The sequence below is a fragment of the Mastomys coucha genome, unplaced genomic scaffold (genome assembly GCF_008632895.1).
Source record: "Mastomys coucha isolate ucsf_1 unplaced genomic scaffold, UCSF_Mcou_1 pScaffold20, whole genome shotgun sequence".
Lineage (NCBI taxonomy): Eukaryota > Metazoa > Chordata > Mammalia > Rodentia > Muridae > Mastomys > Mastomys coucha.
The window spans coordinates 85,101,492-85,172,846 of NW_022196903.1; the positions used below are offsets into that span (position 1 = coordinate 85,101,492).

At 49.5% G+C, this 71,355-nt stretch overlaps 1 protein-coding gene and 1 long non-coding RNA gene across 2 annotated transcripts; both read right to left on the minus strand.

The window, feature by feature from the left end:
• Positions 1-4,350: 4,350 nt before the first annotated feature.
• On the minus strand, positions 4,351-51,584 carry Wnt7a (Wnt family member 7A). The gene is made up of 4 exons (XM_031382582.1): positions 51,220-51,584; positions 48,854-49,080; positions 35,329-35,600; positions 4,351-6,652 (listed from the first exon to the last, which is right to left on the minus strand). Exons 1-4 carry the CDS (start codon positions 51,288-51,290, stop codon positions 6,173-6,175), a joined length of 1,050 nt encoding a protein of 349 aa, XP_031238442.1. The 5' UTR covers positions 51,291-51,584; the 3' UTR covers positions 4,351-6,172.
• Positions 51,585-54,479: 2,895 nt separating this feature from the next.
• LOC116098251 lies at positions 54,480-66,180 on the minus strand. The gene is made up of 3 exons (XR_004121756.1): positions 66,150-66,180; positions 55,396-55,496; positions 54,480-54,618 (listed from the first exon to the last, which is right to left on the minus strand). It is a non-coding gene; the product is annotated as an uncharacterized LOC116098251 (long non-coding RNA).
• Positions 66,181-71,355: the final 5,175 nt, after the last annotated feature.

The window sequence follows — 71,355 nt, forward strand, 5'->3', positions numbered from 1 at the left end:
CTAGTGAGCTCTTCTGTTGCCTTCAGTTCATTCTTCTGGGTCCATGAGCGTTGCTGTGGTAACCAGTACTATCTGTCAGTGGAGAAGCTGTGTCTGTGGTTGTATCCATAGGCACCAGCCAGCTCCAGTATGCTGCAACCCTTAAAACAAGACATCCTCTTGTCTGCAGGTCCTCACCTCTGATGCCCTCCTGAGCCCTCCAGGCATTCATTCTTCGTTACCAAGTGCTTATTATCCTAACCATGTGCTGGACACCAGGGACCCAGCATCATGCTCACAGGTCTCTGCTCCATAGCCTCCCGCTTTCGGCTCCTAGTGGCCTGTACTGTGTGAGTTAAACTGGGTCACTGTCCTTGTGTTGTAGCTTCTGCTTGACCAATAGAGAAAGATGGGCATGGAGAGGTTAAGTGGGCTGCTCTAGAGCACACAGCCAGTTTTGAAGCCAGGAAATTCATCTTCATGGCCCACACTCTCACTTTATTTATTTACTTACTTGTTTGTTTGGAGACAAAGTCTCATGTCTCTCATGTCTCTCAGGCTGGTTTTGAACTCACAGTGTAGTGAAGGATAATCTTAAACCCCTGCTTCAACCTCCCAAGTGCTATATGTGCCACCACCCCTGGACTCTATGTTCCCAATTACTTCTTCACATCCCCTAAGATATAAGAGCTCCCATTTCAGCTAGTGGTAACTACTATGAGGGAGCAAAAAGATAGTGAGAGGCATGGGGAGCCAGGACAGAGATAGCAAAGAACTGGTGTTTGAATCAAGTTATGAAGGAGCAGTCCAAAGAATGGAGGAACAGTGTACTCGGGGGCCTGGGGAAGGGTGGAGGTAAGGGTGAGAAGACCGGCCATGGTGGGTGGAGCCTAGTGGGCCTTGTCAATTCCATGAGAGTCACAGATCTCTTCCTGTGTGCTTCTCTATGTGGCCATTCAGGGGTTCTGAGAATTGTGGGTTCATTGGCCTTAGATAGGAGGCAGTTAGGCGAGCCTGCTGGAGGGTGAGTCGGAGTAGGAGAGAAGCTGGCCAATTAGGGGAAGCTTGCCAAACTCACCCATGGTGAGCTGACCCCAAGAGTGGAAGAGTTCTGTCCAGATCAGTGTATGCCTGCATGACTCCTTGCTGACATGGATGCATGAGGGGACCCTCCCAGCCACCCCAAGCCCCGAATTGCCTGTCACACCCAGGACTCACAAGCAACTGTCTGCTGCCATGTGCCACACCATGATGTTTTGTCTGGCTATGTATCATGGCAGTTCCATAAAATTATAATGGAACTCAAAATTATTTTTGCCTAGTATTTTTACTGTACTTTTACTTCATTGTGTGTGTGTGTGTGTGTGTGTGTGTGTGTGTTTTCCTTTGAGACAGGCACACACTATATAGTACTGGCTAGCCCCAAATTCACTGTGTAGCCTAGGTTTGTCTTGGACCTCTTGCTCTTCTGTTCTCAGCCTCCTGAGTACCAGGATTATAGGTGTGCGTCACTACCACCACATCTAGCTTCTTAATGAACAGTTTTCTGATTATAGACATGAATACTTTCTATCATATTACAGGTGCCTACCACCTGTTTGTTATTCATACCTCTCCTGTAGTTAGCAGGCAGTGACTTGCTGTACAGATCTGTAGCCTAAAATAGATGTTGACCCATTGAGTCCATGCACAGTCTACTGTACCATGTGGCCTGCATCTGTGCACTCTATGATGTCCATATACTGATGGACTCATGGATATTGTGTCCAGGATGGGTTCCTATTGTGGAGGGGCATGTGATTGTCTTTACTAGGGTGAGACAGTCAGCCATGGGGATGATTCATTACTCAGCAATATCTGACGAATACACTTCTCCAAGCAAGAGGAAAACCCCAGCCTTGGAGCCCAGGAGATGGGTTCCAAGTCTGTGTCCATCAGTAGCTTGTCATGTGTTTTATTCTCTTCTCTTCTTCTAGCTGGGTCTGGAGTCCAATCAGGGAGCACGTTCTATGCCAGGGACCTGGGAAGAGGCAAAGGCCAGTGCTGCACGTGCATGGCTCTGGTCTCATTCTCCCTGAAGCACCTTGGAGAGACTCCTCTGAGGAGCAGAAGGGCCAGATGGAGAAAGGCAAGCATGTACTCCAGGTAGAGGGAGCGGTCACATGTAGGGTGAACAGGGGCATGTGAAGACACAGTAGCCACCATGCTGCAAACTAGTGTGGTAGTGGGGAGGTATGCAGATTGCCAGAACCTTACCCAGCGTAGAGCACTTTGTAAGTGGCGTTGCTGTAACCTGCTCTGGTCAGTGATGAGATAGGTGTGTCCTGGCTTGGCTAGAGCTTGGTGACCTAATGTGATGCATGGAAGCAAGGAGATCTAGACGTTGACAGTGAGGTGGTCTGATGGCCCGTCTAAACCACCAACTTGTGTAGAATCACCTGGAAGACAGGTATCCATGCATGCATGTAGGGAGTTGTCTTGATGATGTAACTGATGTGGGGAAAGCCATTGTAAGTGTGCCAGGGCCTAGGCTGTGTATGTGGAACAAGCATGGTGAGTATTGGCAAGCATGTGACCACTGCTCTCGTCTTCCAACTGAGGACCTAACGTGACCAGTTGCTCCAAGCTCCTGCTGTCTTGAGTTCCCCCACCACATGGACTGTACATTGAACTGTGCACTGAAATAAATCCTTTCTCCCACAAGTTGCTTTTTCCAGTAGCAGGAAAAGAAACAAAGGCAGGTGGAGAGTCCAGTCAGGGGACCCATGTGTTGCTCTGGGAAGCCATGACAGAGTTTCTTTCCTGTGGGATGTGTGTGGGAGAGGAGGAGCTAGCATTAACAGCCTATGTGGGTCTCCAAAGCCTTCATAGCTCTTTGTCTTCATCTCCCTCAACCCTCCATTGGAAGTAGCAGAAGGCTGGGTGCTAATGTGAAGTCATATAGGCTGCAGCCTTTGTTCTCCCTTCCTGAGGTGAGACTTGTCTTTAAGATGCTCTCACCTGTCAAGTGGAGTAAAGAGGCTTCCTGGATGCTCAGGTTACAGTACAGACCTGCTTGTCAGTGTGCAGGAAAGACTCTACCTCCTGGAGATAAGCTTTGCTCAGGACCCTCTTGACCTAGATCCTGTTGAAGGGTTCCCTGCTCCTCTCTCCACTTCAGTTTCTCCAAGCCAAGTTTGTCCACAGTTCTATCTTGCTTCACACTGAGCCTGGTGCATGCCAGGCTGTCTCGAATGGGAAACTGTACTTAGACACCCAGATGGCCAGCTTTGCTTGGTGAATCAGAGCTGGGGGGAGGGCTGTGGATTCGGCCTCACAAGCCCACCTTGTCATGTGACAGGAATGACCTGTGTGGAACTGCTTACCTGACGTGTGCCCACTGCCCTCTGCCATCTGATGTTCTAATGGAGTGGCTTAAGAGTCCAGTCTTTTAAGCATTAGTTTTGCTGGAAAACCTGTGGGGCACAACAGATAGAACAAGGGTGGCTTTGCCAGCACAGAGCCAAGGGTGTAACCCATTAAGCTGGGCTAGAAGACTCCTTTGGCCACAGGGCCCTCAGTGGACATCCTGGTTGTGACTGACAGTAGCAAGCTCTAGCCTTCACGTGCTGTCTTGCCACTCTGAATGCCATGTGGTCATTCCTGGGAGGATCCTCCAGTAGCCTGAGAGGAAGGTGTTAGTTCTCTGATTTTACAGATGGAGAAACTGAGGCTCGGAGCACAGTCACGCATGGCATTCAAAGAGAGGACAGACCCCAAAGCTGGACGCCTGAAGTACATTATAAGATGGTCTGACAGCTAGCAGCAAGTCCTGTGTTTTTCTGGCAGGACTAGCTGCCTTCATGAGGGCCCTCTGGTCATTTGAATGCTGGAGCAGGGCATCATCTGCACTGTGTTTATGTTGCTATTATTAACTGAATAGTCACCTGGTGAGGCTAGTTGGAGCTCCCCCATTTCCTAGTACAAGTGAGGCCAGAAACAGAAAGACTGACATCTGGGAAAGCCTATGCTCAATGGAGATCCTATAGATGTGTGGAGGTGGGGGGAAGGGTGTGACATGGGAATTTGAGAAATGCTGGAGAGTTTCCTCCTTAGCAAATACATAGTTAGCCATTCACACATTTATCTAGACACCCATCCTTCTGTCTGTCTTCCTACACATCCACGTACACATCTACTCACCTACTTGCCAAAGCTCACTTATTATCTATCTGTCATCTGTCTGTCCATCCATCTACCCACCTACACCCCCATCCATCTAGCCATCCATGTTTTCTTCTATTCATCCACACATCTATTCATCCACTCCATCTTTCCAGTTCCATGCCCATACATTGAAACACCTACACAAAAGAAGAAATTAAAAATACATTCAAGGGAAGAAGTCAGCCATACAGCCATGTTTATTTGTCGTGATGTAACCCAGGTGGGGAACTGGACATGACCTAGGCACTGAGGGGCTCCCAGCACGCAGGCATCTGAGTTTCACCAGCAGCTGTAGAGACAGAGTTCAGAGTTGCAGTCTCTTTGTGGCTCAACACAATCAAATTAGTTCCCTGCTGTCTACCTTGCACCCCACCCACAAATGCAGATGCCTGGAACTAACCCCTGGGAGCACAAATGCTCAGGTACACAGCTCCATACACATGGTCTGATCTCCCAGGCACAGAGAGATACATGCAAGCACATGCACCTGTAAGCACTCTGGAGGTACCTCAAAGTGCTGGCCCAGGAGTGTGTGCGTGTGCTTACATGCACACAGGTGGAAATGCATGTGAAAACACATAAAAATATCCGAAGCCTTCTGGAGGGGTTTCCTGTTGGAGAGACACAGGTGCAGCTGGGTCTCTGCTGCAGAGGGAACACGCCCATCGCTTTCACTGAGGATGGCCAATAATCCTTGGCTTTGTCCTTCCTCCTTCTTTCTGACCCCTTCTCTTAGGACTACACCTCACCTATAGGCAGTGCCTGGGCTGTCCTGATGGGATATCAGCATCCTTGAGCTCGCCTCTGCCTAATGATGAATGCCAGGTTCCACACTTCTCAAAGTGTGTAAGACACTGACTGATCCACCACTGTAGCTCATCCTGAGGTCACCTCCCAAGATAACCATCCAGTGACCCCATTCCAAGACCTGAGCTTAGCAGGCTAAAGCCAGGGGATGGTTCCCTCTCATTTAACACAGATGCTATCCCAGCCCAGGCATCTGGTAACTGCTGTGGCCCCCTTGGCAAATAGAACTCCAGACTCCAGCTGTGTGAGGGTCCCCAGGGGACCTGCCCACATACCTGGCCTTGTCCTCCTGCCCGAGTGAGTACCAGTGTTAAGAAGAGGCATTGGCCATGGGGCAACACAGGCAGACTCCATATAAATAAAATACTCATAGAAAAATAGTCTCTTAGAAAGCCTCCTGTCCAGTGGTTCACTTTTCAGGATGGAAACCGCTGGGAATTTGTGATTCATGTCCCCCTCACACACCATTCCCAATGGAACTTTTCTAACGGCGAGGTTTGAACTGTAAAGGGCAAAAGGATAGGGGCATGTCCTGGAGCAAAACAATCCCAGATCTGGACCAGCTTAGATTCTGGACTTAGCAGCAAACAGCAAAAACAAAACAAAAATACAAATGTGTATGCATATATATCTATATGTGTATAAAGACCGTCTTCTCTCTGTACTTAACACCTAGCGCTGCAGAAAGGTACTGGCGAAATCAACTAGTAGAAACATCTGCATAAAGAATAATTATGTACAATTGTTCTCAGCTCCCAGTCCTAGAAAGTTATCCCACCAGGACCTCAAGCAGTCCACTTTGATTGCAGAAAACGGATCCCGACGAAATGGAAGAATTCTCTTTAATTAAATAAATTAATATTATTTCTTATCAGAATAAACTGTTAAATATTGCTATGACGTGGCCCGAGGCTCCAGAGCTCCTGCCGTGGAAAACTTTGTTCCAGCCCTGGAGGGGGCTCGGGCGGTGTCTGGGGGAGGGTGGCAGAGCAGCATCCATGTGGAGAAGAATGGGCATGCCTCTGAGAGATGCTTCCCACAGGAGTCTGCAGGAAAACCAGAATACCTCTCCCCCTCAGCAGAAAAGACAAGGACCGTGCTTCTGTGGTCCCCTGTAAGCATCCAGGCAGTGGCCTGCAGGGAGACTGAATCCTGCCTGTGGCCTGACCTGTGACCTCATTCACTTGCAGGTATACATCTCCGTGCGCTCGCTGCACGTGTTACACTTGACGTAGCAGCACCAGTGGAATTTGCAGTTGCACTGCCACACCCGGGCATACTGGTGCGTGTTGTAGCCACGGCCGCAGCACATGAGGTCACAGCCACTGGCCTGAGGCGCTGTCTTATTGCAGGCCCGGCCCTGGGTACCCACGCTGCCTGTCACTGGGTCCTCTTCACAATAATTGGGTGATTTCTCGATGTACACCAGGTCGGTGTCCATGGGCTTGCGGTAGGACAGGGGCTTCTTGATCTTCAGAAAGGTGGGCCGCTTGTTTCGACTGGCACGCACAGGTTCCACATGGACGGCCTCGTTGTATTTGTCCTTGAGCACGTAGCCTAGCTCTCGGAACTGTGGCAGTGTGGTCCAGCATGTCTTAGTGGTACAGGAGCCTGACACACCATGGCACTTACACTCCAGTTTCATGTTCTCCTCCAGGATCTGCAGGGAAGACAGGGAAAGGCATAGAAATGGTCACTGTGGCTCCTGGCCAAGTACAGGCCCGGCCCTATCCTCTAGGCCCTGTTAGCCAGCTATGGCTTTCATTCTCTTCTTTGGTCCAGGCAATGTGGGCCTGAAATCTAGTCCCTCTCTCTCCACAACCTCGACGCACTACCCTCCTTTAATGAATGTACTCTGTTTACTCTCAACCCCTATTCTGCTCTGCTCTCCAAGTTTGGTGAGACCAGTCCAGCTCAGTCCAAGCACATGTTCGTTCTCTTTGGTCTGAGTAGGTCTAAGATCGGTTTTGAACCATGCTTACAACAAAGGTGGGTTGAGTTCAGAAGATGGGCTTTTCGGATGTCTTTGCCTAACTTGTGGCATCTGTCAACACTGGGTGAGGATTCAGCCTCGCTGATGTAGAAGCTGGCCCAAAGTTAGCAGAGCTGTCTATGGTATAGACATAGCATTTGCGGCTTAGACACTCACCTGGCAGTGGGTCCCTGAGCTGAACTAGGCTCCAAAGCTCTAGGGGTATAATGGCTTGCCCCCCTACCTCATGCAACCTGCCTCTCCCTCTAGGCCTCTTCTCTTTCTCTACAGCCACTATTGGCCTGGAGCCATGGTGACCTTGAATAGGCCCTTAATCAGGTGACATCCAGTCTAGCTCTGCTAACTCTGCACTCTGAATGAAAGTCTCAGAGATCTCACTGTATTCAGCACAGTCACAACTGCCCTGGCCAGGACTGGTCACCCATCGGGCAGCCAGCAGTTCCCCCTCCCCCACCCCCGAGGCACCAACAGCAGCAGAAGAATCAAACCCTTTCGTCCTAGCTTCCCACCTTGAGGCCAGGCCACATCCTGGTCTCTGAGCTGTCAGGATTCCTAGCCCTCCTCCATGCTGCAAGTCAGGCAAGTTAAGGGTTTGAAGCCCCTGTAGTGACCGGTCTCCGGCACCTTCCGAGGGCTCGTCCCCAGCAGGCGCTCAGAACATGCCCAAAGGGAGTTCATCAGAGGGACACCTGAACCACTCCCTATCAGGTCACACCTCTGGGTCCCAGGTTAAAGGGGATTGTATAGGCTTGCTAGGGTCTGCTACTCACAGCAACACTTCACAAGGCCAAAGGGAAACCTAGGAGGAAATAAATACACATCTGGGTTTAGCCTCAGCAGACTGGCCCCTGGAAGATGCTGAGGAGTCACTGTGCCTGCCAGATTCCCACTGGACCCCCATGGGAGATTGTGTGCCCACTATCAAAAGTCCTAGCTCCTGCTGGGCATCCTGTCTGGATTCCAGCAGGCCTCCAGTCCCAGGAAGTGTGCCACCTTTTCGACACACTGTTGTCATCCTATGGATTAAGAAACCTGTTTGAATAGAACCATTCTGATACAGCTCAGATGCCAGAAAAATGAGGCCTCCTCCAGGAAGCTTCCCCTGATTATCACGGTAGGGTCCTTCCACCTGTCAGTCTCCCTCGTCATCTATCTCCTGGGCAGTTTTGAGCCATCCATATTTTTGTGTTCTCTGGTAAGGCTCTTTAGGACACAGAGGAGCTCTGCCCTAGTGGCCTGCCTCAGGGCACTTAGAGCCAGGGGGACAAGTGCCTGGCTGCTACACTGAGACAGTGACATAAGTGAGTAGCACCCACTCCAAGGCTTAGGGCCCACCTGTCTCCTACAAAGCTCAGATCTGAATCTGACTCGACCTCCTTCCCCAGAATACCCCAACTGGGACATCAATCCCTGACAACTGGCCTAGAGTAGCAAACGTTCTCACTTCTGCTTGCAAGGAGAATGGAAAGCTGTTTGGCCCCAGGTGTGTTCTTTCATTCCCTTGTTCATTTTACAAAGAACGCATGTTCTGTACTGCTGTACCACCTGTGTTATGGGCAGGGGCTGAGGGGACGGGTCCCCCAGAAGGCCTGCTGGCAGCCGACACTGGTCCTGTCTGCTCTGAGGTGCATCCTCTTCCATCTCTGCATTTACGGTTCCAGACCCAAGGTAACCCATGGAGCTCACAGAAGCTGCTGAGCTCCTTGTGTGCTGCAGGAGTAGCAAGGGACACTGGGAGAAGGGTTGGGGTGGGCTCTGGGGAGGCAAGAGCCTCACAGGAGCCAGGGAGCAGGGAGGACTGACTAGAGTAGCATTGCCTGTGCCTACGTGGGTGGGAGGTGGCCTGGAAGGAACCGGAGGAGGCCCTGTGGATGGAGGACTGTGGATGAAGGGCTGAGGCTCATATGACAGAGCTGAGGAGCTATCAGAACTGACTCTTCAAGGCAGGGAGCCTCTGGGTACACTGTAGCAGCCAGAGCTCACTCTGGATGAAGTAGAGATTAGGCTGCAGGTGAGAATGGCAGGACAGAAGCTTGGAGGGATACTGTCCTTAGTGCCCGGACCACAGGTGATGTAGTTCTAATGCAGGCAGCAGCCATGGGAGGAAGGAAGCGGCAAAATTCACAGTGATTGCGAGTGAACCAGTCATGGGGACTGGTGGGTGGGGAATCTGTGTGCTGAGGCAGGAGGTTGGAAGTTGAGCTTGAGGAAGAATGTGTGTGCAGAACATAGGGAGCACATTCAGGCTGATCCAGTGGCCAGGACTCAGGGCCTCTGCGGAGCAGGGGAGTCTTGTGGTGCAACTGGACCCTGGCTCCCATCATCTGGCATGCCTAGAGGGGGTCATGTGGAGCCCCAGGAAGAATGCTGTTCCCTCTACAGACTAGCAGATTAATTAGTAGGTACAGCCAGAAGAGAAGCTAACACTCAAGAATTTTTATATTAAAATTGGTCGCAAAACCACAGAATGGAGAGACAGAGAGACTGAGCGCTTTGATGGCCACAGACCCAGAATTTGCAAGAAACTGCTAAAAAGCCAGTGGTCTGAGGTCATGTTGATGGATGCCTAATGCACACACATAGAGAATGGTCATCCTTTGTGATTTCTAGAACGGAAGAAGAGCAGCCAAGCCTCATAGCACACACCTGTAACACCAGCGCTTGGGAAGCTGGGTTAAAAGAATTGCTACATATAGCCGAGCGGTGGTGGCACACGCCTTTAATCCCAGCACTTGGGAGGCAGGGGCAGGCGGATTTCTGAATTTGAGGCCAGCCTGGTCTACAGAGTGAGTTCCAGTACAGCCAGGGCTATACAGAGAAACCCTGACTTGAAAAGAAAGAAAGAAAGAAAGAAAGAAAGAAAGAAAGAAAGAAAGAAAGAAAGAAAGAAAGAAAGAAAGAAAGAAAAGAAGAGAAAAGAATTGCTACATAGCAAGGTCCTATCTTTCTGTTCAAAAGCAATGAGAATTGGGCATAACACAACTAGAAGAAGGGTCAGCCCAGCCCACCAGCCCAGCCTAGAGAAAGCAATGTCCAGGGCCCATGAATGCTGCCCAACGGGGCAGGTCTGGGACAGGGTAAGCAGGGAGGAAGATGTGACTAAAGGACAGAACTTGGACCCTAGTAGGAGGGGTCTTCCTGCGCAGCAGAATACTGCTCCTTAAGAGGCTAGCCTTCTCTACCAAGCTCACCCCTGCTGGGGGGGGGAGGGGAGGGCTTGTGAAAGAGTGAGCTCCCTGTCTTGGAGTGTATACAATTAGCAACTAGCTCTTTGGAGGGGCTTCCTGCACCCAGTGGGTGGGGCTGCAGCTGAGCTCCTTCTGTGTCTCCCAGCAGCGCCCAAAATCTATCTAAAGCAGCAGCAAGGCTTTTCCGCACCGCCGGAGGGAGAGACATCAATCTCTTTCTGACAAGTCCTCCAGGAAGTACAGACAATGTACCAGGTGCTGCCCAGAGCCCAGAACTCTTCAGGGTGGGGTGCTCAGGTCTAGGAAGGTCTGGGGAGAAATTGGGTTCCAGAAAATTCCTTGACTCATACATACATGCCAAGTAGATATCATCAGAGTCTGACTGCTGGGTCCTCACAGTGGCAGTGACACAGAGGGTGTGGAGGGCAGGAGGGGATTTGAGAGGAGAGAGTTTGGATGTGACCAAACTCTGGCTCCTGCTTTCACAGGGCACCCGTCACCAAAGTGTGGGTCACACTCCACAGCATCCAGAGGGCCATCTCAGTCTACTTTGTTTCCCTATGCCGAACATCACCGTTCTGTTCATGATCCCCAGCCTGGAGCCCCACTGAAACGATCCGAGCTTCTCGGCATGATCAGGACTTCCTGATTCCTGGGATGGATCACCTCTGCTGAGCCCTCCTCAGGAATGTGCCTCAGTCTAGGAATGTACCCCCCTCCAGGATCCTGGGTCTATTCATCTCCTGCACAGGTCTGGCTTACCCTGTCAGGACACTCTTTTTTTTTTTTTTTTTTTTTTTTTTTTTTTTTTTTTTTTTTTTTTTTTTTTTTTTTTTTTGTACTTCATTTTCTAGCAAGGCTGATATGGCTGACACTGGCTCCTCAGCGCAGCTTCCCCCAGTCACCAAGATGGAAGCCACCCCACTAGTTACTGATTCTAGCTGCCAAGAGCCGTTTTCTTCAGTCCTCCACTGGCCACCTCCCTTTTCCTGTTCCCACCTGGTATGGCTCCTAGTTCCCACAGTGACCTCTCCAGTTCCCACCAGTCATCTCCTCATTTCCCAGAGGTTATCCTCCCAGTTCCTACCAGACATCCTTCCTGCTTCCCAAACTCACACACACACACACACACACACCAGTTCCCACCAATCACCTCTCCCAGTTCCCACCCATCACTGGTAAGGAGCAACTTGTGACTTGAACCCATCACAGCCAACCAGAGCAAGTCTTGGGAATTAGGTGTGAACTGAAGATATACTGGCCATTTCTCAGCAGAGAGGAACAAAAGGGAAAGCGAAGCCCACCGCTATGGACAGACAACTTGTCAGCTTGGGAAACTGAGTCAGATACTGGCTGAGAAAGCAAGCTAAGAAGTGGGGATTATGCTGCTGGCTCCTGGGAATAGTGTTTGTGCCCAGGATCAGGCTAGGCCAGCATCCATTGCCACATGACCCTTCAGTTCCAAGAATCAGTGAGTTCTCTGTCCTTGAGCCAGTTTGAGTTGCGTTAATACATTGTAAAGGACCCTAACTACTACAGAAATCCTTCCATCTGGAGAAACAGTCCCTAGTTGATAGGTCTGAGAGCACAAGCAACATGGCCTGGGCTGCTGAGGACTGGTTCGCATAATAAAAAGGACTTGCTTGGGGCAGGTGGGATGCCAGTGGGTAAAGCCCTTGCTTAGGAGAGGAGGAAAGTTTGGAGTCCCAGAACCCACTGGGCAAAGTCACATGTACATCTGAGTCTGTGTGCTCCTTTAGCAAGGTAGGAAGTGGAAACAGGAGACTCCCCAGAAGCTAGCAGGCCACCAGCCTGGTGTACATCACAACGAAGAGCAAAGAGACCCAGTCTCAAAGACAGTGGAAGACCTTCTGATCTTCACACAAGCACTCCACAGCACATGTGCACCTGTGCACACACTTGTATATATCAAGCACACATGTACAACACAGACACATACACACAGACACACACACACAGACACACAACACATACACACACACACACCACCACCACCACCACCACCACCACCACCACCACCACCATCACCACCCTAAACTATAAGTTCAAAGGGCATGAGGAGGTCAGGACCCTAGGGGCTGAAGACTGAGAATCTGAGTAAGCCGACATTGCTGCTTCCTTCCTTGGTTCCCTCTGAGGCATCAATCCTAGGCCATTTGTACCTCAGGTGGTAGGCAAGGACCCAGGTGATTAGATTCTTTGTGACAGCATGCTGTAAAGAAACATCCTGAGGCAGGGAGCACTTGCTTTTCTCCATCACTCCTTTTACTCCTCCTGTAGCTCCTCCCCCCTCTGCTCTTTCTCCTGCTGCTCCTGCCCCTGCTGCTCCTCCTCCCACTGCTCCTCCCTCTGCTGCTCCTCCTCCCACTGCTCCTCCCTCTGATGCTCCTCCTCCCTCTGCTGTTCCTCCTCCCACTGCTCCTCCCTCTGCTGTTCCTCCTCCAACTGTTCCTCCCTCTGCTGCTCCTCTTCCCACTGTTCCTCCCTCTGCTGCTCCTCCTCCCTCTGCTGTTCCTCCTCCCACTGCTCCTCCCTCTGCTGCTCCTCCTCCCACTGCTCCTCCCTCTGCTGCTCCTCCTCCCACTGTTCCTCCCTCTGCTGCTCCTCCTCCTCTTGATCCCCATCCTCCATAGCTCCTCTTCATCTTACTCCTCCCCTTCTGCTCCCCTCCCTTCATCCTTGGGCCCATCCATCATGAGCCGAAAGCTGCCTTGCACTTAACTGCAGCTGTATTCCTCTGGGCAACTCAGATGAAAGAGGGAAACAGCTTTTTCTGTAAATACTTGGGGTATTTTCTCTTTGGTCACATTCTTTAAGCCATACTGAGTGCACTCACTTGAAGCCAGTGTCCCTACCTGGCTCAGGTGGGTGCAGGCGCAACTACATTCCACAGACTGGGGCCACACTGCAGCACAAGTGTTACAGACCTGAGCACAGAAGACATGGCCAGGAAAAGGGGTTTGGGGGCCCAGGCAGAGAGGCTTTCTAGGGTAAACTAGAGGCCTCTAGAAATCATTGTCTATTGAGTCACAGAGGCTTGGACACAGTGAGTCCCTGCAGTCCTTGAGTTATGGACTTGTCTCGAACCTGTCCTCTAACTCTGGGGTCTTATAGGAACTTGCACTTCACAAGCGGCCCCAGTCTTTGTCTCCTCTAAGGTTCATGCTCCAGTGTTCTTATATGCCTGGCTCAGGTCTGCTGTGGTCAAAGAGCCAGAAGTACTGAATGCTTAAAAATCCACAACACCTCCTACGTGTGCCCCAACACAGCTCCACAGGTTACATACCCTTGCACTCATTACCATACAAGCAGTGCAAGGTCTCATCTGCACACAGTCACACCCTCCCTCAAAATCACATGATCCACATGTTCACATACCTTAGTACACCACCCACAAGACACGCTTATCTCTCTCTTTCTCTCTCTCTCCCTCTTTCTCTCTCTCTCTCTTGAGAAAATGTTTCTCTGTGTAACTTTGGCCATCCTGGAACTCACTCTATAGACCAGGCTAGCCTTGAATTCATGAATTCATAGTGTTCTGTCTACCTCTACCTCTGGAGTTCTGGGATCAAAGGCATCACCGCCACTGCTCAGCCACACTTGTGTAGTTCTTACACTCTATATAATCACACACACACACACACACACACACACACACACACACACGTGGTCATCTTCCCCTACATACATGCACATATGCACACCCTCAGACATGGTGGGAGCCCAGGTGACAGCACATAGGCTCCTGCATGGCAGTGAACCTGGGCAGGCCTCAGGTTCTCTCATTGCAAGCTGAGGCTGCTGTAATCCTGTAATCCCTTCATAGGGCTTTCTTTCACGGACACTTGGAGCCACTTCCAAAGGGAAGTGGCTAAGCCTTGGGGACAGTAGCTGCTCACAGTATAGACTCCTGCCTGCCATCTCTCCTGAGATAATAAATAGACCGCAGTGGCTTCAAGACCATCCCATAGTCCAAACTGAGTGGAGACTATGGACTGTGGCTTTGAGTGAGACAGTTGGGTGGTCCTGCCTGTGATAGAAGGATGTGGAATCAACAAACTAATGTGTTTCCAGCCATCTCTGAGGCATCCGTGAGTGAACTTTTGCCTCATCTCCTCTTTTGTTCATTCTCCTTCATCTTTGCAGAACACGATGATTTATTTCTTAGGCCAGGATTAGAGGTGGGTGGCCAGGTGCACAGCGAGAGAGAGACTTACACTCTGGACTGGGAAGTAATCACAGACCAACTGTCACACTGGCACTAGGCAGATGCCAGCTTCTAGCAGTAGTAGCTCTGAAGAAAACAGACTCTCCTCCTATAGCCAATCTGGAAGATATTTGTAAGAGTGGAATAATCTACTTCTGGGGTTGTCTCTCAGTGGCAGAGCACTTGACCGGTGTGCATGAAGTTCTAGGTTTAATCTCCAGTAGTAGAGCACACTGGTTCTCTCTCTCTCTCTCTCTCTCTCTCTCTCTCTCTCTCTCTCTCTCTCTCTCTCTCTCTCTCTCTCTCTCTCTCTCTCTCTCTCTCTCTTTCTTTCCCTCTCTCTCTCCCCTCTCTCTCTCTTTCTCCCTCTCTCTCCCTCCCTCTCTTTCACACACACACACACACACACACACACACACACATACACACACACACATGCACACACACCAATATAGAAGAATGAGGTAGTAGCATCCTTAGGCCAGGGCTCACTTTACTCAGGCTGTTAATAGTGCTGGGGTTGAGCTCTCAAAAGTCCTTACTATTACAAAGGGATTGTGGGTAGAACAATGGATTTCTCCTCAACCCTTCAGTTAGGGAGTAGGGACCAATGCAGAAAGGTAAGATCGTTAGCATTCCCAGCACCCACCAACCTGATGCTCTGACAGCCCATAGAGATCTAGGACATGGCTGGCCTATGCAGCCCTCTCTAAGGCATGAAGTCTATCAGTTCCTCTTCCTCTTTTGGCCCTAGACTTATACACTTTCGGAAACAGCTCTAAGGCGGCAGTGCCTAGGCACATTGACAGCACAGAGGTTAGGCCAGAAGCCCAAGTCTACATGTGTTCTTTGCAGCAACAGCCATGAAAGTTCAAATGGAACAACTCCCAAGGCCCTTACTGGGCAAAAATAGGTTTTGATAACTTCTTGCAAATAGAGGCATCTTGTCATAGTCCACTAACACACAGTCAAGGGCCATGAAAATGGGGGGCACTCCACCAGAGCCTATCAGTCCTTAGGGCTATTTCTACTAAGCAGCCAACCACAGAATAGCCACTGTGATCTAAAGACTAGCTTTATGTAGGCAATGCTACCACACGACGGCCAGAGCTCCTGCAGGCATCCGGCGTGCCATCAGACCTGACCTCAAAACAAGCCAGGTAGATTTCTCTCTCCTAAAGTTCTCAACTTTGGTTTGTTTTCCCCAACATCAGAGGCCTCTAAGGCGTGTGCCTATGTGTTCCAGATTCCATTCCTATCCTTGGTTTATTTCCCCTAATAAGATCTGAACTGGAGATTTATCTCTGCATTTTGTTTTGTGTTGACACTACAAACTCTCCATATAATGGGGATCCCATATAATGGGATCGTCTTCTGTCATGAAAAGGGAAGAAGTGTTGCTACTCAGACTTCTGTCACCATGGCAGAATTTCTAAGCTCGTCGATGCTTACCTTGATCCATGGTTTTCTACTCTTTCCATGTTTGCCCTACTGCTTTGGGGCTGTGATGTCCCAGTCTATCATGGTAGAAGTGCTCAGTGGAAAGATGCTCACCTCCTGGCAACCAGGAAGCAAAGGGGCAGGGCTAGAGACTGGATAGGCAGAGGCCCCAGTCTCCCCTTAAAAGACATGCTCCCAGACACCTAGTGTCCTGTCAATAAGCTCCAAATAAGCCTTTAGCAGATGAGCTTTGGGGGGATGCTCCAGGTCTAAGCAGCATGCTACAACATGAATATGCCCTGCATACATGCTAGCAATGAAAAAAGCCTGTCACAGAACCACACACAGTATGATCCCATTTATACAAAACATCTAGAAAGGCAAATCCACAGAAATAGAAGGTACTTCAATAGTTACCAGGAACCTGGGAGAATCCGGATTGACAATCAGGATGGTGGCTGACTGGTTGGCTTTTTGTTTGTCTGAGACAGGGTCTCACGTAGCCCAGGCTAGCCTTGAACCCCTGATCCTCCTGCTTACACCTCCTCTCTACCGGGATACCAGCTAGTTTGCTTGCCTTTTGGTCCACAACTATCAGTGATTACCAAAAAGTTTCTTTTGGGCGTTAAAGGTTTTAACTGTTTTGATGATCGGTGTGTATCTCTATGAACCAGTTAGGAACCACTGACATTGGGTGATTGATTGTGTGATTGTGTGACATGTGGATGGCTCAGTAAAGCTGCTGTAAAAACCCTGTGGGGCCTGCCACCCTGAGCATAGCTGCTGATGCAATGGGTATGCAAAGTATGGCTCTGGTCTGGTGTATGGCTGGCACCTGCTTCTCCTCCCAGGTTGGGCTTTCCAGCCCTGCAGAGTCAATGGGAGCGGGATGTCCAGAAGCCTGGCTCAGGCACTCAGAAGTTCTGATTTAGTCTCAGCTCTGGAAAGGTGTGGGAGAGCATTCAAAGCTCTTCAGGTGTGTTAGTAGATGTTCAGGGGAGGTGAGCCCCAGTCTGTCCTTCCAGAGTCATTTGGGAGCTAAGACCTATGTCAGGTGCTGCTGACATGAGTCTGATCAAGCAAGGGCTCTCTTCTCAGGAGACTCTGCATAGTTAGGGAGACAAACAAGCCAGTGAATTTTTCTTCCTTAGATCTGCCCCACACAGAAGCCTTTGCATTCTATATGCACCAAGCAAATGATGTGCCTGCGAGACTTCCCGGAAGAGTTTTGAAGCGTTCAGAGAAGTCAGGCCAGGGCATCACTAATAGCAGAAGTATCTGGGCAGAAGCTGCAAAGAGCAAAGGGTCAGGGAGATACAAGGGAGAAGTTGGCTGTGCCTTAGCAATGGGCAGGATGGGAAGGAAGGATGTGGAGACCCCACGGTACTCTGGATGGACTTGCTGGGAGATTGTGTACTGGGCCAACCCCCCTCCTAGAATCCAATACACATCTGGGCATAGCTGGGCTTTGCTGCGGCAGGGATGGGGGCAATCATAAGAGGCCAAGTGGCCACCTCTTAAGAAAGCATCCTCATCCTACTCTCTGGTGCCCAAGACACTTGCTGCTTCTCAGCTCTGCCAAACACCCTCAGTAAACAGTTGGTACCAGGCATTCTTGGGAAGCCATGTTTATTCCCACTGAAGACCCCTACATCTGCTACTGTCTTGCTGTGGTAGCTTTCCCCCTGTGTCCTCTGCTTTCAGCACCTTCCTATGTCAGATCATCCTAGTTTGCATCCTCCCTGCCATGTTATTTTAGGGGACTTGCTAGTTTGCCTGTGCTGTGTGGTCCATGAGGCATGTAGAAGAAGCCTTCTCCTGAGTGATCCTCAGCAGACATCTGCGAATTAGGAATGGCTGGCCCAAAGGAGCTGGGATATACAGGCTGGCATCTCCTTTGAGATATCCTTTTCTAGCTGGGGATTATACTAGACTTCAGTTGGATGGAACTCGGGTTCTTCTGATTGTTTGGCCTTGATCTCATGGAAGTTTTCAGTTGAATACAATGAGCTCCCCCAACTCAGTCACAGAGGGTGGGCATGGCTGAGGGGGACACTGGATTCTTGGTGCTGTTCTGAGCTTCAGGAGCCATGACCCAGAGCTACCAAAGACTTGAGCTGTCCTAACCCTGCCAACCAAAGGTGCCGTGCCTTCTTTGCCACTCCAGAGGCTCCCTGGCTTCAGGATCCAGGCCACCCCCATGGATCTGCAGAAGTGAATGGGCCTGCAAGTTCCCTTGAAACAGTGTCATGCAAAAAGACTTAGAGTCTCGTATTGCAGAGGCGAAAGAGCTTTCAATATTTTTTTTTCTTTTAGATATTTTCTTTATTTACATGTAAATTTCTCCATTCCCAGTTTCCCCTCCAAAAAACAAAGAAACAAACAAAAACAACCAAAACAAACCCCTGTTGCCTCCCACTTCCCCATGCCTGCCACCCTGCCCTCTCCCACTTTCTGGCCCTGGCATTCCCCTACACTGGGGCACAGAACTTTCACAGGGCCGAGCTCCTCTCCTCCTATTGATGATTGAATTTGCAATCCTCTACTATACACATGCTGCCTGAACAATATTTTTGATTTAAGTCCCAGGTCTTTCACAAACTGACGCGGTCACTCTGAGGCTGCTTAGCCTCTCTGAACCTGGTTCTTTAGCCACAAAATCTGGGACTGGTAAGAGAACCCACCTCTGGGTTATGTGAGCTAAATGAGGTAGTGAACAGACCTGCTGGTCTGTCATGGTGGGGAAGAGGATGCAGGAACCTAGTACAGCCTCCTGCTTCTTCCAGGATCATCTTCAGCAGAAATTTACAGCTACCTCAGGGACCCAGAGAGTGAAGCTGCATCTCCCTCATCAGCCCTAAGTCAGATTCAGAGCTTATAGGAGTAGAGCAGGCGTCCTGGAAGCAATGTGATGTTCTGAACTGAAATATGCTATGATTATAAACACTTAGATAGAAGACAATTATTATGGAAAACCAGCACATAAGACCTTGATGTCGAATGCTGATAATAGATTAAATAAAATGCATTATTCCATTTAGGAAAATCTTTTTTTTTTTTCCTTCAGTGCTAGGGAGCAAACCCAGGGCCTTATGCATGCTAGAAAGTGTCCTCTATCTCTGACTCATATCCCCATGCCTTTTTGATGTGATCACTAGAACATGTTGGCCATGTGACTTAAAACATATTTCTATTGGATGGCACAGGTCAAGATCCTTGCTACCCAGTTGTAGTCCCAAAGCCAACGTCCCAGGCTGTTTTCCATGGCTATAATGGAATATCAGAGAGTAAGTAGCTTCTAAAGAATACAGAATAATCCAGAATAGCTCTGGAAATCCTAAATGCATGGCACCCATATCTAGAAGGACCTTGTGCCATGTCACAGCATGACAGAGGGTGTCACATGGGAGACAGAATAGTATGGGAGCTCAGATCTTTCCTCCTCTTCTTATAAACCCACTGATGCCACCTTGAGGGCTGGCCTCAAGTCTTTATCTATCCCTAATCACCTTCCAAAGGCCTTACTTCCAGATCTCCATTTGGCTTAGGGACTAAGTTTCCAGCACCTAAACTTTTGGGACACATATTCCAGCCACAGCACTCAGCTCCAGGGTACCTGTGGATGTTGCTGGAGATATAGAGCCTGAGGCCCTGCCCAGACCTGTCATGGAGTCAGAGGGCATTTCCACTCCCCAAGTGGGTTATGGGCATGTGAAGTCTGAGGATCCCTGCAGGGTCCCAGGCTTTGGGTTGATGGGGCTTGAGTGGGAAGTACAGCCTCAGACATAGTGGGAGCCCATGCTTGTAGACACACTTGATGTATGGTGGCCGCCAAGGCCACCATTTGGCAGAAAGTATGCATAATCTCAGAGAGAATAGAATCAAGACAGTGGGCAGTTGTGCCCCATGTCACTGGATACCAGTAACTCCAGGCAGGCTGGGGAATCTTATCCTGGAGGACAACTAAAAAATGGAAGCATGCACTTAAAATCCCAGACTTAGTCCCCTACCCCTCCCATTCCACTTTCTCTTGTTTTCTGAAAACTTGGCCAACAATACCCAAGGCCACTAAATATAGACATGGTGAGGGAATAAATCACCCAAGTGCCACATGTTGCCCAGGGCCCGTTTCACGGTTGGGCTGCAAACCATTGAGAACTGGAGCTGTAATTAAAATGCTCCTGGCCTCCCAACTGGGAACCTTTCCAGGGGAGCAGCAGGAGGGGGGGCTCTCTAGGCAAACCAGCCCAGATTCAGTGGTCTCCACTGGCTTCCGGGACCGCCAGTCACAACTGCCCTCGAAAGCCTTCAGGCCCATGAGGCACTGCTCATCTCCCAGGTGTGCCTATGCCAAGGAGACCCCTCACAGGCGTCCCCCAATGCACCCCTGCTCCCAACACTCCTACTGTGACCTGTCACCTCTTTCCTCACTGGTCAGTTGGTGGGGCCATACTGGCCTCTGGGCTGTTGAATGCTCTGACTCACCTTCTGTCCACATCTCACCCTCTCAGAAAGGTCTCTTCCACCTACCCCCAGCAGCAGCGTCTCTACTCTCTCTCTCTGCTTTAGTTTTCTGCCCTAGCATTCATTACTCATTGACAATGGGTCTCTCTCCATCTGACCGTTTGTTGTCTGACTTCCCCCTGGAATGCCAGCTCCATAAAGGCAAGTGCCACACCTAATCCCAGAGCCTAACACAGTACCGGACACACAAATAGGTGCTTACTGGTATTTGTTGAGTGAATGAATGTGTGGATTTGCAACCCTTTCTTTCAGCTGGTCGGGTGATCTCACTGGGAGAGTGTCCAACTTCCTAGCAATGAGCTCAGCTTTTTACTCATTCATTCAGTCAACTAACTATCCTTCCAAACGACTCTCCATCCACCCACCCATCCATGCATCCAGCCATCCTTTCAAATCTTACTTGTCCATATTTCAAATATATATATATATATATATATATATATATATATATATATATGCAGCCACATACCTATACATCTATCCATTTGTCCTCATACTTATTCATCCATCTACCAACTTTCCCACCCATTTATTCACATTTTTCTCCATCTATCCATCCATCCATCCATCCACATATCTATTTATCCTTTCCAAATCCTTTTCTATCTATATAGTAAAATATCCCTATATCTCTCCCTTCACCTACCTTTCTATCCACCCCCTCATCTATCCAACCATTCTTCTATCCACCCATCCTAACCATGCACATATCTATTCATCTTTCCATCCTCTCGTTCACCTATACAACCATCTACCCACACTCCTAGGCAGCTACACTTGCCATCTGTTCATTTCAACCAATCCCCAAGCAAAGACCTCCTCTTCAGGGTTTCCACAATGCCCTGTGCTCCTCTGTATCAGATTCAGTTTCTGCTGTCAATTGCTCTCTGTGCAATAATTCACCTCCCCTCTATATCGTCACAGTGAGCAGCCCTCAAAACCAGCAGCCATGCTTCATCTCAGGTCCAGAGCTGACACAGTGCAGGTGCCAGCACATGTTTACTGAATGGGAACATTCTCTCATCTCTATCTTGATTCCTTCAGTATTTCTTACTGGACTGTGAACTCCTTGATGAAGGGCGTCATTTTTTTAGTCATCTATTTTAATGTTAATCTCCAAAATGTATATTTAACATAAGCAGATACATACACATTTAACAAATGAAGGAGTGAGCAGGACCAGTGAGAAGTAGGTATAGTGGCCATAGGTTCTGGCCATGTGATTCCTGAATACAGGCTCTTGGTTTATTGGTCATGTGATCTTATGCAGTCACTGAACCTGTGCCTTACTTTCTGTATTTATAAAAGATCATGAGAGTGGTCACCTCTTGGGTTCTTATGAACGCTGTGTGAGACGATATGTACAGAGAACTTAGGATAATGCCTGCCATATGAGGAGTGCTGTATTGGAACAAACCCTTTTCACTGGCTCAACAGGGCAAGTTATGGGAAGGCACAGACTCTTGAATGTGTTGGGGAGGAAGCTTTGGGCTCGAGGCCTCCCGCAGAAGGCCTTCCACAGCAAGCATTCTGACTTTTCCCAGTCATGTTGGGATCTCTGGCAAATTCCCAATATTATGTCAGGTGGTCAAAAGTGCTATGTGGGAAAACAAAACATGGGCAGAAACAGGAAGTGGGGAGACAGATGGGAGCAGTTTCCAGCAGGGTGGTCAGGAAAACCCTCCTTAGGTGATATTTGAGCAGAGACTTGAGGAGGTAAGGTGGGGTGAGTTTTGGAAATACAGCAGGCTCTCCCTGCTGCAGCAGAGAAATTGGCAAGTGCAAAGGGCCTGGGGCAGAGGAATACCCAGCATATTTGAGAGCAGAGAGGAGAGCAGCAGAGGAACAAGGGGCATCAGCAAAGGGGGAGTGGGAGGTGAGTGAGAACAGAGGAGAGCAGAGATCATGGCGAGTCTTGTTGGCTATTTTGAAGATTTCACCTGTACACTGAGATGGAAGGAAATCAGTGTGAAGTTGTGGACACGGAGGAAGGATACAAGTCACATTTGGAAAGAGTACAGCCCCAAGCCAGGGCTGCCAGGAAGAGATGTTGATGAACTAGAACACCTGGCAGAGGCAGAGTCTGTCTGCAGAAGATTTGAACTCAGGGTCTGAAGGCCAGGTGAATCCTGGGTAGCTGCTGTAGGGGAAAAGTAGTGCAGTAGGTGAAGTCCCTCCTGTGCAGCATGAAAGGAAATATATAGCCAGAGGCAGAGCCAAGGCTCTGTCCTAGGGTAACAACGATGCGTCCTGAAGATGATGCAGAGAGATGAAACAGGAGGGGATGTTCAGTTAGCTGCAGCCAGGAGGAAGACAGCAGCTGATACAGCAGGCAGGGGCCTAGACAGAAGGTCTGGGAATAGACAGGGCTTTGTGGTCAAGTTTTCAGGTCCTGGAGCATAGGATATATGTGAACAGGGGCAGCAGGAGAGGATAAGAGAGGGGTTCTCTACTGAAATGCTGCTCAAACATGACTGATTGACCTAGAGACCCATCCCAGGAAATTCACAGTGTCATACGGTAGCTTGGTTCCCCTGTGGTTCTCCCTGTTCAGAAGTTACAAATCTCAAGGGCTTTCAGATAGCTCCTTCTCCCCAGATAATTCCAACATGTTGTATGGACAGGGATTCAAAGAAGGTGGATCTCAGAGCTAGCAAGAGCCTTAGGAGCAGAACAGAGTCTAGCCAGGTATAGCAGTGCATGAGGCCTTTGATCCCAGTACTTGGAGACAGAGGCAGGTGGATCTGAGTTCCATGTCTGTCAGGGCTACGAAGTGAGACCCTGATTCACCCTCATCCCCACCTAAACAATTTAAAGCTAGAACACAACTCTGGCGTTTATGTTACGTCTGCAACCCCTGCTGCTAAGAGCCATGCAGTCTCAGAGCAGCTGCTCAGGGATCCAGATGTTCCACAGTGGAAGTCTGGCCATCTAGGACTTTGCAGGCATTGAATGTGCACTGTGAGTCCAAGAAGTCTATTATTGGTGCCTTCCACCTCGGGGTGTGTGCGAGGACATCGAGCCTCAGAGATAGGCTGTATGTCAAGATCATACAGCAAACAAGCAGCATTATCAGGGCTGGGAGGAAGCTCTCCCCACACCCAGGCTATTTTCTACTGCCAGCTCAGAACAAAGGCCCAACTGGAATTCTTGAGAGTTAGTGCAGGGTGTGGCCAGCAACCCCACCTGCCCAGAGAACAGCTCCCCGTAGCGCCACAACCCTCTGGTGGGCACAGAGGCCCACCAGAGCCTCAGTGGCTGTGCCTGCTTATAACACAGGCCCAGTGGCACTGTTCACCCACATGGAACTGCAAAGCTTGACCAAGAAATGGTGTTGTAAACAGCGAACGTCTTCCAGGAGTAAGGTGTGTACAACTTGTTAGTCATTGCGACTGCAACATCCCCATCTAAGCCATCTAAACACCATACATACACACACACACAGTTGAGGGCTGAGAAACAGGTATACAGGAGGTGAACAGAATATGGCCTGCCAAGATAGGTGACTGGGCTACCTCAAGCTTGCTACTCAGTCATTCAATGCCTCAGCTTCCTCCTATGGCAGGCTAACAACAGGCCCTCTCTTGTGATGAGAGAATAGCTGTGAGGTACCTGTGGACTGGGACAAGCACACATGTGGTATTTCCAGTCTCAAGAGGAACATACAGCACCATGCAGTGAGCAGCTGAGGTTGGCGATGTTCACAGTTAATGCCCAGGTCATGCTGTCCTAGAGGCTCTGGTATCAGGAGAACCCCTTTCCAGGGGCAGGGTGGGAGCTGCTATGCTCCTGTATCTGCTGCCTGGATCTCTCTTACATCCACAAAGTGGGCAGGTGACATATCATCCCATGGGGGCAGGGAAAGCTTTCCCTCTGCATGAGAGACACTCCCTGAGCTATCTCTCCTGGTTCAGATGCAAACTGCAGGTGAGTCTCCCTTGGCTAGGCAGAAAGCCCTCTTCAGCGATATTACGACACTTGAGTTCTTCTGCAAAAGATGCAAGTGTTGAGCATCAGGAGAGGTGACAGCTGAACTCCTAAGAGCCTGTTCTTTCTATCCTCCCAAACCATGCCATGCCTCTAAGCTCACTCAAATCCCCTTATGCTAAATGCCCTCCTTCACTTATTTGATAACACCCTGAGTTCGAGTCTCCGCCCACCCCACCCCACCCCCGAGGACATAGAAGGCAACTGTGTGCCCAATGAGCACATTTTGGCTTGGTCTCACTGTGGAGTAACTGAGCCTCCCCAAGCTGCCCCTCCCTTCCCCTGGTTACTTTCCAGTAAGCTCCTGCCAGCACCAGCCACACGGGGGATTCTTTCTGGTGGAAATCACATGGCTGGTCCTGGAGGCCAGGAAGGTAGCCTGCTACTGAAGCCTTCCCAAGTTTCTCTAATAACGCTAAGTTCGGAATGCCCCATGACCACCAGCTGTCTAGGTGACCTCCTGTACCAGGGAAGTCATATGCTAACCATGAGCCACATGCAGCCACCACACACTAGAAACCTGGGCCAAAGAACTGAATTTTCAACATATTTAATTGCGGTCTATTCAAATAGTCACATGTGACTTATGGAGACTATTTAACAGTGTGACCGTAAACACTTTCAGTTCATTTGATCGTTTTGTTAATGTCACTCTATGAGAGGAACGCCCAGTGTTCACAGATGGAAAGAGACAGCACAGAGAATCGAAGTGAGAGCCTTAAGTCTACCCTGGCCAGAAGCAGCAAGGCCAGGTCCAGATGAACACACTGTGAATAGGAACAAGACCAGCACTCCCAACCCTGCAGCCTGCGCTTGCCCTTGGACTGTGCTACCACATCCAGAGTATGCCAGGCTGAAGTATGCCAGAGAGGCTAGACTGAAGCTCATGCTTGCCTAGGAGAATAAGAAGGATCCTGCAGGTGAGGGCTCATGGCTCCCAGCATGCCCTCTGTCCAGCACAAGCCCTGAGCTGTGAAACAACAGAACTCTGTCTCAAGGGACAATGCATAAAACCTCCTAAACATCTATTTCCTCTGCCCCCCCACCCAGTGTCCCCTTCTAGCAGCAGACAATGTCCAGGGCCCCGTGAACAGAGCAAGACAGGACACAGTACCTGAATGACCCTCAATCTCCAGGTGATTAGAGTGGAGTCTTGGGGGCTGAGGATCAAAGCTTCTAAGTTGCTTCAGAAGGTTCCAGAACTTTTGGATAATATTGTGGAATCGCTTATGGATGCAAGGATTGAGTGAGGACAGCCCCAGACACTGATGAGTCTGGGTCCAGCTTGAGTTCAGCTTCCAGGGCAGCCTGTGAGCTGTGTAGCCTTAGGCTATATTATCTCTCTTCACCTCCATTTTCCCATGCATAATGTAGGTAAGGCAGACCCATGACCAGGCGGGAGGCTAGCAGTTGTGGGGATTAAATGGGGATTGTACTTTTGGTGCTGATATTAGGCTTGCCTGTGTTCCCCAACAGAGAACCTTGTGTCCACCTGTATCAACTCCCCTGACAAGGGCTTTGTGGCTGCTTCAGCATGAGCTTGAACCTGAGGGCCTGCGGGACAGCAACAGCTCACTAAAGTCACCCTCTTCCTGGATGAACGGCCCAAGCTCCTTCCAGGCCATGGTGTCCAGAAATTCTCTGGGCTAAGCGTAGGCTGTCATGTCTGCATGGAATTAAGTGGAGGTGGTCTTGGCAGTCCAGAGCAGTGTGGAGGCTGGGGACCCACAGGCATTGCCAGTCTCTCCAGGAAGAGCTGCCCTGTCCTGTCACTGCTTTCCACTCCTCTCTTATCTTATCCCTCTTTCCCTGGATGCTGGTCATGGTTATCACTATGGCATCAGTGACAGGAGCTGGCTGGGCACAGCCCCAGCTATGTCATTAGATAAAGGGGACAACCCTAGCACGAGCATCCTCCACCCTGACCATGGCCAGTCCTCATAGCACGAGAACCCTCCACCCTGACCATGGACAGTCCCCATAGCATGAGCATCCTCCACCCTGGCCATGGCCAGTCCTCATAGCACGAGAACCCTCCACCCTGGCCATGGTCAGTCCCCATAGCACGAGCACCCTCCACCCTGGCCATGGCCAGTCCTCATAACACAGCTCCCTTGGTATCAGCAGCCTCATTCTCTTCCTAGATTTTCATCTTCACCATGGTCCTGCCTCCCAGTCTTTCACACAGCTTGTTCTACCACAGACCTGATGGGGTCTAAGCTGGGCCTGGGGGCCAATCCTTCCCTGCTTCTCCACCCCTCGGACAAAGAGTCTCTAAATCTAGAACAGGCCTAGATCATTCTCCTGGACCAACCCAGAGGCTGCACTCCTTGTCTGGGCACTAGGGCCAGGCAGAGGAACCAGACTGAGCCACCATGAGGACCAGGTTGAAATAGGGATGCTGACATTCGCGTCACACCTCCAGCCCAAGAGTCTGTAAGACATAAGGCCAGTTCAAAGCAGACACGGAAGGAAAACACTTCAATCTAGCTTAGGTGAAGTACCCAGGATGGCCAAGTTTGTGGAAGTAGAGAAGAAAATTATGTCATTGGGCTGTGACAGGAAGTGGAGAGTCTGTGTAGTGGCTTGTGTCTTCAGTGAGGTGACTGAAGGCTTGGGCTGGGAAGCTAGGGCTGAGGCTGGGCCTGAGGCTTCCAAGGTGCTGACATCAGAGAATTTGATGGAGGCTCTAGCATGGGTATGGGGGTGGAGGCCCTGGTACAGGTGTGGGGAGGGAGGCCCTGGTACAGGTGTGAGGGTGGAGGCCCTGGTACAAGTGTGGGGATGGAGGCCCTGGTACAGGTGTGTGGATGGAGGTCCAAGTACAGGTGTGGGGATGGAGGCCCTGGTACAGGTGTGGGGATGGAGCCCCTGGTACAGGTGTGTGGATGAAGGCTCTGGTACAGGTGTGGGGAGGGAGGCCCTGGTACAGGTGTGTGGATGAAGGCCCTGGTACAGGTGTGTGGATGAAGGCCCTGGTACAGGTGTAGAGATGGAGTCCCTGGTACAGGTGTGGAGGTGGAGTCCCTGGTACAGGTGTGGGAATGGAGACCCTGGTACAGGTGTGATGGTTGAGGGGTCTCTGGACAAGTGTGATGGAGCCTGTGCACAGATATGGTGATGTTTCACAGTACTAATGGACCTTGAGCTGCTTAATCATATACATAAGCTTGATTGAAGTGGGAAGCCTTAGATTAGGTGTTTTTAAAATAGATTAAAACTTAATTAATTGTAAAAACAATAACTTGCAGGTTTGAAACAACGAGTTATAAAATAGATCATGGGCTTCAGTGCTTAATTCTTTTCTTTGAGTCAGGGCTTTGCTGTATACATCAGGGTGACCTCAAACTCATACGCTCCCTGCCTCGGCTCTCCGAGTCCTGGCTTACAGGCATTTGCTACCACACCAGGGATTTAAATGCAAAGCATTTAGAAAGAAAGCACCCTTGGACACAGGGTAGCAAAGGGTTCTTAGCTAAACCTGAAAGCACTTTCCTCTCGCAAGTTCAAGGCCAGCTGAGCCACAGTGAGACCACACCAGCAGCAACAACAGGCCCACCCTTGTTCTGTGAAGCCCCGATGAGAATAAACAAGCTGTAGGCTGGAGAAAGACTCACAACCCATACACCTGGCAAAAACATCTGAATAGACAAATAAAAAATGTGTACAAACCTAACAGTAAAAAAAGAAAGTAATCAGTCCGAAAAGTGATGGACAGACAGACATGATCTCTCCCTGTGTCAAGGTACACCAGGTATACCACACAAGGAGAGAGGCTTGCCCTATCAGCCACTAGAGTTGTGGTTAGAACACCGGTGAGATAGGGCCCACTCCCATCACAACAGCAGAAATAAGAACCTGTGTTATCAGCGAGTGTGGGCACGGATGGAGAAGCCAAGTCACTCACAGACTGCTTATGGGAATGGAAGAGGGCACCACCAGTGCTGTAGCCCAATCTGGGATGTCTCTAGAAGGCCCATGTAGTAAAGGGCTGGTTCCCAGGACAGAGTGGAATCATGAGGGGGTGAGGCTATAGGGGGGTTTCGAGTCACTGAAGGTGCCATCAAAGGGGACAGTGGGACATGTTCCGCCCCATCCCTGTCTGTCACTGTCCAGACACAAAGTGTGCAGCTTTGCTCCATCACCCTGTTGTAATGAGCTGCTTCAGAACCAAAGTAGGTCCAACTCATTGTGGACTAGACCCCCCAAAACTGTGAGCCAAAGCAGCCCTTTGCCTTAAAGTCCAGCGGTCTCAGCAGTTGCCACACAGTGGTGCAGAGCTGACATCACCTGCACAGGATGTTTTAGGGCTTTATCATAAAGCGAACTCTCATCAACAGTATGCTGGCACTCCTGACATTTATCATGGAGAACTAGACATTTACATCTGTAGGAAAATCTGTACACACACATTCACCGTAGCTTTATTTATGATGGGCCAAGCCTGCCAACAACCCAGTTGTCCTTCAGCAGGGGGAGAGCTAAGCCAAGTGTGCTGCCTCTGAGCTATGGCTACTGAGAGGAAAGAACTGTTGTTGCATACAGCAACTTGAACGAGTCTAGGAGATTACATCAAGCAAGAAAGGATTCTATAGGCTGCACAGTTCCCCACTCGGTTTATGCAACCTTCTAACAGGACACAGTTATAAACATAGGGAGTGGATTAGTGGTGTGTGGCGACTGGAAGCCCTGAAGAAGGGAGGGTGTCCTCTATCAGTGCCAGTGTCCCAGGGTGACAGTGTCCTACAGTATAGGCTGTCACAGTGAGGACCTACAGGTCCCCAGGGGCTCAGTGTTCTTTCAACTGCACATGAGTCTGTAGTCACCACAGCGTAAGCTTGATTCAGACTACACGAACCAGTTATATTTGAATTTGACATAAACAAAGATGTTTAAGTAGGTATCCCATAAAACATTTGGGACATGCATAAATAAAATTGATTTCTTACTGATCTCGAAGCCAAATTTAACTGGGAATCTCAAATTGCATCTGGCATCCTACTCCCAAGACACTCCCAGGAAAGCGCAGACACTTGCCATTCATCCATGCTCTCTACAAACCTTTCTTGAACCCTGCTGGGTACCAGGTACCATTCTAGGCGTAGACAACTCAGCTGCCCTGACCCTCGTGGTGCTGACCTTGTAGTGGGAGCTAATGGACAGTAAAGGCTCAAAGGGCTGTGCAAAGAGAGTGTGCTCAAGTGGTGGGAAGGTAAAAGCAGCACAATATATATACTGAGTCTAGGTGGACACTGGGGAGAGAAGTCCTCCCGAGCAAAGGCTAAACTCCACCCTCATGGACGGCGTGTGCAAAATCCTTTAGTTGGGGCAAGAAGGTTGTCCCAGGAGTTCAGGACTAGAGGTTAGTGAGCCGGGGAAGGCAAGATCCCTGGGAGGTTTATATCTTCTCCTACCCTACATGGCAGACCTGGAAAAGCTTCTGAAACCCAAATCCCTCCTGGTCCCTTGAACCCAGGATGCAGGCTTTTCCTGCATTTTGAAGGTGAGACACACACCCCCATCCACCCTAAATGTGGGGCAGGACTTGCAAGCACAATAGCCTGAGGACTGCTGGCTGGCTTCCGGGAAGGTGGGGCCTGGCCTCTTGGGGGCCCTTGACATGCCACACTGTCCACTCTCTCTAGTCAAGTATGTAAGTGGCTTGAGCAGCCACTAAGTGGAGCAAGTCTTATCTAAGCCTCACCCTTGCTGCCTAGGGCTGGGTCCCTGTTGTCCCCCATATGCCGGCTGCCCTGTAGCCATGCCCAGAATAGAAAGCCAGCCCCCAGGAGCACCCAGACCAGACAGGGCAGGGCAGGAAGGGACAAGACCAACACCCCTTGTGAGCAAGAGGTGACTCCGCGCTCAGGTGGAATTCCATCTCCCTTAGCTCACCTCCCTGGAGCTAGTCACATTCCAGCAGGGCTGGCCTGTCCCAGTGGGGGGCCCTGTCCTCAGGCTGCCTGTCCAGTCTGGTCTCACTCCTCATTGTAGACAGGGGCTGCTGATAGCACATCCTTCCCTGGGACCCTCCAGAGCAGTACACTTCACCCTGCAGGTACAGCAAGGCCTCCACAGCCAGTGGAAAGGTAACATGTCATCCTGGGGACTTGGAGATACTGTCACCAAGCCAAGAGATAGCAGAAGCCACCTTAACATGAGGGCCAGGGAGTGTTTCCTGTGCAGTCCACTGGGGGTCCCAGGTTGTCCCTGTCCTGTTCATCTCCCTGCCAGCCTCTCCCTCCCCAACGGCCTCCTGCCCTCCTTTCCTGCACTCTCCATAGGCCTAGTGTCCTGGGGGTTCCTGCTATTCTCTGCCTCTGTGGTTCCTGGGCCTGCTCTACATCAGCAAGGTACGAGAACCCTAGCCATCACCCCCCATACACTCTCACATCCAGACATCCAGGAGCACCCTGCTTGACCCAGTGAGGGGAACAAACACCCCCAAATGTAGCCCAAAGGCTGCTTATTATACTTCCCACACTCCTGGGTGTCGGCACCTGCTACGTCTAAGACCTTTCTCCCCTCTCCACTCTGTGCCAGGAGGGAGAGGGGTCCACCCAGAGCTCACCCCATTAAGCTGCTTCTGGCTACTCCCAACACATAACATACGGCCTGTGTTTGGCTCCAGCCTCCCCAGCAACCTCACTACCTCTTACCAGCCTCAGACCAGGGAGTGCCTACTGCTCTTTTAGGGTTCAATAACCTCCTTCCCTCTGTTTTCAGTGCTTGGTATTGAGTGCAGGTACCTGGGAATGCTGACATTGTACCACTGAATCCCAGGTCTACTCGTGCTGACTGCCTTCTTCCTGGGGTGCTTCTGCTTATCCTTCAAGGCCTGGCGAAAGATCCCTTTCCTTTCCTAGCCATCTCTTGTAGGGAACTGCACTGCAGCTGTGTCGGGGCCACGGTTCTCCTACAACAACATCAAGCGTTTGGCCCTCATACTAACTTGAGTGCCTTGAGGACACAGAGCATGGAGTAGTTAGTTCTCTCCCTGCCACCCAAGGGACAGGAAAGAGATCATTCAACGACACAAGAGTTACTCTGAGGATTTCAGGGCCTCTTTCCCTCCAGTGTCCTGTGGCTCAAACCACCAGCCACCATGAGAGAGCTTAGTATTCTACCAACCTGAGCAGTGTGGCCTTTGACATCAGTCTAGAAATAATGTGCCCCCCTCCTCAAAAAACTGCCAGGAGAGACTTCAGTTGCCAGTCATCTTCCCCAGAGGCATCCACAGTCTCTGGCCTGCTTTTTTTTTGTGACAACCCCCACCATGGCAGATGCTGAAGCACATCGGCCACCATACCCTGGCCACCATTGCCTGGTTCTGGAGTCTACTGAGGGCGGAAACATCATACTGGTCCCCTCCCTTTGCAGGGTACACAGGGTACTCCTGTAGCAATGGACCCTCGGGGGCCTACAGAAGGCATGTACGGCTTTTCTCCTGGCTCTCCTGCCGGGCCTTTCTCTCACACTGACTGCTGACAAGCCTCAGAGCCTGTGGCCAGGTTGCATCTTGTCTGTGAGGCAGTAAGTGATCAACAACACCATGGTCCTTCCCAAGTCTCACTACCTATCTCTGCCCAACTGCTACGGGCCTTTTCCTACCAGCCATGCAGCCTCCAGTGCAGCCTACTGCAGCTTGAGAAGGGGTTTGCTTTATAATTTGTAGTATTTTCTGGGATCCAGATCTAGGACAGGGTCCCTAACTCACCCTCACAATCATGATAGTAAATGGTCCCTAGGTGAACTGTACCCAAGGGTTCTGCAGTGATTTGAATGAGAGTGGCCCCCATAGGCTTACATATTTGAATGTTTAGTCAACAGAAAGTAGCACTATTTGAAAGGCTTTGGAAGGTGTGGTCTTGTTGGAGTCATTGGCTTTGAGGTTTCAAAAGCCCATGTCAGGCCCAGTTTCCTCTGTCTCTGTCTCTGTCTCTGTCTCTGTCTCTCTCTCTCTCTCTCTCTCTCTCTCTCTCTCCCTCTCTCCCCCCTCTCTCCCCCTCCTTCTCTTTCTCTCTGTCACTTTGTCTCTGTCTCTCTGTCTCTGTCTCTGTCTCTCTCTTTCTCTCTCTCTCTCTGTCTCTCTCTTTCTCTCTCTCTTTCTCTCCCTCTCTCCCACTCTCTCCCCCTCCTTCTCTTTCTCTCTGTCACTTTGTCTGTCTCTCTCCGTCTGTCTCTATCTGTCTCTGACTATGTCTCTGTCCCTGTCTCTCTCTCTTTGTCTCTCTGCCTCTCTCTGTATCTTTGTCTCTCTCTGTCTCTCTGTCTCTCTATCTCTGTGTGTGTGTCTCTGTGTGTGTCTCTGTCTCTCTCTCTCTCTCTCTCTCTTTCTCTCTCTCTCTCTCTCTACCTACAGATCACAATGTAGCTCTCAGCTACTGCTCCAGCATCATGAGGATAATGGACTACACCTCTGAAAATATAAGTCAGGCACAATTAATACTTTATTTATAACTGTTGCTTTGGTTGTAGTATCTCTCCAGAGCAATAGAACAGTGACTAAGACAGGTCCTCAACCAGAAAGTCTGGAAAATCTCCCCTTCTGTGCTCCCACACCTAGGCAGGCCCAGCCTGTGTTCCATCCATACCCAATGTCTACCTGGACCTAGCTGTCTCCACAGCCCGTTTCTATGACCTCTACCCCTCTCTGCCCTGGAACCAAAGTACCTCCACCTAGCTGCCATAGGCCCTGATCAATGTTCCACATGCAGCACTGCCATCTTCGGGGTCTGGGGTGTGGCTGTAAGGGGCACCCCAGGCTGTCCTGAGTGAGAAAGCTACAGAACATATCCCAGAATAGGTGAAGAAGGAACAAGAAGGAAGTCTCTCTGAGAAGGGGTATCATGGCTGAGACTTGGACAAGGAGAAGCCACATCAAGACATCCTGTCAATTTGGGGATCCTCCAGGAACCCACAGACCAACCAGAATATACTATAAACCAGGCATAGGTCTCATCTTTCTGGACCTTCACCTCTTGTCTCTCCTCAGCCAAACTCAGCTGCCTCTGGGCCTACCTCTTCCAAGAAGCCCACTGAGGTTTTCTTGGGACCATGCAGTGCCCACCGGCCCAGAGTAGCATGACTGAGCAGCAGCTTCCTCAAGCCTTGTGCCTAGAACCAACTGTGCACCTTAGGAAGCTCTCTTACCAGAGCTGCTAGCCAGCCTCACTTTGAGCCATGGGCTAGCCTCACACTTTACCTCACTATAGGCCGAGCAAGCAGCTGTGGTAAGGAGACTGGAGATAACAGAGGGAAGTTGCTACCTCGTGCCAGCCTCCAAGGAGTGAGACCTCCAGGGAGGGGTAGCACGTGTGACCACCGATGTCCCCTGGGACTTGTACTACAGCAGTGAGAAGGAAGGAATAGCTGAGATGCCTGAGGAATGACCCGTCTTCTAGACAGATGGTCCCTGAGGCCACCTAATTTACCTGGATGTCACTCTGGGGCAGACAAGGTCTCTTTTACTCACCAAGGCTGCTCAGAGGCCTATGATGGGGGAGGGGCATTAGACAGGGGGCCATCCCTCTCACCTTCTGGATACAAGCCTGTCTGCTCTCTCATAGTATGTGAGCCCCCAGCCACCCTTCTGACTGGCTTCCTCTGGGTGCTGCACATGTCTGCAACATGGACTCACGCCTACCCTGGCTGAGGGCAGAGGATGATGGGTCAGGTCCCAGGAAGGTGGCCTTCCCTCCGCACCTCAGCCCTGGCAGTACAGGAATGAATGACAGAGCCAGATTGAGCTCAGGTGACCATGCCACCTTCTCAGCCCCTGCAGCCATGAACACATCTGTGCAGAGAATATGAACACATCTGTGCAGACCTGCCTGGCCCCAGTGCTATGGGGTCTTTAACATATGACTTCCTGCCTGTGCCTCAGTTTCTTCACCTGTAAAGGAGGGTTCAAATGACACCAACTCATAGGGATTCTATGAGCTGAAACATCCAGGCCAGAAGGACCTGCTCCACCAGAACAAGACACTGCTGCTGTCACTAGGCCAAACAGCAGACTCTCACTTCTGAGCCCTTCTGGGGACTGTCTTTGTTCTTTGCTTCACCGATTTTAAGAGCATCTCTAAAGATGAAGTGATGGCACAGAAAACCAGAGACTTATTCCCGAGGCCTGGCTGTCCTGCTCCCAGCACCCACCCTGTTGTAGTGAACTAGTCAGTCAGACCTGAGGATGGGCCCCGACCCCCACTTCACCACGCTCTGTATCTGTAAATTCCCTATTCACACTCACTGATACCTCATGGAACAGAGCACAGACTCCCTCCCACTTTGAATGCCTCCTAGGCCTTCTGGGATCCAGCCCAGACTCAGGCCTCAACCAGGGACACTGTGCACTCAGGTAGCACTGGCCTAGGTGTCTTTCAATGCCTAGGCAGGCTGCTGATGTGCGAATACTTCTGGAATGGAGTTCCCAGCATTGCCTTGGTCCCTTTGTGCATTTCAACAGCCATGGTGGGTCCTTGTGTTTGCCAGGACCTGCCTCCCTCTGTCCCCATCTCATGGCTCCTTGGTTTCATTTATTTTCTGGACCCTCAGTTCCATGGGCTTCTCCTCATGGAATGGGCCACCCAGCTCCCTTCTCTTCCCAGCCAGGCTGCTGGAAACAGGAGAAATCCTGCCCTTCTCTTCTAGGATAGACTTAGATCTTGGTTGAGAAGATAGGAAACAGGTAGCTGCTCTAAGAGCTGATCCATGTGGGATGCCTCCAGCAACTGCCTCATTCCTTCCCCAGAGTCCATGTACACAGCCGGCCCCAGCCGGCCCTTAGGACCTCACAAGCCTTCCACTTCCCTCTTTACTGAGAAGCACCCATTTTGGTTATGTGAATGTTTAGTATTCAGTCAGTAAGCTTCATATTGTACATCCATGTTACCAAAATGGAGCAGAAGGAAGCTAAGTGCAGCGTTGGGCTTTTCCAAGACCCCACCCCTGTCACCAAGGACCTCCCTGCAGCCTACCTTCCGGCCTGCCTCGTTATTGTGTAAGTTCATGAGGGTCCGGGCATTCTGCTTGATCTCCCGGGCATCCACGAAGACCTTGGCGAAGCCGATGCCGTAGCGGATGTCGGCAGAGCAGCCACCCCACTTCCAGCCCTCGTCCCGGTGGTACTGGCCTTGCTTCTCCTTGTCACAGCCACAGTCGCTCAGGTTGCCCTGGGTGCAGGCAGCTGTGATGGCATGGGCCACACCCGCAGCGATGATTGCATAGGTGAAGGCAGCCTCCCGACTCCCTGGGGGCAGAAGAGTGGAGAGGGCTTTGTAAGAGCTGATCTGGGAGACCCTCCAGTAAGGGCAGCTAGGGAGAAGGTGAGGTCCAGCTTGGGAGAGAGGCTGAGCATAGTGCAGCAGCGGCTTTCTGAAACTCAAGCAGAAGTCTGATGCTGCCTGTGCAGAGGGCTCCTCAGAGTGGTGACAGTCCCTGGGACCATAATCAAGTTCACGCTCACTTTCCTGCAATCCCTGACCCTCTGGAAAGCAAGACTGGGGAGTGGGAAGCTTCTATCCCATGTCCACCCACTGCCTCTCCCAGCATGTGACTGGATCGTGTCACTTGTATGTGTTCAGATCACAGAAAAGCAACAGTTATGGAACACCTGTGGAGGTCTCAGGCTAAAGCTGGGGCCGTTAAGCCCTGCCTCTGTGACTTGACCAGTGATCACCCCTGTCTTGTGCCTCAGTCTCCTCAGATGTAACAACAACTCAGAGCATAAAGTTTTGTCTCCAAAGCTCCAGGCAGTGCTCAGCGAGTGGCATTGTTCCACTGTAAGAAGGGAGGGGTCTGAGCATCGGGATGGAGCCAATAAAAATGCTGAGTGGGTGCAAGGATCATGTGGCGACTTAGCTTCTCTGGGCCTCAGTCTCCCCTCTGTCAACTAGGTTCAAGAGATGTGTGTGCAGTGTAGGGTGAAGGAGAGTGGGACTTGCCCATGGTGATTTCCTGAATGAGCCCTGGGCCCACAGCTCTTACAGTCTGGGGTGCTGAGGAAGAAGCTGAAGCTGGGGCAGGGGCGCATGTAGGGGAGCACACCTCAGATGTGTTCTGGGAGCTGGGGCAGAGTTGGCAAGGGGCTGCTGGAGAAACTGAGGAAATGGTGACAAACCTGCAAGTAACCTAGCCTTTGGCCTCCACATGGGCCTCCCTCCAACCTGCTTCACACACCACCTGTCCTGCCCCCAACCATTGATACTCTGGTGCCCTCTTGGCTGGACAGAGCCAGTATTACTCTGTCTTTCATGAAACCAGCCATGGCATTCCTCTCAAGACAGGCTTATGTCAGGTTTCATTTCTGCCACTTACTGACTACTATGGGATAGCAGTCTTCTCCAAGTCCCTGGTCTTTCCATCTGTGAGCCTGATATATTGCCAGTGCCTATCCAAGAGGGGAACTTGAGTCCCACTGAAAAAAAATGCTCAACCCAGAGCCTGGTTTAACAAATGGGGTTCTCAGAGTGGAGCCCCTGTTCTTCTTTAAAACTGCAGCTCAACACTGTGGCTTGCAGAAGACACTTAAAGTACCTGTTGGGTTCCTTAGGGCCATAGAGAGGCAAGGAGAAAGCCCTCCAACCTGGATACCAGCTCACTCCAGAAAACCAAACACAAGAAACCAAACTCTAGGAAAGGTACTGACATCAATGTCAAACTCTAAAGGGTTTTGGAGAAAGGGGCGACCAGCGGTGACTGTTCCACTGCTTTCCAGCGGTGTGACCCCAGGTGAGGCAGCTGTGTCTCTGTGCCTAACTCCTCCACTATTAAAGGGGTTGGAACTGCTTTCCAATGAGGTTGTAAGGAAGAGAAAATAGTTACCAATGTTGAAGCAGGAGAAAGCATGCCAACCACTAGCCATTACAGCATTTATGGAGGACAGCACTAGCTGGTCCTCACAGAACCCAAGGGGAAGGGTGGCTCTTCATTCTCTCTTGCCTACATTTGATGAAGCCAGTAGAGCAGTCTGGCTCATTCAGGGCACCCAGAGCAGAGCTTCAGACTGCCCCTGGCTACCTCATATGAACGAAAACTGACCTGGGATTCAATCACTTCAGAATAGGGGAGGTCATGGCTGCCAGGCCCTAGCAGGTGGAAGGAGCTATGTTCCCTTAAGCAGACTAATATGCAAATGGAGGGGAGAGACCAGGAGACCCAGGCCCTCAGCCTCTGCCTTTTCAGGCTTCTCCCAATGAGCCCCATGCTTCCTGTGGTAACTGTGTGACTGCCTGCCACCCAGCATGTGAGCATCTCTATTTCTCTTGGGTCTCCTGAGCCACGGAGTGATGTAGGTAATGAGTGATAGTCAGCTGTTGAGGATGATGGCCACAGCTATGGCCATAGCTTCTGTCCCTCACATTCCCTGAGGTAGGGAATGCTTCTAGTTGAAGGTGTACCTGACCATCACAGAGTCTGATCCCCGGGCCATGTGTGGTGTCTACCTTCCTGACAAGTTGACACTTAGCACCCCTGCTCTGAGAAGCAAGAAGGGACAACTACCCTTGCTTAGCACGGGTGCTTGCAGGGCAGGTGCTATGTGTGCCCATACTCAGCCCTCTGGCATGCTAAAGAGCTGCTGTTGACAGAATAAGACAGATCTGAGGGCTCCTTCAAACCTGCCAGAGGCTGTGTGACCTCAAGAAGTACACTTAGCTTTGCTGTGCCTTGCTTAGTCCTTTCCCTGTAAATACCTCTGACCCAAACAGGAAATCAGAGGTAGCATCATCCACAGCACACACTTCAGTGAGGATCAAGAGTAACATCAGGGGGGCTGGCGAGATGGCTCAGCGGTAAGAGCACTGACAACTCTTCCGAAGATCCTGAATTCAGATCCCAGCAACCACATGGTGGCTCACAACCACCCGTAATGAGATCAGACGCCCTCTTCTGGTGTGTCTGAAGACAGTTGAGTGAATTACACCAGAGCAAGCGGGGCTGAAGAGAGAGGGGCCATCAGAGGTCCTGAGTTCAACAGCAGCCACACACATAATGGCTCATGGCCATCTGTACAGCTACAGTGTACTCATACACATAAAATAAATAAAATAAATCTTTTTTTTTTTTTTTAAAGAGTAACATCAGATTTGTAACTGGTAGAATCACGGGCTGTTAGGAAGGTGCCAAGGCCTCCCTCTCCCACTCCCACCTTAGCTACCTTATAGCCCTTCTGATTCCACCTGTCCCAGGTCACTCATTCCCACTGTCCCTAGAGACTATAACTCCCTTCAGTGTAGCACTCTGTCATAAATGTCTGCCTGGAGGAGGAGGCATGGAGACCAGCCACAACAGTAGCAGCAGCCTCGGGGTGCACAGGATGCTGCTCACTCACGGCTCACGCCAAGAGGATGCTGTCCTCAAGGGTAGCCCCTCAGCTGAAGAGGTGGCTAAGGAGATAAGAGTGCTTGTTGCTCTTGCAGAGGACCCAGGTTCAGTTCCCAGCGCTCACAGCCACCTGTAACTCGAGTTCCAGGGGATCTGATAACCTCCACAGGTATCAAACATGCACGTGATGCCCATATAGGCATGCAGGTAAAACATTCATACATACAAAATAGAACGTAAAATAAATAAATAAACAGCCCATCAAGTGGGCATCAGCTCTTCCCAGAATGCATCATTTCTGTCAAAAAATGACACCTAGTTATCAGTTAATACTTGTCAATAAGGTCAGACCCTGGCATTCTGAGAAGGAAATAGGGTGATTGCTGATCCGGCAGGGAAGGGTCCTAGATCCTGAAGTCCCATTCTCAAGAAGCCACCCAGCACTCTGAGGCCCCCTTCCCTGGATTGGGGGTGGAGGAGTAAGGCTCACAGAAAGGTACCGATGTGTGTCACAGGCACAGGTACAGACAGAGGCATTGAGAGATCACAGGGTGTCCCTATTCATGACCTGAGCCATTCCCGAATCTCAGTTGTCCACATTCTTCCCAGCACAGCCTAAAGAAGTCCTTACTGGGACACTTACTGAGCGCATCTCATTGGGCTTGCAAAATATCTGCAAAGAAGTTTTGAGAGGTTCCTTCATGTCCTGCAACAGTGGTGGATGGGGCCAGGTGGTACCTCATTCATACAGAGTGTGCCAAGTCTTCAGAAATGGGCTGCAGGAGAGGCTGTGTCTGAACACCTTGGCGAGAGGGACCAATGGAGGCAACCAACCTCTGCGAGGCACCCTGATCTTTGTCACCCCTTCACAAAAGGCAGATCATGAGACCCAGACACAAGCCCTGACAGCTGGGCTCAAGGGTACAACTCCTCTCCTGGTGCTCATGGCTCTTATTCCAGCCCACCAATTCACAACCCACCTCTCCACCAGACCTTCCATACATTTGGTGAATGGACACCAGCTTGGCTGAAGCTGTCTCCTATGGTGATGAGGAGTCTCCCCTGAAGTAGCAGAGGCAGAAGAAAGGTCTTCATCGAAACCTTGACCTCTGTCACCTCGGCCAAGCATGTGCCCAGCCCCTGCCCCCAGTGAACATCTCCTGAGCACCTACTGTGTGCTAGGCACTGTGCTGCAGGCTGGATGAACTAAGATGTGTGATTCAGGTATGGCTCTGCCTTTGTAAGGAGACAGAAAGCAGATGATATCACTCTGTCAGCTGAGGACTCCAAGGAAACAAAACCCCTCAGTGATGGGGGCTGGGGTTGTTAGAGTTTGAAGGTTCTGATGAGAAGAGTCTCCAGGACAAGAGGACCCAAACCATGTCCCTGGCTGGTGTGGGCCAGGTAAGCCAGGGATGAGGAGAAGGGAGATTGAATAGGGAACACAGGGAATCCTGCTGAGTATCAGGATCCTGTCTTGGACAGAGCCTTCTTTCTCCTGTCCCTAGAGTCAAAGAAGAGATTCCCAGAGCCACAGACAGAAGGAAAGCCTGCCTGAGGTCACCCGTGACTCCAGAGACTAGACTAGAACTAGCCCCCAGGCCCCATTGGGGAGTCCCCTCTCTCTCCTCCATCTTACCCTCAAATCTCACTGGCCACATATCAGGGGTTTCTACACAGAAACCTGGGGGACCAAACCCGGTTGTCTTGGGCTCAGTCTGGGTGACAGAGTGCTTTCCATCCATGCCCACTACCCCTCACTTAACTGGATGAATCTGAGTCCCTGGGCCTCAACATTCCCATCTGCAAACGTAGAACCCAGGAGGCCACTGGCAGGCTGCCCTGCGACCAGTGAGGCTCCTTAGGAGCCTCTAGGAGAATGTTCGCAAGGGGATGGGGGGCAGGGGTTAAGTGTTCATGCTGAGGTAAAGCCAGAGCCTGGTTGACGCCCTCTGTGTTCGGCTCCATAGCAGTCCCATGGGGACAGAGGAAATGAGCCCTGTCCAAGCTGGCCCCAAAGATTCCATCCTCCGCCCTTTGCGATCGCTGCCCGTGGTTTGCACCGGAATATTATCTGGGTGTATTTACGGTATCTCACTGGAAACCACAGAGTGCATTGTAGATTTTTTTTTCTCTTTTGCTATTTAAAGCCAATGGGTCAGAGAATGAGTGGTCTACAGTGACACCAGCAGCAATGTCCGGTGATTGGGAAAACAGACAGATGGAAAAAGGTTGTTCTCGCCAGACTGGTGTGGTAGCTGTTCACAGCCCAGTACTCTGCCACACGGTAGTTGGGAGAGGCTCTGTGCACAGCCAGGACTTAAGGGTTAGGAATCATGTATGGGAGACTGAGCCAGGTGAAGAGACAGGAGACAGAAATGGGGAAAGGATATCCCATTCACTCCACTCTAACCTGCTGTTCCAATCCACAATCTAGGGAAGGAGACTCTTTCTGTGGGTTCCTCTTCCTACAGAGTAAGGCCATGCACGGCACAGTGCTAACTGTCCCCCAATGGCCACCATCCATTCACTATGACTCTTTCCTTTCTGCCACTCTATGAGGCACCATAAATGTATCCAGGTGGTTCCAAACAGTACCCGGAGTCTGGGTAACCTGGGGTCACAGCCTGGCTCTGCTTTCCAACATGGTAAGACCCTGGGAAAATTAACTTTTCATTTTTATACCAGGAATTATGAACAATCTTTCTGAAAAGGTTGTTAGGAGCCTGGCTCACACCTGGCGGGAATCAGTAAAAGCCTCAAAGCAGAAACATTGTTGGTTAGCCTGCTCTCTACCACGATGTGGCTGCAATGTCCCCACTTCTGAGGCCCTTCCTGATGTCCTCTCCCTCCACTTGTGGTCAGCACTTTATCCATCTGCATTTTTATTGACTTGAGTTTTTTTTTTCTTTCCCCATGAAATCTCCAGGTTAAATGAATGTGTGAAAGTGATTGTATGAGTGTGTGTGTGCAAGTGTATGTGTGTGTGTGTGTGTGAGTGTGTGTGCAAGCGTGTGTGTGTGTTGGACTGTCTACCATAGGGAAGCTGGAAAGACCATGTAACAAAAAGCTCATCTCAAAGAATAGTGTCAGGAGAGCGAAAATCCAGGATGAACTGAGGCTTGCAAAAAAAAAAAAATGCAAACGAGACAAAAAGGTCTTTGTTGGCTGTGTTCTAAGCGAGAATGGGGAAAGAAAAGGGCTTTGGCTTGGGCAAGATGGCGCATTGTTAAGAAAGGCAGAGAGAAAGTGGAGCTGGCCGCCCCTCGCTCTATCTCCCTCCCTGGAAAGGACTTCCCATCCATCCTGCCAAGCAGCCAAACACTGTTCCACTTTCACAGGCTGTGGGTAAAAATACAGAGCCTTTTGGGGACCTGTAGGGGTTCTCAGGCAAGGGATATGGACCCAGATGGTCCCCTCGAGGAAAGGAGGGCAAGGCTCAAACAACTGCCCCAGGGAGAAAGGATGACACACACTTGGGAGCAATGCATCAGAGTTTCCCAAGCGCTAGACAGAGGCGGGTAGACCTGAGGCTGAATCCTAGGTCATGTGTGCCCATCCCTGGAAAAATTCTGCAGGAGGGTACCAAATCGCAGGCTGTGAGCATTTGGAAAGGAATGTAGCAACCCCTGAGCACATGATGGGAAACCACCAATTCTTTGTTGATAATGCTGGCGACATAGCAAATTTTTGCATGTACAAGGAATGTGATTACCACCCAACATCCTGATCGAATCTCTTGGACAGCTCCCTGCCAGAGCAGAACCTTTGGATGTGTTGTGCAGAACCTTTCCATGGGAGGGCTGAGAATGATGGAACATGCCTTCAACCATAGCCCTTGGGAGTGGGGAGAAGTTTAACACCATCCTCAGCTACCTAGTGTGCTTGAAGACAGCCTGGGCTAAATGAGACCAATTCTCAAAAATAAAGGGAAACAAGACAAAAAAGAATCACCTGGGATTCCTGGTTCTCCCTTTCTTTCCAAAGCCTCCTTGCCATCCCGTGCATCACCCCAGCATCCTGCTGGCCCATCATCTCTAGGATCCAGGATCCTATATGAGCCACAATAGCACTGCTCAGCCATCCCTGTCACCCCTTTACATCCTGTCCTGTAATACCAGCCCCTACTTCAGGGGTCCTTGCAGGCAGCTCTGTGTTACCCTCCACTTACAGTGTACTTCAATCCTGGCTTTTATCTGTCCCCATCAGATGGCGAGAGTACCAGGTCAGAGCCTGTATTGCTCGCCAACTTTTATTGCACAGAGATTCTATCAGTGGGACAGGTGAGTGAGTGTAGGGTATGCACATAGGTATGAGGGGATTTTAGCCACAAGCATTTCACAGCCCTGGATTTACTCCTCAGAAGCATTAAAATGTCCTGAACTTAGGCTTTGGGTCTGAGCTCTTCATTCTGTGCCATGCATTCCTGGATATGTGTCAGACATGTCTGTGATATTTTACTCCCCTTGTGTGAGATGTCTGACATCTGAGTTTCCTGGGTGCCTTCTGGGAAGTGCTGAGGAATGCGAACTGAAACAGATCTCTTTAACCCCCGACCACATCCAATGCTAGGAAGGCCCCTATTCTGGACCCCTAGAAAAAATTTTAGACCTGAGAGATAGTTGGCCCCAAATCATACTCTGAGTTCACTTGCTTGTGAGGGTGTTGAAGAGTAGCCATTCCCAGGATCAAGTCTCCTGCAGCACTATATCTTGGGACAGCTGGGACCTCTATGTAGAGGTTACTCAGGTTGTTCTAGTGCCTTTCGTATACTGGTGGACACACTGACCCCCTCAGAGCAAAGAGCATTACACAGAGTTCCCCCAGTCACCAGCCATGAAACCAAGCCCCTACCACATGGACTGGAGATCCAAACAGAGTGGAGGGTATCAGGGAAGTGATGTCCAGCCAGTGACTATGTGAAGATGGTTTGAACCAGGAGGTGATGAGAAGCAGGAAAATTTGGGGATACAATTTGAAGTCAATGTAAAGAATTCAGATCAGTAGCCCTGTCCATCACCCCTGCCTCCTGCTGGCCCCTCCTCTCTAGAATACAGGATCCTGTATGAGTCACAGTGCCAACAGTTTCTGCCACACAAAAAAATAGAACCTGAAGCATGATCCCCAACTCCTGAGCTGTGTCCCTATCAGGTTGGCACAGACTCCTTGAAAAGAGAATGGAGATCCTCTGAGATCCAACCCTCCAGGTACCAGGGTTTTACATCCTGTAACATGTGGAGCTGCCACCTGGCATGGTGGCATAGTGGACAGGCATAGTGAGAGGGGAAAGTCGCATGCCCTCCCAAAGTCATGGGTGGAGCAGAATGGAAACCTGGATGTGTGACTCCAATTCTACAGCACATCTAGCTGCCCTGCCACAGCTCAGCACCAAAAACTCTTAAAACACACAGCTTGGGAATGAAGGTCTCGAGTCTGACTCACAGACACAGACAAATCCCTCCAGCAATGGGAAACTCACTATCGAGTCTCAGCCCTGCCACAAAGCAGCCACGGGATGTCGCTGACTCCTGCCTGACTAGTACACTGGAAGGACAGAGCATGAGAAAGGGCTGCCTCAGTGCCGGGCCATATTTGAGTCTCAATGAAGAAGAGCAGAGAGTGAACTCCCCACTGGGTACTGCTAAGGCAAGCCCTGGATCCCTGTACGGTTCTGTCAGTACTACCATGTTATCCTGGCCCAATGGGGAAACCTGCAAGGCAATGGGGAAACGGGCAAAAGGCATCCCAGGTGACTCATGGGTAAGTAAATATAAAACCCTCTCCCTTAGTAGGAAATATGAGCCATAGAGGCAGGTATCAGGGAGCTCCACGTGGGGCACCCGCTCAAGCTGGCAGGAATGTGAAGGTCTGAGAAGTCCTGTTGGGGAAGCTGTGAGTGGCACTGTGGAATGACAGAGGTGGAATCTGCCACAGTCATTGTTAACTACAACTGAAATGAAATAAGGTCAGGGGAGGTGTATGTGTTATGGTAAATAAAATATAAGCCAGAAGGGACAACCTCCCACCCTCTGCACTCATGGTCCCATGATGAAGGACCATCACTCATCCATTGGATTTAAGGAAGGGACACACTTTTTAAGAAGATGGGGGCTGGAGATGTAGATCAGGGGCAGAGAACTTCCCTAGCTTGATTAAGGCTCTGAGTTCAATCCCCAGCACAGAAGAAAGAGATGGGGATGGGTGGGGCTAAAGGCCTCCTTAGGCCCTCAGGGGGTTTTCCTGGGGTACGTCTCAGCTGACTAGACATATCATGTCATACAACGCACAGAAAGAATCGCCGACACTCTCAGGAGAGACTCGTTATCTAGAAGTCTCTTACCTGGACCTTCTCCCTGTTTCCTAGAGCTCTGTTCACAGTTCCCTTGGTTTTCCCAGTCACAGCCAGTCTCTTCCCTTGCTCTTAGACCCATACCACTCTTCCCACCCTAGGGGTCCCACCTCTGAGCCCCTTCCAGCCCTCCCTCCCTGTATGAAGTCATAGGCCATGACATTGCTTGCTGTGCTACAAGCTCAGTCATGTTCCCCATAACTCACACTGAAGCTCTGACCCCTAGCTCTCCACAATGTGGCTGCAATTGGAGAGGTCTTTAAAGAGGTGGTTAGGTTAAAATGAGGTCAATTGTGGGCCAAATCCCATGAGACTGGTGTCTTTTTAAAAGAACCACGAGCATTTATATGAAGGAAAGAAATGACCATGTGAGGACATATCCACAAAACAGCTTTACCATGGCTGAAAGAGTGCTTTCCTAGTAAGTTCATGGCCCTGGGTTGGATCTCTAGCACCAGGAAAGGAAACCTGGGGAAGGTGGGCAGGGAGGCTATGCAAGTCCAAGAGAGAGGCCTCAGGAGAAAGCAACCCCGCCAGGCCCTGATCTTGAACCTCAGCCTCTGATAGGAATAACCTCATCTGTTTAAGCCCCAGATTTGACATTTTACTTCTTTTCAATGCGAGACAGACAGAGTGAAGGTCTCATGCTGGTCAGCAAAGCATCTTACCCTTGGGATGGACATGACTGGAAGTCCAGCCTCATTAAACTATGTAATCAGAGGAAGTATCGGGACTTTCACAGTGTGGCTGGAGGTAGCCCAAGGCTCTTTCCTGAGGTCTTAAACTTGCTGTGGTCCTGAGACTAAAATGGCCACCTGACTGTCCCCCTGGTGTTGTTAGAAAACAACACAACCTCTGGTCCCGCTGTTCTGAAGCCAGCACCATGCCTAGTTTGCCAGTTCCTTAGGCATTTCAACAGTCCCCTTTTCACCTGGGTGTGTTGGACTTAGTTTCAATTTCTACTTCCAATAGGCCTTGTCTGGGCATGCTCACAGCCTTGTCAGATCTCTATATGAAAACGCAGACACCCAGAAGGGAAGGCAGAGCCAGGAAGCTCAGGCAGAACGGAGAACCACAGTTGGGATGGGCATGAGGGGGTGGGGGAGGGCGGGAGAGAAAGAAGGTCTTCAGACCTCAGCACAGGGAAGTAGACGCTACCTACCCTATCTCACAATCTACATGCAAATTCCTAACACCAAGACATCCTTGCACAGCTTCACTTGCAGCTAGGTGAAGCCATGTGACTAAGTTCTAGCCAATGGGATGATATGGAGGGTGGGGCTTCTGAGAAGTCCCTACAAAGGCAACATGTGGGTCCTATGGTTTAGAGTGCCAGAGGAAGGGGCTCCATATGTTGAGGAGACCTCACCCCTGATCCTCACCCCTATGAGGCCGCTCTAGTCAACTGAGGCAATCAGCTGTTGAGGGGAAAGGGTCGTGGTTGAGAGGCCTTAAAATTCCAAACTTGAGCGATAACAGGTTACTGTAAGAGAAAGCTTTGACTCATACGAAGTCAATGGTGGGTCAATAACCATTGAATAGTGACAACGATTAAGGCTCAGCCTATATTTTGGTAGTTGTGGCTATGGTCAGAATCCTCCAATGGGATGTCCTAGAAATTTGAGCTCCTTAGTCTGGGCTACCTTATCTTCTGACTCTAGCTCCTACTTCCTCCCAGGAAGTCATGGCTATGTCATATGTTTCCTCATATGTTTACCTGTCCCAACTGGCATGCTTCTAACCCAGTCCTTTGTGTCTTCCCAGGATACTGGCAGCATCCCTCCTCCTTAGACTGTGTGAGGTTAATCCCACAGTATACAGCCAGGTGTATGGGGTGCTATGATCCAGGGGTGCCTCCATCCTAGTCCCCTCTGCCACCGCCCAATGAACGTCATCATGGTGTGGCCATGGGGGTGGCTGTACCCAAGCTATAAGAGATGAACTCTGTGCTGGGAGACCCTGACACTCACTTTGGCCAAGTCCCTTCTGAGCCTTAGTTTATTCATCTGTAGCACATTTACTCATTATGTCCCAGCAAGGCCATTAGGTTTAAAACAATGTCAGAGCAACATCCTGGGTGTTGGAATTTGAAGAGGGATAGGACATTTAAGAAGGGCAAAGCTGAAAGGGGATAAGCAGAAGGCTTGGGAGGCTAGGATCAGGGGCTTCAACACCATCCTATTGCCTGAGCTAGGTTGATCCACTTCTCTCTCATCTAAAACAAAACAAAACAAAACAAAACCTGATTCTGAAGTTGAGGAGGAGAGGACAGGGGAGAAGGAGCTTCATGTAGCCAAGGTCCAGAGAGGGAGTGCCGGGAAAGGGGCTCTGGAGGAGGGGACATGCCTGTTCCTGTCGTATTGGCCACTGGGCCCAGTTCTGTAGTCAATACAGTCTGGTGACCAAAGTAGAGCTGTGGCAAGACTGTCTGGAGGCAGGGAAGAATGTAGTCACTGTGAGCTGGCTGGAGCCCCTGCCCTCCTGGAGTAGGCAGAATGCACTGAGATAGTGTGAGATGTCGCTGATGCAGAGCCAAGGGAGCAAGGCAGGGGAAGGCTCAAGAGACTTGAGTGCACATGGAGGATTTGCACTGTGGTACCGATCTCTACAGAAGCACTGGCAGAGAATAAATAGGTCACTCATACCCTACCCTCTGGGGTCTATATCTCAGCTCGGCCTATTTCCCAAAGGAGGCTGCAACTCCCCACGGTGGGCAAAACACCCCACATTTAAATTAAAAGGTGTGTTTAGAACAGAGGATGAGGCTGGGTGGTCAAGAAGAGCCCAAGGCCTCCACAGCAGGTGGGCGATGGTTTCCTGCTGACTAGAATGAGTGGCCCTTTAATGGATCTTTCCTAGATTAACACTGTAATCTGGTTTTCTTCTTTAAAATTATTCCTTCCTGCCGGGAGCAATGGGGAGGTGGGCTAGCCTGGGAGCCCAGATGACAGCCAGAAGGCTGGGAATGTGGAGGGTTCCGGACTGGACTGTGGATTTGGGGCATCCCACTGGAGTACTAGTGCTAGGGCTGAAGAGAGCATTCAAAGGAGCCTTTGCAGCAGAGCTGTATGGATAAGCACAGCCCAGAGGGATATCACAGTGCAGAAGTGAGTCTGTTGACATCTTGGCCCCCAAGTCTGGACACCCACAAGTAAGAAGATGTCTCCACATCTCTTCCTACAATCCAGGATCTCCTGAAGATTAGTGACATTCTCTACACCAATTCTATCACAAACATCACAATCACCTTACAAGTAGAATGCATGTGTGTATGTACTCAGGCATACATACACGTCTGCGCATGCCAACCCTCCCCCCGCCCCACAAGCACTGCTGTAGGAATCAGGTAGATTGTGTCACAGGACTGCATGCTGGACCACAGTAGGGAGTGGTGGGAACTGTGGCAGAGAATAGGTCACTCATACCATACCATCAGGGGGCTGGACCTCAGCTCTAACCATTGCAATGATTAAGTACATTAAATAACCAATAGATCTACCCATTTCCCAAAAGAGACTGCAACTCCCTGCTGTGGTAAAACACCCCACATTTAAATTCAGTCCTCATTTGAAAACATGTTAGATCTGCCAACGAGCCTTTAGGCCATTAGTTGGTGCACGGAGCTTTGCCTGTAACCAACAAAGTGGCATGGCTTCCAGATGCAATCCTGGACATCAGTGGCAGACCTTAATCTGAGTCAATCCATATACAAGCTACAATCGGCAAGGGTACTGGAACTAGTGCAAGTGAAGGCATCACAGAGGGCCCCCGAGAGTACTGACTCTTCACAGCTCAGAAGACCCTGCGCAGGATGTCTGATGATCACATACCCACTTTGAGCTCCTTCCCGAAGACAGTTCGTTCTCCCAGCGCTGAGCAGTTCCAACGGCCATTGCGGAACTGAAACTGACACTCGTCCAGGCCCATTTGGGAGCCTTCTCCTATGACGATGATGGCGTCCGGCCGGCTCTGGCAGATTGCCCGCTGTCTGGGAGCCAGGCCTGGGATCTTGTTACAGATGATGCTCGCACCCAGAGCTACCACCGAAGAGAAGCCACTGGAGGGGACACAGAGATAGGGGGTGAGACCTGGAGGAAGGCTCTGGCTGGCAAGTGCTGGGAAGGGGGTGATGTTCTCTCAGCTACTACAGAGGACCTCCCACAGAGCCACAAGAAGTCTGAGGTAGCGCAGGGCAGGATTTTGGCTACAAGTCTTCTAAACACCTAGCTGATGACCAGGAAATGCCTGTCCCTGCAGAACCATGACACCATGGGACCTAAATTTTAGAGAAGCAATTTTTTAGTGCCCAAGGGGGCAGGCCCCCCTTTCCATCAAAGTCTTTCTTCACTTTCTAACCTGGAGCAAGCTCACACCCCCTCTATGTATCTCAGAACCTGCACTGCTTAAACAAGAGCTTCTGAGAGGCAGTTCTGCACTTCGGAGGGTCGACAGAAAGCACATATTCAGGTGCCATTTTTATTGCTTTTGGAACTTACGGTTCCCAGGGCTAGTGCTGGAGTCATGTGAACAACTCAGGTAAAATTAGAATACCACAAATAATGTCACACAGAGTAGGTGACACAGGAGCCAGTCTTACCTACCAGACTGAGAAACCTCAAGGGACTTGGGGACCTTAACCCTCGGACCCAGCAGAGCGGTTCAAAGTCACTGCAACTCTTAACTGGGACCTCCCTCCAACTGCCCTGGAGAAAAGGCCACGCCCCTCTGACCTCCGCCTCCTCCCCTAGGGTAGCTGGGCCTCTAGTGAGCCAATGAGGTGTCCGGGTCCCGGAGAAATCAGGGAGTTTATTCTCTGCCGCTTTCTCCTTCTCCAGTCTTCAGTGTCTCCGCCCCTCGTTTCTAATTAAAAAGAAGATAATACCTAACGCGGCCAGAGTCTATGGGCCCGACCTCGCTTCCTGGATGCTGGATGAGTGGATGAGCGCAGGGCGGTAGTGCGCGGGCCAAGATGAAGATTAAAGCAAGTGGGGGGAAAAAAAAAAGAAAAGCCATCGAGACGCGGGCGAATCAATAACACTTAAAACACACCCGCAGGCAGGCAGCGCGCGAGCCCAGAAGCCGCCTCTCGATCCGCGGTTGGGCTGGAGGCCGCCTAGTCCACTCAGAGCACACACTTGGTTCTGAAATCCAGAGGTGGGGTTGGGGAAGTGGGAACCCTGAGGGTGGCGGCGGAGAAACACAAAGGGTCTGCCAACACGCCCCCTGGTCTTGGGTCCAGTCTTTCCCAAAGCAGCGACAGGAGATTCACAGGTAGTGGGGGTGTGTAAAGAGGCAGGTGTGAAGCCTACGAAGGTGGCCCTTTGGCGCTAGGACCTCTGCCTGTGATTAAAGTCCCCTACATCCCCCAAACCGTGCCGCACACACAAGCCGCTTCCCAAGTACAAAGAGAGAGACCGCGCAAAGCAGCGCAAGCAGCGTTTGGAGCCACCTGCTTCCACTTTCCAGTAAGAGTGTCGCCTGTCCCACCTCCTGACACGCCTGGGTTCTTTGGCTTCCACCCCAGCGACCCCAGGGTCGGGCTGTCTTGATTTCCTTGAGCGGCGGCTAGAGAGCATCTCTCCCTGGTATCTCCGACCACCCATTAACTATCTCTGGTCGTACTATTTGGTTCTGATTGTTAAAAATGCTGTCCTCCTAGCTTGGGAAGGGGGGTCTGAGGGTCGCTGGAAAAGAGGCGATGCCAGGGCTCTGAGAGGTGGTTTATGCTTTTGCCAGGGAATAACCCCACTCCTGGGCTCCCGTTTGCTACCTGGGGAACCCTGTCTGAAAAGGGGCTGCGCCCACAATATCGCGCGTAGAATTCCTGCTGGAAATTGAGCTCTCTAGGGGTGGCTGTGGTCCTGCCGGATCTACTGTGCTTGTGGCTTGAGCGCAGGGGCGGGAGGTGGGGGCGGTCCCTGGGGACCCTATGGAGCAGCTATTCGTTTCCAGAATCACCAAACTATCTGTTTCTGGGGTTATCCCTGACTTGATCCTTGAGATGGCCGATCCCCTGCCCGAGTCTGCGGAACTGTGTGCGCCCCTGAGTTGTCCGCTACCGGGGAGCCTTTGTGCCCTTAGGGCTCCTGCACCGCCCACTGCCTCTTCTGAGCTAAGTTGGGCAGCGCGCCTCCCTCCCGGGCCCAGCCAACTTTGCCTCTGCCGCACGCGCGGAAAGAACGCGCGCGGCGCTTACCCGATTCGGAGGTAGACTATGCCCAGGCTGAGAAAGAGGTGGCCCAGGCAGCGCCGCGCTTTCCGGGTCATAGTCCCCGCTGGTGGCGGGTGCCGCGGGCCGGGCTGTGCTGATCCCGCCAGCCGGGCCCGGCGGGGCAATCCACATAGCCTGCGCAGGGGGCGCGGGCCGAGGCTCCCTGGGCGGTCCGTCGGTGCGTCCGTCCGCGCTGGGCACTGAAGACTGTCCCAGAGCGCGGGAGCCGCGGAGCCGGAGGAGGGAGGAACGAGCGCGCAACGCGGGGCGACGCTGCGCGCCAGCGATCGCGGCAAGTGTTTGAGGCGCGGGGACTGCGGGGCGCTGCTGCCTCCCGCCCCCGCCCCTCCCTCTCCGCCCTTCCCCCGCCCGCCTCCCGGAGCGCCCGCCCCGCGCCCAAGCGCCCGCGGGTCGAGGACGTCTGCCCCGAGCGCGCTCCCGCGGCGCTCCTCCGAGCTCGCGGCGGTGGGAGGCGGGGGCGTGGAGCGGAGTTGGGGGTGGAGGGCGGTGGAATCCTGCCTGCCTAGCATCCTTCGCTGACTCGCAGGTTGAGACCAGCAGGTGCCCAAGGGCCATCCTCTGGGTGTAGAGGGTAGAGGCTCATTCCAGAACCCTCGCGCCTTGTTAGAGCTCTGTCACACCGGCCAGAAACAGGGAACTGGGGTGGCGACTCCTGCAGAACTACTACCCCACACATTCTCTCCTCACCCTCGTCCGTGCGAGGGGCTGACTGCACCCAGGGCGAGACGTGACAGGATCCTCCGGAATCCTGCTACCGGTGGAGACTTGGAATTGGACTGAAGCCCAATGACCAGTAGCAGAACCTGGGAGAGCGCGCAGGTGAAAGCTCAGTGCGCTCTCACAGCGACACCTGCTGGGTGCGGCAGGGTAGTGCATTCTGGCCTTCTGGCTTTCTGATCAGAGAAACCGACCCCCAAGTTTCAGTTGGAGAAACTGAGGCTCATGGAGGTGAAGTCAAACTCAAAGTCACTAACTGGTGAATAGCCAAATTGGAACAAGGTAGCCTCAACTCTAGCGAACCCTACTCTTCCCTCCACTCCGGGCCTGCTTAGCCTTCAGACTGAAGTTCTTCATGAACAACTTCACGTACACTCATCATGTACAGCTGCTGTTCACCCATGCTACTGGCGCCAGCCATGGTGACAACGGTGGGTTCAAGGAACACGGGAGACCTTGGTCTAGGGACTTCCTGGGGGGGCGCTTTCAGAACATGGCCACTACATTGTTCATCCATTCTCCACTGCAAGGAGTTCTCTGTGCCCTCCTGGCTTGCCTCTTGGCAGGTCTGTGATAGCTTCCTTAATGACAGGTGATGGTAAATGGATGTGTACAGAATCCCTGCCCAGTAAGCACGTGCATAGCTTCAGATGGTGCAGGCTGGTGAGAAGGTCACAGGACCGGGTGATGGGAGAGAGGGTTCTTCGTGCAGAAATGTTCGTTTTAGCTCTGAGGAGGTGGCTGGACTGTTCCCAGCAGGTCACAGTCTTTGGGTACCCATTGTGGTAGAAGCTAGGAGGTGGGTGAAGGAAGAGCAGCAAGGATGAAGAGAAAGCAAGCCAATGATGTGGAGGGAAGAGAGGGGAACTGTAGTCATAAAAGAGTTTAGAGTCCAGTGGAGAATAACGCAGATAACCCATTCGTGTGTGTGTGTGTGTGTGTGTGTGTGTGTGTGTGTGTGTGTGTGTATCACAAAGCACTCCCATGGAGACACTGATGGGGGCTGGGAAGGGAACTGAGCACAGGAGAGCCTGATGAACTAGGGAGACTCCAATGTGGGTTCAGGGACAGATGGGATATTTGCCCCGGAGAACTTTAATTGCTGTTTTGGTATGGAGCTGACTGAAGTGGAGATAGCCTTGACACTGGTCCTCCAGCTTCCACCTCAGGAGTGCTGGCATTTCAGACTGTGTGCTCCCACCCTGCTTTATGGGATGTAGGGGATTGGGCCTAGTTCTTTTCTAGTGCTAAACCAGTACTTTCTCACCTAAGCTATACCTCCCCTCAAGCCTAGGGGAGCACTTTTAGAACATGACCACTACATTGCTCAACCATTCTTCATGGCAAGGAGTTCTCTGTGTCCTCCTGGCTTGCCTCTGGGCAGGCCTATGATGGAGTCCTCAATGACAGGAAAAAAGGTAATGATGCAGGTGATGCATACAGGAGCCCTGACCCACCCTGATGACTGTTGTGCTGTGAGGAAGACAGGAGTATGTACAGCCACTGCAGCCCACAGTCCTAATTGTGTCCTTGACTGGTGTCATCCATCCTGATTGCTACACAGGTCATTGAAGGCCCTCTGGCTGCCGCCAGCCATCCACTCGGTCTTCCTGGCTTCAGGTTTGCCCAGTTGAGGCCTTGTGGACAGTGACCCATGTATAGCTCTGGGTGCTCTCTCCACCCATAGCACATGTCCTTGTATCCCTCCTCTGACTGGTCATCAGACAAAGCACCACCTGAGGTCTCCTCCAGAATATCTCTCTGGTGCATCACTTTCAATATGCACCATCATCGACTTAGTGCGGAGTCACGCATGTCACAGATGTTGAGATACTCCTGACCTGGAAGTCCTGTGGCAGCTGTGGTGACAGCAGCAGACCTAGGCGAATGCTGAGGGCACCTCCTGGGAAGTGGGGAGGAGGAAGAGCAGGGAGAATTGATTGGAGAACATGCTGAGACAGAAGAGCGGGTGGGAAGAACCCAGTCTCTGTCCTTCTCCAGCAAGGAACCTGAGGATGGTGGAATGGTCAAGCCCAGAGGCAGCATTGCCCCATGCCTGCACTGCCCTCTGACAGCACTGTGAGCCCCTGATCTCATATCACATCCCTGTGTATATGAGGAATGTGATACTGGAGGATTAAATATCCCCACACCCTCACAGCCAGTAGTATATGATAGTTGAGATTTGAACTTGAAGCGCTGCCTCTAGCCATAGCTCCTGTGCTACCTCTTTATTCATGTGTGTGTGTGTGTGTGTGTGTGTGTGTGTGTGTGTGTGTGTGTTTGCTTAAAGGCAGGGTCTTGTGTACTCTAAGATGGACGGAACTTACTGTGTAGCCAAATATGACTTGAACTGGTCCTCCTGCCTCTACCTCCCAAGGACTAAGGTAACTCTTATATTTCCTTTATGGCATTACAGAAGAAGAAAGACCACGGCCACCACAATAGAAGAGACTGTTGGGAACGAAGATGACTGTGTTAGCTTTCTGGTACCATGACAAAATACCTCAGATAAAAGGTTTTTATTTGGCTTAGCTTTCAATGTCTCAGCCCATGGTCATTTGCTTCTGCTTCCTTTGGACCTGTGGGAGCTGTGTGCGTAGCAAGGAGCCCAGTAAGTATAGGAGAATGCTGGGATTGTGGCAGCTGAGAAGCAGAAATGCAGAGAGAGTCAGGAAGAGAATGGACGTCCCGTGATAACTTAATTTCCTCCCATTAGATACCATCTCTAAAAGGATCTACTACCTTTCAGCAATTGGGAGGCAGAGGAAGGTGATCTCTATGAGTTCAAAGTCAACCTGATCTACATAGTGAGACCCTGTCTCAAAAAAAAAAAAAAAAAAAAAAAAAAAAAAAAAAAAAAAAGCAACAAACGAAAACATTTCTACAACCCTCAATGGTGTCACAGCACCGGTCTCTGGGTACACTTCAGGATCCCAACTGTGACATGGTATCAAGAACAACTGAGGTCTCAGTGGCCAGAGTGGGCCATAAATCAAATCAAATATGGGTGGGACATCTCAGCACCTAAGATCAGTGGGGACCATGTTGCCCAGAGATTTAATACCTTAGTCTAATTGACAAACGCTGGGAAGGAAGCCTACCAGTAGACCTCTCACCTCCCCTTCTCCTTCCTTCCCTCCCCCTCCCTCCCTCCTTCTCCCCCTCTCTCTTCCTCTCTGATCCTCATGTGGTGGATGGTGTGTGTGTGTGTGTGTGTGTGTGTGTGTGTGTGTGTGTGTGTATGTGCGCACATGTGTGTTTCTTAAGAGGTATCAGATGCACAATGAACATGGGCTGTGATTTGCTCAAAGGTGCACCCTGTCCTTCCTCTTTGTGTAATTCAAATGCCTTTAGTTCTCTTTCCACCTTGTAAATTTGTAACTTACCCACCATCCAAGGCCCACCCACATCCCAACTCACCTGAAAAGCTTGCCTTGACCCACCTGGCTTCTACCCACGGTTCTTGGTTTCCTCTTCATCCCTTTGCAAAATATTCATCAAGGATTAAAGTGTTCCAGGCTCTAGGGCAGTTAGAGACATAGAGGACTGGATATTCTAAGCAGATCTTTGAATAAGTCAGACACATGTCCATCCCTACACAGGACCAGGTCTGTATTTGAAGATAGCGTATTTTATGCTAATTCTTCCTTGGGCTTCCAGTGCCCCTGGGTTGGTCTTGGATACCCTATATCCTAAAGGATATCCAAGCTCACATCAGAAACCTCTCATTAGAATACAATCTCCTCATTGCAAAGGTCCTTCTGCTCTGCATAGGGCTTGTGTCAAACCAAAACCATGGCTTGCTGAAGAGATCGCACATTTTGGAGTCAGCTAAGCCTGGGGTTTGGTACCAGCTCTGCCGCTTATTAAATTCGTGGTCTAAGACAGTTTTTCATTCGCTTGTTTGTTGAGTGTGCTCTGCAGCTAGTAACTTCCAGGTACTTACCCACTAGAGGGGGTTGAGAGTGCTGAAGGAGAAACTTTATTTAAAGCATCCCAAAGTTCTGAGCCCCAGATCAGCTGTCTTGGACTGACTGCAGAAGTTCTTTTTTGCAAATTCCTGCTAGCCCAGGGTCTCTTTCCCCATTGACAACCACTACTTGGATCATTGAAAGAACTGTCCCTGTGGGTTTCTCTTGTTCAGGCAAACCAAGCATACCTGGGCAAGCGCACACTCTGTGCTTTGTCGCCACCTGTTGGAGGCAGAAGAAATAACCAGCCCAGTTCCAGAACCATAGTAACAGTTGCTACTAAGAGATGTCTGGTCTCAAGGGAATAAGGCAGAGAGCAACATAGTAGGACACCCAACATCCTCTTTTAGCCTCTGTAGCTCACACACAGATGAACACACTAGTACACACTTGTGCACACACAACCCCCCACAACAGAGAGAGAGAAAGAGAGAGAGAGAGAGAGAGAGAGGAAGAAGAAGAAGAAGAAGAAGAAGAAGAAGAAGAAGAAGAAGAAGAAGAAGAAGAAGAAGAAGGAGAAGGAGAAGGAGAAGGAGAAGGAGAAGGAGAAGGAGAAGGAGGAGAAGGAGAAGGAGAAGGAGAAGGAGAAGAAGGAGAAGAAGAAGAGGCATAAAGCAAAATAATTGTAGCTGAAGAAACCCTTTTATTAATGAAGTAATGAGTTGCTGGGGTCCTGTGCTAGGCAAACTACTGACAAAGAACAAATGAAGTATGCTGGTGCTCAGAGGGAAAGCACAGCTGATGTGCCCGAGTGGCTTGTGGAGAGCCTCAACTAGCAGCAAAGGCCTCTGGCAAGGAGATCTGTGCTGGTACAGGGTGATGAAAAGTACCCATGGGCCACCCTGAAGACCCCAGCCAGGACACTTCTTCCCATCACAGTGGCTGTTAGGCTACACTGACTTGGCCTGCATCACAAGCTTTTACCAAAGAGATGGATGTTACACCCAGGTGATACTCTCAAGAGCCTAACCACCCAGCCCATGGAGGGCGACTGTTAGAAAGAAGCAGTCAGAAGTGACAGGAGTCGCCCTGAGGTCTACTGTGAGGGGCTGAGGGCTTCCTCCTGCAGGGGACACCCAAGGGTTCTGAGCAGGACCGTAGCAATGTCCTATATGGAACTGTATAGGTGAGGTGAGTCTCTGCATCCCACTTCATTGTGGCCTCCTCTGTGTGGATAGCCCCACTGCATATCTGCTGGGAGGGCCCAGGCCTCTCTCTGAAAGCTTTGGGCTTCGTGCTCTGGACCTGCAGGTTCTGTCTCCCAGGGCGAGGGCAGGTGGGACAGGACAATGAGACCTGAAGACCCCATTCCCATAGCTGGGGAGCAGCAGAAACCCAGAACCCCATGACAGTCAGATGCCAGTCACATGACAAATTACCCTCCCCAGCCTTTAGCTTCAAGGAGGAAGGCTTTGTTTGGTAGCAGAGGTTCCAGACCATGGTTGCTTAGCCCTGTTGCTAGGCAACTCATCATAGCAAGAGGCTGCTGGGGAAAAAAAAACACTCCCCTCATGATATCCTGGAAGCAAGACAGGGACAGGAGCTGAGGTTCTCGTATCTTCTCCAAAGCCTTGCCCCAATGACTTAACATCCTTCTACTGAGCCTTACCTCTGGAAGATCCAGTTACCTCCCAGTAGCACCTCAAGCTGGGGACCAAGCCTTTACATGGGCCATTGGGGACAGCTAAAATCCAAACTAGGACCCTCCATTTGGTTAAGAGAGGAAAGGGCTCCTCCCGTGTCTGCTCAGTGCTGTCAGGGTGAGCAGCCTGCTGCAGTCCATGGTCAACTTCTTGCACAAGGGGCAGAAGTGGCTTGGGAACAGTTTCTCCTCATACAGGTGACATCAGAAGATGAGGGAGGGAGAGCAGGCCTTCAGTCCCTTGCTGGTCCTCATCTCTCCCACTCAGATGGGGCCTGGCATCCTGGTGCTGAGTCTGGCTCTCCCCAAAGTGCTGTATTTTGGAAAATAAATGCTCAAGTTCCAAGAAGTGAAACCTTAAAAGCATTCTTGCTTTCAGCAAGAATGGGACATGAACCCAGCACTCCCTCCAAATGGAAGTCTGTGTTTGTGCCAGTGGTTGTGAGCTAAACTCACTTTGTATTCTGCGGTTCTTGGGAAGAAAGCAGGTTGAAAGCTACACACCACCGTCACCCATGCTATGGAGGAGTCAGATAAGTGGAGAGGGCTAGGAACACTGATTCCCATCAGCACATGGGGCAGTACAGGACCAGGAATGAGCTGCCTTTTGCCTGAGTGGATCAACGCTGCGGTCTGTCATTATCAACCACTTCAAAGCTGGGTTTTGTAGCATGATCACACTTTCTTCTGCTGATTGGAGGGTAGCACAAGACACCATAATGGCTAGTTTTGGTGGTCAACTTGACTGCATCTGGAATCAATGAAAATGCAAGCACTGGGCCCTCCTGCAAGGGGTTTTTCTTCATCGGATTATTTAGAATGGGAAGACCTGTCCTAAATGTGGGTGGCACCTTCTGGTGGCAGATCAGATAAAGGACAACTTTGGTGTTAACCCTCTTCCCCTGCTATTGTGAGCTTCTGAGTGAAATTTTGAAATGGAAACAGGAAGATTCTGGTACATGGTGGCCTAGTGAGCACCATTGCCATCCACATGTGCTCACGTTGGGGCTTGGTTTTCCAGGGGAAAGGAAAATCTTTCAGTTTGGTTTTGTCGGTTTGTTTCTTCGTGAAAAGACTCTGATCACTGGTGTCTGTTTCTTGGTCCCTGGGCTCTGGAAAAAAAATGATCTAAGCCCAGAGGACCAGCAGCCTGTCTCACCAATCCCCTCCTGAGGCTGGGGTACAGGCACTACACCTGTCCTGCCCTCTCCTGAGCCCTGTCCAGGCTGCTCTGGCCTCCTCAGAAGGCTCACAGGCGGAGTCTCTCCTCTAGGTGCCAATGCCCAAGTCCAGATCCCCGGGCTTCTGGACTCTCCTGAGCACAGTCTCTAGATCCATCGAATGCTGCTCAGCATCTCCAAACTGCTCTGACTTGCCAGGGACAGCAGGACATGGAGTAGGCTTTGTGCTTCCCATCTATGAGGCAGAGTCGTGCAACCAAGAAAGATCAAACGGAGAAAGGTCAAGGTCAGGCTGGTGACCGTGCCATCAAATAAACCAGGACCAGGATGTGTGTGTGTCCAAGGGAAGCATGGCAGAGCTGGACATGGCCACAGTCCAGCAGCAGCAAGACGTTGGGGCATGGAGGAGGCATGAGGGAGTGGATCTCCAAGTCCTCCTGAACAGAGGGAAAGTGCTAAGATCCATCAGAACATGGGACTCAAGAAGAAAGAGGATCAGCTGTCTTGGTGTCCATCGTCTTAAGATCTGTGACAGGCATGCAGTTGGGTAACAAACCCTATGTAAAGTTTGTAACTGTTCAGTCCACTTACATTTGTTTATCTTGTATTATTAGGTTTGAATGAGAAGAAGTTCCACACATTTAAAGCCTTGCCATGCCCACTCATCTACTCCAGTTACATCTGCAATATCAGGGGTAAAAGCCTGATCACAGACAAGAGGTGTTATGACTTCAAAGGGAGTTTGTGCCTCCTGGGTATTCAGTCAGTCATGGCATCCCCTAACTCAGAGGTAGCCCAGATATGTCCTTGTGAACTTGCGTGCTAGGTGCCCACCAAGGTATGATTTATTAACAGCTAGACAAAATTGGACATTACTCTCTGACCTTTACCAATGTTCCAACATCTTAGCCAAACCCTGGCTTAGAATTTCATAAAGAATGCTACCCATCCAAACTAATTGCCTTTGGCATTGTGTGTTAGGCATTGAAGTTTACAGAATGGGAGACTTATCCCAGGGCAAGGTCAAGTAGAATCCTCATTCTCAGTCACAGACTACAGCTGAACCTAGGAATTAGCAAGTAAGAGACTGTCTCTACTAGCCCAGAAGATTAGCATAGTGGGTGTTTTACTAAGGATGGGCGGGACCTTGAACTGAGTTTATGTGTGTGAGACGGTGTGCAGCAGTCAGCATTGAGCATTCTAGATTCAAGATTCGACATTCGAGCATCTGTCCTCCTGGCTGGCATATCCGCAGCCCCCGGGGACTTCGGCCGGGCCCATGGAGCCTGGGGGTGCTGCACCAGTCCAGAAGAGATGGCTGCTGTTTTAGACCCAGTGTGTTTCAGGTGACCTTAGATGTACCTCAACTACTGAGCTGCCAGATTTTCTATTTCTCTTTTACAATGACTGTAAAAAGCGTCATGCCATTTTTGAGAAATACATTCAGATCCCACACTTCTTTGTGTCGACTCTATTTATCACCCACCAAATTCCTTGCTCACCAGGCCAGAACTTTCATCACCCCGCTGAAAAAGGGGACCCCGAAGAAACCGCCGGTCCGTGGCAGCCTGCACACTCACTGTGACCTTTGGGTGCTTTTCTCATCCTTCCTCCCTCCCTCCTGCCTTTCTGCCTTCCACCTACCCTCACCCTCCTCTGTTTCTTCTCATATCTCCTCCCTTCCTTCCATATCTATGTCAATAAACATATCTAGAATGATGTTGAGGCGTGGGGCACTAGGTTTTATAATGGTTTCCCTTACCGCCTCAATTTTGTAGTATATCTTGAATGCTTTTTCTCAGTCTTTGTTTTACTTTTTCATCTTACTAGTTTTCTCATATTTTGTCTCTTTAATAACTTGTTTTGATTATATTCACTACCCCTCCAACTCCTCTTAGATCTATCTCCCCCAGCTCCACACTCAACTTTGTGCTCTTTTCTTTTGTTGTAAAGCCCATGAAGTACAATTTGTGATGCCCATACACTCTGGGAAGGATGGCCTTTCACTAGAGCAGAGTCAGTCTACCAGGGGCCACACCCTTAAAGGAAACTGACTTTCCCTCTCCCAGCAGCTACCAGTGGCCAATGTCTCCTTAATTAGATGCAGGACTTCATGCCACCTTCCCTGACCATGCTGGGGATTTCTGTGACCTGAGAGTGCACAGGCCTTGTGCATGCTTTTACCACTGCTGTGGATTCATATATGCAACTGCCCAGCTGTGCCCAGGAAACTTATACTCACCTGCTGCCTCTGACTCTTACAGTCTTTCTTCACCCTCTTCCATAATGTTCCATAAACTCTAACAGGAAGGGGTGTGATAGAGATGCCCTACTTAGGAGTGAGCATTCACCAATCCCTTGTTCTCTACGCCTTTACCAGCTGTGTGTCTCTGTGTTAATCTCTGTCTAGTGCAAAAAGAATGATGAGAGTTGAGAGATGCCCAGTCTATGAGCAGGGTAAGACGTCTTTAACAGTCTGTTTAATCCTATGCCCCTCCAGAGAAGTAGTAGTAGGTTTTCCTCTAAAGCCTAAGACTTATCTGGCCATAGGTTCTTGTTCCTGATAATGGTGGAAGATATAGTTTTCAACTAGTGGAGTGTGTCTTAAATTCGATCGGAGAGTGGTTAGTTACTCCTGTGATATTTCTGCACCACTGCACTGGTAAGCGTGTCTTACCAGACCCACCACTGTTGGAGTTGACAAGGTTCACAGCTGGGTAAGACTAGTGATTACTTTTCTCCTCCAATAATATGCATAGTCCTTTGCAGCACTATAAAGGCTGACCAGTAGTAATGAAGCTTCCAGGTGAGTACTAAATTGATCTCTTCCCATTCTGTGACTTAAGTATGTGGTGTCCTCGGCAATGGGATCTTACCACCAAGTTTAGTGGGGGTAAACAAGAGCATTGGTAACAGCCTGTAATGTCTGAGAGTCTGTAGGACCCCACTGGCCAACAACTCCAGAAGAGATCATCCATTCCTGGGACATGGCTTTTTTTTATTTGTGGTATCTAGAAGGAACACAGTTTCCCTGTTAGAGTAAAACTTCATTTAAGTCATGTGTGTGTGTGTGTGTGTGTGTGTGTGTGTGTAAGCTTCTAGAGTAATAAGTTTCCATGTCTTTTTCATAAAGTGTTTGATGTTAGTTATCCTTCCCCATCTTCCCTCGTCTACCCTCCCTTCCCATCCTCCAGACCACTTAACCCTCCCTGTTCCAGTATTTTCCCTTTAATCTTTTAAACCACTAGGTTCTTTCTACCTTTTCTTGAATTACACCCATTTCTCCTGATAAATTGTACAATCTCTATGGTTATTTGTTTGAATATGCTTGGCCCAGAGAATGGCACTATTAGGAGGTATGGTCTTGTTGGAGTAGGTGTGGCCTGGCTGGAGGAAGTGCGTGGGTGTGGGCTCCTAGCTGCCTGAAAACAGTCTTCTCCTGGTTGCCTTTGGTTGACGATGTAGAACTCTCAGCTCCTCTAGTCCCACATCTGCCTGGATGCTGCCATGCTCCCACCTTGATGATAATGGACTGAACCTCTGAACTGTAAGCCAGCCCCAATTAAATGTTGTCTCTTATAAGAGTTACCTTGGTCATGGTGTCTGTTCACAGCAGTAAAATCCTAAGACAGTATTCCAAAAAGAACACACATATCTGAAGATTCAAAGCTACCATGTACATGTGAGAGAAAACACATGATGTTTGTGTTTCTGAGTCTTATTCAGAATGACTGTTTCCAGCTCCATCCATTACCTGCAAGTTTCACAATTTTTTTTTCTTAACAGATGAATAATATTCCATTCTGTAAATGTGCCATGGTTTCACTATTCATCCATCAGTTAATGGACATCAAAGCTGTTTCCATTTCCTGGCTAGCATGAATAGAGGCAATGAAGGAAAATGGATGAGCTTATATCTTTACCATATGATATAGAGCCCTGTATATGACAAGAGATGTATAACTGCACTGTGTAGTAGATCTATTTCTAGCTTCTTCTTTTTTTTTTTTTTTTTTGAGAGATGGTTCCTGGAGGGACAGAAATTTACTGTGTAAATCAGACCAACTGCAAACTCACAGAGATCCACTTGTTTCTGAATCCAAAATGCTACAATTAAACATGTATGGCACCATTGCCCAGCCATTTCTACCTTTTCCAGAAGCCTCCGTGATGATTTTCAGAGTGGTTGGACCAGTTTGCACTCCCACCAACAGTGGATAAGTGTTTCCCTTGACCTACATGCACAGCTTCCCTCACCAGCAATGATGGGCATCACTTTGAAGTAAAAGGATGTCAGAAGGTGTTTCAAGCAATTGGAAGTAATAAACAAACAGGTAGAGATGTTCTAATACCTAAAAAATAGACTTCCAAAACTAGCCAGAAAAGTTAGGGAAGTAACATTTCATAGTCATTAAAGAAAGAAATCACCCAGCAGACCATGTCCTCTGGAAAAACAGCCTGTGCTCTTAACTCTATCTCTCTAGCTGCCCCTTTCTTTTGGCTAATTTGGCTAAAGGTTTGACTGTTTTGTTATTGCTTCTATTTTATTAATCTCAGCCTTGATTTTCAGTATATCTAATGCAATCCTAAACATCATACATGTGCCAAATACAAGGGCAGCCAATTGCATAAAAGAAGCACCAGTTGATTTATGACCACAGATTGACCCCAACACAGTGATAGTGGTGATGTCAGTACCACACTCTCACCAAAACCAGCCACCCAGAAATAACTCAACAGACAAACTCTGTAGTTAAATGACATCATAAACCAAAGGACCTAATGTATTCCAGCCAGACACTGAAGAATACACCTTCTTCCCAGCCGCTCATGGAACTTTTCTTCAAAACTGACCACATAGGACACAAAGCAAATCTTTACAAATACACACACACACACACAGAGAGAGAGAGAGAGAGAGAGAGAGAGAGAGAGAGAGAGAGAAAGAGAGAAAGAGAGAGAGATCAGTCTGAATTCTATTCTAGTGCAATGGAATAAAGCTGGAAATTGACAGCAGTAAAAGCTACTGAAAGTACACAAACACATAGAAACTAAACAACACACTACTGAATGATAATTGGGTCATGGAAGAAATCAAGGAGGAAAGTTAAAATTCCTAGATTGGATGTAAGTGAAAGTACAGCATACCAAAACCTATGGGATGAAATAAAGGCAATGGGAAGCAAAAAGTTCCTACTAAGAACCTACATTAAAAAAAATTGAGAGATCTCAGCTTAATAACTTTTTTAAAAAAAGAATCTTTAAAAAAAAAAGATGTTTGCACTTTTTTTAAAAGAAGATTCATTTATTTACTATGTACACAGTGTTCTGCCTACATGTACGTCTGTGGGCCAGAATTATTATATATGGTTGTAAGCCACATGTGGTTGCTGGGAATTGAACTCATGGACCTCTGAAAGAACAGCTAGTGCTCTTAACCTCTGAGCCATCTCTCCAGCCCTCAGCTTAGTGACTTAATGATGAACCTAAAGACCTTGGAAAAACAAGAACAATCCCCTCCACACACAAAAAAAAGTAGACAAGAAAAGATAATAAAAACCAGGGCTGAGATTAATCAAATAGAAACAAACAAAAAAAAAAGAGTCAATGAAGCAAAGAGTTGGTTCTTTGGAAAGACTTTAGACAAACTTTTAGCCAAATTAATGAAAAAAAAGAAAGCGCTAGAGAGGCAGCTTTGCAGTTCAGGGAACAGGCTGCTCTTCCGGAGGACATGGGTTTGCTGTCCAGCATCTACATGGTGGCTCACAACTGTCCATAACTCCAGTTCCAAGGGATAAGACACACCCTCTTCTGGCCTCAGTGAGTACCAGACATGCACACAGTGCACAGATGTACATGCAGGCAAGACAGACATACACATTAAATAATATTTTATTAAAAACTATATTTCATCAAACTGGAAAATCTAAAAGAAATGGATGAAGTTCTAGATCTATATGGCCTACTGAAGCTAAACTAAGAGGAAATATATAATTTAAATAGACCCACAACAACCAGTGAAACAGAAGCAGTAACTAAAAGTCTCTTGGCTAAACAAAGCTTAGGGACAGATGGATTCAGTGTAGAATTCTATTAGATCTTCAAAGAACTCAAACCAACAGACCTCAAATTATTTTATAAATTAAAAAGAGGAACATTTCCAAAATAGTTTTACAAAGCCAAAGCCAGCAATAGAGCCCTGATACAAAAACCAGATAATGGTCCAACAACAACAACAACAACAAAAAAAGATTATAAACCAATATCTATCATGAACATGGATGCAAAAGTTCTTGATAAAATACTTGCAAACTGAATTCAAGAATGCATTTTAAAAAAAAAAAAAGACTATCCACCATGACTATGTCATCATCATCCCAGAGGTACAGGAGTGCCTCAACATATGTAAATCAATAAACATAATCCATCACATAATCTGACTCAAGGAGAAGAAACCACAAAACCATCCCATCAAATGCAAAAGGACTTTGACAAAATCCAACATCCCATCATGATAAAAGTCCTCAAAACTCTAGGGATACAGAGGACACATTTCATAGAACACATCTTGCTAAAGAGAGAAAAACTCAAAGCATTTCTACTCAAATCAGGAACAAGCAGGGATGTCCACTCTGCCCCCTCCCGTTCAAAACAGGACTTGAAGTCTTTATTAAAGCAACAAGGGAAGGGAAGGAGATCAAGGGGATGCAAGTGTGAAAGGAAGAAGCCAGAATATCCTCATTTGAAAATATGATCCTGTACGTAATCTATATTCTTTATCATTGCATTTGGAATATTAATAAAATAATTCAATAAAATTTCCAGAAATTCTGTAACGTCCACTTAGCAGGACGGGAACACTGAATTGCTGGATCAGACAAGCACCTGAGGTAGGATGACACACACTGTTCTGAGACAGCCTGGGATCCTTTCCTGGTGATGCACGTGCTTGCTGTTCCTTCTACCTGGGATGTCCTCTCCTCCTTGCATTACCAAATTTCAGCTCTTTTTAGACCCAGCTCAATGTGAAGCATTTCCTGATCCACACACCCAGCCAATCAGGCGCTCTCTGGAGACTGAGACTCTGAGCAGCGACAGAGGCACAGCAGAAGGCTCAGTGTGTACTCACTGGACACAGTGTCCAGGGAAGACTGTTCAGGCAGGGGCTTGGCACCAAGTCCACAGGGTGCAGCTCAGCATCTGCTTATTGATCTCGGTCCTGGGGCTTCCCTTACCCCTGGACCTCATTTTCCTGCGTTTGCTTGAGAGCCTACCTGCTGCCCTGATCCCAAGTGTTGAGTCTGTGCTGTAAGAGGATTGAAGAATGCGTTGAGATTACCCAAAGATCAGTGTAAGAGACTGTTGCCCCTGAGAACCAACCTTGGGAAAGATGGGGCATGGCCACATGCGTATCTGAACAGCTTCCTTCTAAGGTGGGAGGGAAAGTTCTTACTTGCTAAGGAGTGTGCCCATCCTGTAGAGGAGAGGGAGAGGATAAGAGGATAAGGGAGAAGTGCAAACTCATATGACCAGGAAAAGCAGAGGCCTGGACTCTTTCCAACATCTGCTTCTTCTATTACTTTGAAGGACTCCCTTCAGGTGAGAGACTTTGCTATGTCTGATACACCTTCTCACTGTCTGGTACACCAAGAGCACTCAACAGATGCTTACAGACTGCTAATCCAGTTCTATCAGCAGGTGCGTTTTGCAGTTGGGACAGGCTAGTCAGAGCTGAGGGCAGCCCAAAGTTTTGATGTGGGAGCCCAGAATTCCATAAACCCAAGTTCTCTCAGCCAAGGCACCTGTCATGTATCTTCTTCCTAGAAGGAGTTCCCAGGGAGGCTGGTGGGTCAGGGGGTCGGATGTACAGGTGAGCTTGCTGGTTGATGTAAGTGGAGACAGAATCAGTTCTGGCTGAGCTGACTCTGTGATTCTAAGCAATACTGTGCAAAGGTCAACAAGAGATTCCAAGATGGGTATGCTGCAGGATTAGTGAGTGGGCAGAGCCAGCGACATGAAGCTGAGCAGAAGAGGTGAGGCAGAGCCCTGTCAGATGCTGTACAGTTGAAGGGATGGGAATAAACGACCTGACGGTGGTTTAAGGCGAGGTATTAAGGGATGGGTGGCTGGGAGACAGAGGCAGGGGGATTTCTGAGTTCAAGGCCAGCCTGGTTTACAGAGTGAGTTCCACGACAGCCAGGGCTATACAGGGAAACTCTATCTGGGGGCTGAGGAGGAAGGATAGGTGGTACTGAAGTGTCCATTGAAGTGATGGGAGGTGTAGGAAGGAGCAATATGCAGAGCTGAAGGATGGGCATGCTTGAGGGAAGGGAGGGGCTAAGAAGTGAGGGCTTGGCAGAGTAGAAGAGCTTGAAAAAGGAAAGGATGGCCTAGAAGAAGGGTTGGAGAGGCAAGTTGGGCCAAGCTAAAATGGGCGTGACCAAGATGGAGACGGGCGGGGCCAAATGGAGATGGGCGGGGCCTCTTGAGTGGAGTACTTAAATAGGCTGAGCTGAAGGGGTGGACAGAGCCAAGAGGAAAGTCCCGGGCAAAAGGGGTTGGTGGGGCTGGCTGGCACAGGCAGAGCTTAAGTAGGGTAGGTCAGGGAGAGAAAGTACAGGGAACTCAGAGGCCGAAGCTACTAAGTCACCCAAGGGAGCTACTAGGACAGGCGGTTGTGGTGACCTGAGGGAGCAGTAGTGATCACTGGTCACACTGACGTCACACAGGGAACAGCAGAGATGGGAGGCCACTTTAAGGTAAAGCCCCTGAGAGAAGGGGCTGATGACAGCATAAGGCCATGGTCATCTGAGGAGCATCAATGTGTTATTTATGTACAATTTCTCTGCTTATTTAAGATAAGTACTCAAAACCATAAACTTTCTTTTTAAGAGTTACTTTTGCTGTACTTCAAAAGTTCTGGTAAGGAAGGTATCCTCAGTTTCAATTGATTCTAGAATCTTTAGAATTACTCCGTGGTGTCTTCCATGGTCCATTCTTCACTCAAGGTGTGTTGTTCAGTCCCCAAGTACTTAAGTAGTGTCTCTTGCTAGAGATTCCTATGATCTACAGTGATCTGTGATCTATGATCTATAATATGATCTGTGATCTGCCATCTACTAATACACAAGAAAATATCTCAGATCTCCATTCTTTTCTAAGTGATCATTGCAGGCTAGAATATGATCTATTTTAAAGAATACCCACGTGCTGCTGAAATGTGCTTCTGTTCTGTGTCTCTTGGATGGAATGTTCCCTAATATCAAGCTCACTTAATCTGTGGTGTAGTTTAACTCTGATGTTGTTAATTCATTTTAATTTGGATGGCCTGTCTAAATAAGAGTATGTTGAGATCTCTCGCTATTGTTATAGTAGCACCTAGCTACCTTTAATGTTTGTTAGTGTTTGTTCTATGAAATTGGGAGCCCTAATTCATTGCATATACATTTACAACTGTTATATCCTCCTGATGAACTAGCCACTGTGTTAATGTGTAATGGCCTTCTTTATCTCTTCTAATTTTGAAGTCTACTTTATCAAATTCAAGAATAATGACATCAGCTTCTTTTCATCTTCTGCTTTTGATAGATTGACTTCTATCATCTGATTTATCACACACTTAATGTGTATGTGTGCATGTATGTTTGTATATGTGTATGGGGGGGAGGTGAGACATTTCATGTGTGGTCTGGGAACTGAACTAAGATCCTGTGGAAGAGCAACAACTGCTTCTAACCACTGAGCTGTCCTTCCCACCCAAGTTTTTGCCAGTCAAACATGTTTCTTGAAGACTAGCAATTCCTGTATATCTCTCTCTCTCTCTCTCTCTCTCTCTCTCTCTCTCTCTCTCTGTGTGTGTGTGTGTGTGTGTGTGTGTGTGTGTGTGTGTGTTTGAGTGTGCATGTGCACATGTATATGTAAGCTAGAAGACAGCCCTAGGTGTCAGCCTCAGGAACTCTGTTCACTTCCTTTGAGGTCATGGCCTCTCAGTTACTTGGAATTCACCAATTAGTCTAGACTATCTAGAGAGCAAACCCTAGGATGGGTGGATATATTGTTTCATTGAGCTCTACAGAGTCTGTCTGTAGTCCAGGCTGTTCTGAACTCACTATGTAGCCAACCCTGGTCTTGAACTTGGAATCCATTCTCCTGTCCCAGCTTCTTAATTGCTAAGATTATAGACATAAGTCATCATATTCTATACTACATCCTTCCTGTGGGGGAAGGAGCTGTGGGACTTCTCTGAAGCACATCTTGCAGGCAGTACACTCTGGTCTTCATGTTTGGGGCGGGTGGAGGGGACTGGTTGAGAACTGGGTATTACTAGCTACTGTTTCTCTAGTGTATCTCAACAAATAGACCAGGATAATGTTTACAGGAATATTGCTCACACCCAGTTCTGATGTGTTGCCGGATGTTTGATCACACTGTGAACCCTGAGATTGTGTTATTGACTGGAAAAACTTGTTTGTACTTGTGGTGTGACTCAGCCCTATCACAAACCTTTAATCCAATTCTGCTTGAATATTGTAAACAGGATTAAATAAAGTCAACCATAAGTCAAGAGGTAAAGCAAGCAACCAGTTGACAGGAAGTAAATAGGATCATTAAGAAAAAACAGAGAGTAAAAGGGAGTCTGGAAGATGGATAGAGAGGAACAGGAAGTAGAAGGGAGGAACATTCAGCTTGGATGAGGGTTTTTGGAGTTTGTGAGAAGGGATTCCTTCTGGGATGTCAACTGAGAAGGAGGGTCAGCTGGGTGCTTTCTCTGCCCCTCTGAGCCAGGAGGCTTTCAGCCCAGTATCTGGCTCCCAAGTTTTCATTGGTAAAATTGAACAATTGATATTTTGTTAAACAGCACTAGTGCATGTATATCTAAATGATTTCCCTGTTTATCCATCTATATCTTTATTAAGCCAAGCTGGATTCATATTTATATCTCAGATTGTAGTGTAGTACAATGGGATTTTAACTTCTCTTCCCCCTCCTCCCCACTCTCCAACAATGAGTTCTCATGTTCTTGCCACCCATAACCTATCTATTATTCAACCACAGTGGCAATCTAAGGACATTAACTCCTACCTTTGTAAGAAACTCATTTTCTGTTGAAAATCCATGTTGATAGGGAGTCTCACAGCTTATATTAACCATAAATTTATAATTTTCAGGAAAAATGTAATATAAAAGTTTTTATACCTGCTTCTTTAATTGAAGATTAAAATCTTGAGAATCACCCTTTGTCATATAAAATTTTATGTTTTAAAAAACATTTGTATCCCTATCAAATACAGAACAGTCCATCACCTTGAGATTTCCTGGCTGCACCTCCTTTGATCCCTACCTGACCCTCCTATCATTCATTGTTTGCTCTACAAAGAATGTCCTGTGACTGAAACAATTAACACACAGCCTGTGCAGTTCGTCTCCTCTCACTGGGTGCATGGGGATGCACTTTGCTTTGCAGGTATCCAGTGTCAACTCCCTCTGCCTGTGCATTCCTGTTGCTGGAGCTCTGTTAGTCCTCACACTTGACAGGGACTGTGAAGAAAGCTGCTGGCAACATGTGCATCCAGGTGGTGTGTGTAGGCATGTGTTTTCAGAGAGTTTAGGTGCAACCTAGACCATCTGTGTATGTATTGTTTAGCCAGGGAGGCCATTTTAGATTACTAATTCTAACAATAATTAATTGGCTACCCAGGTATATTGGCCCAAGCCTGTAATCTTAGCACTCACACATAGAGACAGGAAGATCCCGAGTTCAAGGCCATCCTTGACTATACAGGAAGCCAGCTGGGTTACTTGAAACACTGTCTAAAAACAAAGAAAGTAAGCATCAACCGCAAAGACCTTGCTGCTGAGAGCAGTTCAAATGCAGCCTCACAAGGCCCTTCCCTTTCGGCCTTACTGTTTTCACACACACACACAAAAATCACCACTTGCTGAAGACTCTTTATTTTTTAAGAGTTTGTAAATGGGCCGGGCAGTGGTGGCGCACACCTTTAATCCCAGCACTTGGGAGGCAGAGGCAGGCGGATTTCTGAGTTCGAGGCCAGCCTGATCTACAGAGTGAGTTCCAGGACAGCCAGAGCTATACAGAGAAACCCTGCCTTGAAAAACAAAAACAAAAAACAAAAACAAAAACAAAAAACAAAAAACAAAAGTTTATAAATGCTGAGGTTAACCCTTTGTGATATGAAAGGCTATGGGTTTAGACAAATGTGTAGTTATGGACCTCTCCCCCTGTCAAATACAAAACAGTCCTTCACCTTGAAAGTCCCAGGATGCACAGCCCTACTTCGTTCATGCACTGCCCCGCCCTTGCATCAGCCATCAACACTGTCTGTTGCCTGCCTGCCAACGTTCCTTTTAAGTACTGTCTTGGGAAGCAAACCAGTAAACACTGTCTTTGCGGTCTCCTTCCACTTACCATGATGCATTTAAGGTCCGTGTGTGTTGATTTATCACTAGCCCACTCTTCCCTCTTGCTGCATAGGAATTCGTTGTATAGAAGTCTGTATGTCCATCCATGCCTTTGTTGGGGCATTGTCACACTTCATGCTTTATGGTGACCGTGATGCTGCTGGAG

Coding starts and splice junctions, on each gene's coding strand:
- Wnt7a (XM_031382582.1), bottom strand. CDS start 51,290: ATGACCCGGAAAGCGCGGCGCTGCCTGGGCCACCTCTTTCTCAGCCTG. Junction 49,081..51,219: donor ATAGTCTACCTCCGAATCGG/GTAAGCGCCGCG, acceptor TGTCCCCTCCAG/TGGCTTCTCTTCGGTGGTAG. Junction 6,653..35,328: donor ATAACGAGGCAGGCCGGAAG/GTAGGCTGCAGG, acceptor TCTTCCCTGCAG/ATCCTGGAGGAGAACATGAA.